This window comes from Lupinus angustifolius, chromosome LG02 (genome assembly GCF_001865875.1).
Source record: "Lupinus angustifolius cultivar Tanjil chromosome LG02, LupAngTanjil_v1.0, whole genome shotgun sequence".
Classification (NCBI taxonomy): Eukaryota; Viridiplantae; Streptophyta; class Magnoliopsida; order Fabales; family Fabaceae; genus Lupinus; species Lupinus angustifolius.
The window spans coordinates 17,110,642-17,182,088 of NC_032010.1; the positions used below are offsets into that span (position 1 = coordinate 17,110,642).

Below are 71,447 nucleotides of genomic sequence, written 5' to 3' on the forward strand. Positions count from 1 at the left end.
AAAAATGTGATTCTTTAGGAGAAGCTTGATATGTAGCACACATGAAACACTAAACATTATATGTAGACGGCTAGAAGTTAGATACAATAAAGAGCCGATCATACCTCAATATTTACTTACCTCCATTGCCTTACCCTTCTCGCCCTTGTCTAGATAGCAAGACGATGCCATAGGAGTTGATGCTTCTTTGGATTTTTCCATTTCAAACTTTTCAGAAGCTCCTTGCAATATTTCAATTGATGAACAAAGATGTCGTTGTTCATTTGTTTTATTTGCAGCCCAAGGAATAAAGACAATTCATCCATCATTGACATCTCAAACTCAACCTTCACAAGATTAGAAAATTACTTGCACAAAACATCATTAGTTGCACCAAATATTATATCATCTACATAAATTTGAGCTAATAAAATGTCTTTTTTAGATTTAGATATAAATTAGTATCAACTTTACCCCTTACAATCTATTTTTTCTATAAGAGAAGAGCTAAGTCTATCATACCAAGGTCTTGGAGCTTGTTTCAACCCATAAAGTACTTTTTCCAGCTTAAAGACATGGTTTGGATATTTGAAATCTTAAAATCCAGGGGGTTGATCAACATATACTTATTCTTGAATATATTCATTCAAGAATGCACTCTTTACATCCATTTGGTAAAGTTTGAAATCATTATTGAAACAAAAGTTAAAAGCATTCTAATAGCCTCTAACCTTGCAACAAGGCATAGGTTTCATCATAATTAATTCCTTCTTCTTGATTATAACCCATGACTACTAAGCTAACATTGTTTCTAATAATTAATCCGAATTAATGTAATTTGTTTCAAAAAACCCATTTTGTGCCAATAACAAGATGACCACTAGGTCTAGGGACTAAGTCCCAAACATTATTGCGTCCAAATTGGTTAAGCTTTTGTTGCATAGCTATTCTCCAATGTTCATCCTTTATTGCCTCATCTATAGTCTAAGGATCCATTTGAGAAACAAAAGCGAAAATGTTACAAATATTGTGAAGAGAATTATAGATTACCACTCCTCTTGAGATATTACATATAACCTTATCGATGGGGTGGTCCTTCTTTGTTTTCCAAGCTTGTGATATATCTTGATGATCTTGACTTGCTTCTTGTTTATCTTGCAATACTTTTTCAAATTCCACATCCTTAATGTATGCATCTTCAAGAGCACATGAAACATTATCAGACACAACCTCCCTGTTCTCTTTTGGAGAAGACTCATCAAAATGTACATGTATAGATTCTTCGACTTCATAGTATATTTTTATAAACTCCATATGTTTTACTATGGTTTGAGTAACCTAAGAATATTTCCTCATTGGCTTTTGAATCAAACTTACTTAATTTATGTTTACCATTATTTAAAATGAAGCATTTACATTCAAAAGTATGAAGATGTGAAATATTCGGTATTCAACCTTTGCTTTTTAAAGCGAGAAATAACATCCAAGTGAATCTAGAGAAATCATCTACAATGACTACTGCATAATAGTTGCTACCAAAGCTCAAAATCTGTGATGGTCCAAACAAGTCCATATGGAGCATCTCCAAAGGCCTTGTTATGGATACTACAATTTTTGATGAAAAGGAATTTTTGACTTGCTTGCAGCTTTGGCAAGAGTCGAAAATATCCTCAGTTTTAACATTCAGCTTTGATAATCCAATCACTAAGTCCTTGGAAGACAATTTTTCATGATGTTTCAAATGGATATGTGTTGTTTTCCTATGCCAAACCCATATATCACTTTCTTTTGAAATAAAACTGTTTGAAAATAAAGAAGTGATATCATCTAGATCAACCATGTAAATTTTTTTTATTCGATGACCAATGAACTTAATTATATTGTCTATGCCACTACGAATTATGCAATATTTGGAATGAAAAGATATTTTGTCACCTTTATCGCAAAATTGACTTATGCTTAGCAAATTTTGCTCTAATCCTTCTACATAAAGCACATTATAAATTGTTGTATACGAAGCATTACCAATTTTGCATATTCCAAGTATCTTGCATTGGTTGTTGTTTCCATATGTGACATGACCTTTATCCTTGAGTGTTAGTTCTAAGAACTTCGATCTATCACCGATCATATGTCTAGAACATCTGCTATCCAAATACCAATAATGTCATGCGTTCTTAGGAACACCTACAAAACAATATCACTTGCTAGTTGTAGGTACCCAAGTTATGTTGGGTCTATTCTTGTTAGTAACATTAGGAGCTTGTCCCTTTTGAATCCAAATGTATTGATATTAGGTACACTATGCATTTTTATATTACAAGAAATAGAAGTAAGTCCTTTTGGTATATGCTACTTGTTTCATGTTAAACTTCATTTTCTTAGCATGCTTGTAACCGAGATCAGATCGGTTACTTACATTTCTAGATGCAAAAAGTAAATTGTTTAAATTTTGACTACTACTTGTGAAGTTTGTAATTTCCTGTTTTAAGCACAAATTTTCATTTTCTAAAATTTTGCACTTTTCACAGATAGATGCCTCAATTAACTTAGTAGAACAGTTACAAGTAGCATTAGAATATATGAGATCAAGATTTTCTTTCTATAATATCAACTCATCAATGAAATTTGCATTACAATTATTTTCTTTTCATGCACACGAATCTTTCTTTTTCTATCTACATTTATTCTAGCTAACTTTTTCAATTCTTCATGCAACTCGACAAATGCACCATGTAATTCAACATAAGTAGGACAACTTGCGGAACTAGAATCAGATTCATAAGAATGCACCTCATTCGAATCTTCTTGATTGCTTAAGTCGCACGAATTTTGATTTTTGACCATGAGGCAAAGTTTTGCCTATTCCTCTTCTTTTGAGATGCTAGAAGTCGAATCCTCTTCAGGAACGTTCCATGCTATGTATGTTTTCTTTGATTTGAAGTCTCGATGATTGTTCTTCTCTTTCCGTTATTCTTAAGATAAGTCGGGCATTGGTATTTCCTATGGCCCGATTTAACGCATTCATGGCAAGTTAGTGATATTTGGGATTCTTTCCTTTCTTGTTTAAATCTTTCGCGTCCTTTTGCTGAAACCTTTGTAGTCCTCCTCTCCTCTTGAGAAACTTGCTGAATTTTCTAAACAGGAGTGACATGGTCTCGTCACCAATTTCTGAATCGAAATCTTCTTTGTTGTATCTCTCATTTTTACTTTTTGATGTTGTGGCTTTGAGAGATATGCCCTTTTTTCTTTTTATCTGATTTTTCATGCAAAGTCAAACATCCTAACTCCACTTCATGTTTTTGGAGTTTGCTAAAGAAAGTTGCTAGTGACATCAAATGAAGATCTTTCGACTCAATTATAGCTATCACCTTAGGTTGTTATGCCCTGTCAAGACACCTCAACACTTTATTAGTTAGTTCACCTTTAGCAAAATTTTTGTCTAATGCAACTAGATGGTTAAGAATGTTAGTAAAACACTTTTGCATATTACTAATTGATTCATTTGGAAACATGCGAAATAACTCTTATTTGTGTGTTAACACATTCAATCTAGCATGTTTGACCTTACTAGTGCCCACATGAGTCACTTGTAAAGTGTCTTATATTTCCTTGACACTACTACATTGTGAAATCCGAAATAACTCATCATATAATAGTGCAAACGTGATGGTGTTTTTTCGCTTTCAAATTATGTTGTACTTTTCGTTTCTCATCATTTGTCTACAAGCTTTTCAACTTTTCTTTGGTTTCACCTTCCACTAGGTGTAATGGATTATAACAGCCATCTTGTACGGAATCCCAAATATCCATATCGATAGCCTCAATGAATATTCTCATTTTGACTTTGTAGTAATCGTATCCCTCGCTACTGAAAACCTGAGGGCGGTTGATGGATGAGCCATCGTCGCTGAAAGAGTTAGTGGAGTCCATGGTAAAAAATGCCTAGGATCAACGATCTAAGAGGTTGAGTTAGTATTGTCATACTTGCTCTGATATCACTTGTTGGAGTGAATAGGTGTAGCAGATTACTATAGCCGTTTTTTCGATTAATGAGATATTCATAAAACTACCAATTTAATCGACTATACAGAGCCTTAACGATTAATGACAACATGACTTAATCGATTAATCACAACGTTAATCGATTAACCAGATTCTTGTCTTTCTTGAAAATAAGATTTCTTGAACAGAAAGTTAAAGACAATTTCAAACAACTCAGGACCAATACACAACAATTTTATGTCTAATTAATATAACAGATTAATAACAAGTAGTAAACTCAATAAGCAAAGTAATGTATCTAAGAAAATCGTAAATTGATTGAAATTAAAGGATAAGGGTTAGAAAGCTCGAGACGACGATATTTTATCCTAGTTTGTTTGCGGGTCCACTTAAAAACTACATCCTGGTCTCCCCTTCTGATCTTGAGAGATTTTCTATTCACTAATGGAAATCAAATGTTTCACTAATGGAAATCAAATGTTTCACAAAATACACTTCTAATCAATACAAGACTTCTTTGTTGGACTATAAAGATCCCTGAATGGTTTGATCATCAATCCTCTATGGATAATCCTCACCACTATGGATCTAGCCCCATCAACTCCTAACTTAATTCCAAGACCCTTGTATTAGTGAATGCTTAACCTAACCTAGCTAGAATTTACAACTCAATTCTCTAACAAATGGTGATACTATCACACTATGGTAACTCAAGAAAATGTGACAAATTTACAAGTTGTTTTTGCACCAGATTATGCTAATATAATAATTCAAAATAACACTAAACCTAATTGGAAATCTCACAAAAGACTTAATATAAAATTGTGTTAAGAAAACTTCCAATGAAACTACCCTATCTCTCTTTCTTGTGTTAAGAAAACTAAAAAAACAACACGAATTTCAAAGTTAATCTCTGAAATTTTCAAGACTTGTAGTTGTTATGAGCACGTGGGAAAAATCAGTTTTTATATTAAATTGGTTTCTGCACTGTTTAATCGATTAACGATGCCTATAAATAAAAATCTTTAGCTACTATATCTCTGTTAATCGATTAATATCATACTTAATTGATTAACGAGTTCTCATTCTCATTTAATTGATTTACACATGATGTAATAGATAAACTGTGTTGAAAAATACTTTCTTTAATGTATGATGAACAATCTACATGATTTGTTGATACATGACATATGATTTTCTAAAGATATAAGATTTTGATGCACTAAAATCAATAAGTAGATTCATGATCATGTTTGTTTGTGCGAGTTTCTTTTTAAGTTGTTCAATTTTAATTTTGTGAAACTTCCATTCTAGGTTCACCTAGCCTAGACTTCATCTAAACAATCATTTTAAGACTTCTAGAAAAGAAAACACGTAACCTAAGTCTTCCTTGATGAACTTAGAGTTTTGGCTTTGTTGTTTGTTAAGTTGTCTTGACTCCATCTAAACAATCATTTTCAATAATGAAGACAGTCAAAGCAAGATTACATAGTCAAATGGAAGATGTTTTCTTGCAAAGAACATAATGATTTATATTGAAAAATAAATAGCAGGATCTTTTACCTCTAATTCAATGAGCGATGAATATAAATGAATGTACATTTTTCTTTAACATATTTTGTTGTGAATTAATGTTATTTACAATTAATATGTTATTTTGACACTTTGAAACAAATGTATATTTTTATTTATATATTATTGTTACAAATTAATTTTAATTATAAATTATAATTAAATATTGTTGCTCCCTCTAAACATTAGATCAAGATCCTCCATTGGATAATGATTAGAAAGTTAAATCCCAACTTATTTTACCCAAATAGTTAATCAAGTAGTAATAGTAGTGTAATCAGACAACACCATTTGAAAAAATTAGAATATCAATCTTGGGTTAAAAGACTAATATTTAGCAAGTATTTATAGATTCGACAACCCCTTAGATACTTATTTGTGACTTGATAATTTATTGACCAATTTGTTGGTTAGCAGTTATATATATAAAAGAACATGATTTTTGGGTCATACATATTAGGAGGAGTCACAAAGAAGTAATTATGTATTTTAGGGCAGTTACATAAGAGTTAGTATTTTCGTTTTTTATATATTGTGGTATGTTAGATTGCTTTTAAGTGTGCACATGGATGGTAGTTTTATACAGTGATTTAAGTTAAGGATTATATTATGTGATGAAATTCTAATATTGTGGTTGTAATTATTGCATCACATTGTGTTGAAAATGATTGTAATTTTGTTTCTAGTTAACCAATTTTCTGTGTTTCCTCTCTTTTGGCTCTTTTGGTAGATGTAGTATAAATAGGATGATTCCTATACTTTGTAATCAATATGAGAATATAAAATATAATGAATAGAGTTTTCATTCTTATTTTCTTTTCTTTCTTCTTTCTTTAAGATTCTTCAATATTTTATTTCTCATTCATGCATTCTTTCATACTTCTTGATTAATCAAGAAGATTTCTTTAATGGCTCCGACCATTTTAACATAGTATCAACAAAGAATCATCATTCTTCCATCTTCTTTGTCTCCATCAAGAGCCATGTCATGTTGATCATCAAGAAATGCCACTTTGCCCTGGTCTCAGAAACAGAAAATGATGTAATTGCTATGAATACTGCTCAAAAGTATTGTTGCACAATTGGAGAGAGCAACATGCATTATCACCATCAGGAAGAATTTTTTCCGTTTCATTATGAAAGATTGAAAAAGTGCAGCCAAAAGGTTACTACCACAAATGATCCATTAGTGGCTGCATCTATGATTTGCAATCAAGAAGTGCCAGTTTATTTCCTACATGGAGTCCTATGCATCGCACTTCAGCATTTGCTTCAAGGTTTAACCAAAGTACTCATAGTGTTGAGTTTGATCCATCTTCTAAAAATTTGGGTTGTTATAACCCAAGATTTTGTGTACATTTTACATTTATGTTCTTTTCTTATTCTTCATCCTTTTACACACATATTATCTCATTTTTCATTTCTTTATACTCTAGTTTCTTTACCTCTCTCTCATTAAACACACAACATTATAGTGTGTAATTTTTCCTCATTGAAGCAACATATTATGATCAAGTTTAAGGTCCATTTCTTTTCTCTCTTCATCCATAACGATTGGTTTGGTTGGTTAAACTTATGTCAATATATATGGTTAAGCTTTGGATGCAATTGCTTCTTCCTAAGGTGGTTAAACGTCGTTGTTGCTTCGTGTTATGATTTCAAGGCTGGGAGATCAAGATTCGCTCACCGGCAAGAGGAGGTATTAGAGTATGCATGGTGTTCAATACAATTATTTCAAGCTTAGAATGCTTGATACATTGCAACTTGCGTGGATGTTGAAAATGATTGTAATTATGTTTCTGGTTAACCAATTTTCTATTTTTCCTTCTGTTTTGGCTCTTTTGGTAGATGTAGTATAAATAGGGTGATTCTTATACTTTGTAATCATATGAGAATAATAAAATACAATGAATAGAGTTTTCATTCTCATTTTCTTTTCTTTCTTCTTTCTTTAAGATTCTTCAATATTTTTGTTCTCATTCATGCATTCTTTCATCCTTCTTGATTAATCAAGAAGATTTCTCTAATGGCTCCAACTATTTTAACACATTGCAATTGCGATTTGATACTAAAATGATATGGCCATATCGGACAATAGCGCAATTGAATCAGACTACATTTGAGTCATATCAGACAACATTATATTCAATTATTTTAATTACAGACTAATTCACATCGTAATGATCGTAATCCGCATCATAACAACCTCAATCACAATAACTACAACCGTTACTATAATCGCGATTACAACCGCAATTTAAAATATGGATTTTATGACTATAAATATTCTTTATAGTATTTCTTGGAACTCTGAAACAACAAGCTAATGTATTCCGTGTAGAATAAGACTCTAGTCTTTAGGACAACAGGTCCATAAGGGCGAGTTATATAATTTATGTGATCATAAAAAAAATTATTTAAAATTTGGTGTTCTTTCAATTTTCCGACCTATCGGATCAAAAGTATGGAATTTGGAGTCTAACATTAGTTTGGATCAAACAATATTTTCTTGGCTATTGAAAACCATTGTCAGCTCTGTACAATCTAGAGTTTTTGGTTGCAACTATTGTTGGCCATTGTTGGAAGAGCTGCAAGCATTTTGTAATGCTCACACCAAGATACATAGTCGTCAACTACAAGCTTAGTTTCATAAATTGCTCAGGGTTCTTGCTCTATTTCTGATCACATCTCCAAAATCAAGGTTATAATTTATTTCCTCATCTCTATGGCGCACCTATTTCTATTGCAGAACATATTGAATGCATCTTGGATGGTTTAATGGAAGAGTTCTGGTGTATGATCAATGCTATTGAAAGTAAAATTCATACCCAATCATAAGTTTGTTTCTCATGCACTTTTTGTTAGCATTGTCATTGCTCCTTCACCTATAAAATCTTAAGTTTCAATGTCAACACCGATGAATTTTCCTTCAATGCTTTCACATATTAGGTCGCTTCCTCGTCCTCATTCTCATTTTGTGCCACGCCATATGTATGTTAGCATTTGTGATGATCATCCTAGATGTAAGAGTGATATTTGATTGAGGATTCTAATACTTGGAATGACAAATCTAAGAAGGAGGGCAATGCAATAAATGGCAATGGTTCTAATTTTAAAGAGGTCGTGGGGGTAGCTAAGTCCCAAGGCATACAACCTATGGATCCTAACTAGAGAATTTGTAACATGAAGTGCTTCAAATGCTTGGGTCGTGTTAAAATTGCATCTTAGTGCCCAACCAGGAGAACTATGGTGCTCCTCAATGGTATTGTGGAGTCTCAATCTGAGGCGTCTAGTAAGAAGGGTCGTGATAGTGATGGAGAAACATTCATGCCAAAGGGAGATTAACTCATGGTTAGAGGGCTCCTTGGGAGTCAAGTTCGGGAACATGATGAGAGCCAAAGAGAAAATATATTTCACTCTCATTGCCTTGAACAAGGTAATGTATGTACACTCATCATTGATGGAGGGAGTTGTGCTAACATAGTTAGTACAAGAATGATGTCTAAGCTAAAACTTAGCACCAAGGCACACCCAACACCTTACAAGCTGCAATGGCTAAGTGAGGTTGGGAGATGGTTGTTAACCAACAAGTATAAGTTCATTTTTCCATTGGAAAATATGAGGACACGGTTCATTGTGATGTGGTCAACATGGAGGCCAACCATATGCTCTTGGGTAGACCATGGCAGTATGATAAGAAAGCCATCCCTGATTGTTTTTCTGATAAGTACCATTTATACATCACAGCCACAAGGTAGTCTTATCACCCTTGTCTCCAAAACAAGTGTGTGATGATCAGTGTAGGTTGAAAGAAAAGATGGGTAAAGAAAGAAAAGATGAGGATGTTGAAACCAAAGACTTTAGCAAAATAAAAAAGAATGATCGAAAGGATCATAAAAAGAGCTAATTTATTATATAGAGTGAGGTAAACATGCTTTGTTCACAATGTAGCCTATGTACTTACTCTTGCTGTTGAGAAGGCTACTATGCCTCAATTTTTGAAAGACTTCTTGAATAAGTTCAATGATGTGTTCCCCGAGGAAGTCCCTAGTGGTCTTCCACCCTTGAGGGGCATAAAACATCATATTAATTGAATTCCTAGTGCATCATTGCCCAATAGGCCTGCCTAAAGGAGCAATCCTCAGGAGTCTAGCGAAATACAAAAGCAAGTCGAGGAATTTATGCATAAAGGATGATTCCAAGAAAGTTTTAGTCCTTGTGCAGTCCCAGTCATCCTAGTCCCAAAGAAAATGGAGGATGGAGGATGTACACTGATTGTAGAGTCGTGAGCCAAGAATAACATCACGATTAAATATAGACATCTCATTACTAGATTGGGTGATCTTCTAGAGGAATTACATGGGTCATGCATCTTTTCAAAAGTTGATCTAAAGAACGACTACCATCAAATTCGGATTCGGGAAGGGGATGAGTGAAAACAACCTTTAAAATAAAGTATTACTTGTATGAGTGGTTAGTAATGCCTTTTGGCTTACCTAATGCACCAAGCACATTTATGAGGTAGATAAACCACATGTGGAGAGAATTCCTTGGTAAATTTGTTATAGTATACTTCGATGACATCCTTATATATAACAAGAGTCTTGATAAACATTATGAACACTTAAGAAGTGTTTTGCTTGTATTAAAGAATGAGAAGCTATACACTAACTTTGAGAAGTGCAGCTTCTGTGTTGACCACATGATATTTCTTGGCTTCATTATCAGTGCCAATGTAGTACATGTAGATCTTGAGAAAATTAAGGCTATCCAAGAGTGGCCCACCCCAAAAAGTACCACAAATGTGAGAAGCTTTCATGGCTTAGCTAGCTTTTATAGAAGGTTTGTTAAGGATTTCAGTACCTTGGTCGCACCTCTCAATGAAGTGGTAAAAAAGAATGTAGGATTTCATTGGGGTGATAAACAAAAAGAAGCCTTTCGAAGGCTAAAAGATAAGCTAACACGCACACTTATAGGGGTTGTTCTAATACAAGATGGGCATATAATTGCCTATTTTAGTGAGAAGTTAAGAGGGGTTGCCCTTAACTATTTCACTTACGATAAAGAGCTTTATGCATTAGTGAGGGCCTTGCAAACTTGACAACATTACCTTTTGCCTAAAGAATTTTTTATTCATAGAGACCATGAGTCACTTAAGTATTTGAAGGGGAAAGGCAAGCTCAAAAAGAGACATGCCAAGTGGGCAGAATTTCTAGAGCAATTCGCCTACGTGGTTAAACACAAGAAGGGAAAACTAATGCAGTGGTTGATGCCTTATCTAGAAGGCATGCCCTAATTGCTACCTTAGAGACCAAACTAATGGTTCTCGAATGCATGAAGGGCATGTATGAACATGACCTTGACTTTTTTGAATCCTATGCCAAGTGAGGGGTTCCTCTTTAAGGACAAAAGGCTTTGTGTGCCTAAAAGCTCCGTGAAGGAGTTACTTTTGAGGGAAGCCCATGAAGGGGGCTGATGGGTCATTTTGGTTCCCAAAAGACCCTTGATATTTGGCATGATCGCTTTTATTGGCCTCATATGAGACGCGATGTTCAAAATGTTTGTGAGAAGTGCATCACCTACAAATGGGCTAAGTCCAAGGCCATGCCTCATGGACTTTATACTCCATTGCTCGTCCCTGACTCTCCTTGGGTGGGCCTATCCATGGACTTCGTGGTTGCCTTACCAAGAACAAGAAGTGACAAAGATTCTACTTTTGTTGTAGTGGACCGATTCTAAAAACGGCCTATTTCATACCCTGCAAGAAAATTGATGATGCTTGCCACATCATGGGGTTGTTTTTCAAAGAGGTGGTATGACTACATGACATACCTAGAAGTATGATAAGTGATAGGGACACCAAGTTCCTAAGTCACTTTTGAAGAATCCTTTGGGGAAGCTTGGCACAAAGCTTCTTTTTTCTACCACATGTCATCCTCAAACAAATTGGTAAACTGAAATGGTAAATATGACCTTCTCAACCTTGTTGAGGGATGTTTTGAAAAATAACTTGAAGGCATGGGAATAATGTCTTCCCCATGTGGAGTTTGCCTATAACAGGACCACTCACAATGCAACCAAGTATTCACCTTTTGAGATTGTTTATGATTTGAACCCACTAACACCACTTGATTTATTGTCTTTTCCTAGTTCATCATTGTTGAAGCATAAGGATGACAAATACAAGGCAAAGTATGTGAGGAAGCTGCATGAGAAGGTGAAAGAATAAATTGAAAAGGGGACAAAGAGTTATGCAAGATCAGCCAATAAGGGCAGGAAGGAAGTCATCTTTGAACCAGACGACTGGGTCTGGGTTCACATGAGAAAGGAGAGGTTCCCTTCTCAAAGGAAATCAAAGCTTCAACCTAGGGGAGACAGCCCATTCCAAGTGTTAGAAAGGATCAACAATAATGCATACAAGTTGAATCTGCCTGGTGAGTATGATAACGTTAGTGTTACTTTCAATGTAGTTGACTTGACTTTTTTTGACACAGGCGATGAAAATGCATATTCGAGGTCGAATTCTCTCCAAGAATGAGTGATGATGTAAGCTCAGTGGGATCCAACATCAATGAAGAGTCTTTATATGGCTTAGGAGAGCCCATACCTAGGACCAAGGCCAAGAGGGCACAAGAGGTGCTTCGACAACTCGTGTATGCCATCATGGATACAAGTCCAAATTGGGCCAAGCAAGATGACAAGGTCTTAAATTGCATTATCCAAGCCGATGAGCCTAAAGGAGGACACGGTTTGGTGGAGGAGCCACCATGACAAAGTTGTGTCATTACACCTAAATAAGGGGAAGTTGTCTTAAACCCCAAGTTAGTTTAGGATTTTATTTATTAGTTGTCTTATTTGAAATTCCATGATTTATTTCATTAGATGCATTTATTTGATTAATGTTTATGTTTTGAATGTAGGAGGGCATGGTTATGTGTTAAAGATTTCATAAGGAAACAATGATATAGAATAAGTGGCGTGTTGGTTGAAGAAGATAGAATATGGCACAGATGAAGGAGCTCAAGCACCCTACCAAGTTGGACATGGCTAGAAACAAGGAGAAGAATAACTTCAAGATATCAAGGCCAAGTCCTTTCAAAATATGGAACTCCCAACCTAATTTCGGCCAACGCAAAATAGCAACATAATCTCAATTAAAAAGGGGCCCTTTTATTAAATCATTGATGTGAAGATACATGAGGAATTTATCTCAATTTCCAAAACAAATCATCAAGGCAATTTCAAATCAGATTGGACCCTTACAAGAACAAACAATTCGGCCAAGTCAACACAAACAACTCAATGCCAATTTCAAGTATCCAACCCTGAAGATATTTAGGCACTTTTAGATAGAGTTGTTTATCTTCTTCAAATTTGTTTGTTGGTGAATGTTTCTTAGTTATTTTCTCTATATGTAACCCACCACATGAATGAATAAAGACAAGTTGATTTTTGTTTGGAATTTATCCATTGTTAGTGAGTCTAATTCTCCTAGCCTCTTGGCTGAGCCAAGTTATTGTTCTTATCAAGAGAACCATTCTCTTGTGGCGAACCTCACAAGGCTTATCAAACATCTCATGTTTGTGGCACCATACCACTTCATATCTCCCTTCCATCTTCTTTAAATACTCACCCTATCAACTTCATATAATCCTAAACACTGTACCCCTACAACTGTGAACACATAAGCCCTAAAATTACCAAAACCGCTTAGATCAGAATCAAAGAAGTTCGTGCACTCAAAATTAATTCGAAATAATGGACTTTCACAAGAAACAATCCTAAATTAAAGGCAACTCACCTAGAAATTGTCATCATAAAAATCCTATGCACTACCACATAAGGATGTCTTTGTTTTTGTTTAAAGTAAAATGTCATCCCATTTAAATTAAACAGTAAAAGTGTTAGTGGGCGTTGTTTTTGCCTTTGAAAGGCACTCCCCTCTTCAGAGTTCCTGAGAGAATCATCACCCCTACAAAATGTGTTCTAATAATGCAAGATTTATTTACATTATTAGCATATAATATGTCATCCTTAATTTAATTCATTAGATAATCATAATTTCGGGTTTCACATTTAAGATTTACCACAATAATGATATTATAATAATATATTTAAATTTATAATATAGTTTTATTTTAAAATATAAACTTACTATTAATATTAAATTTTGTAAGTAAAAAAAAAGGGAAATCATCATTTGCTGGAAATTAAACTCATGTTACTTCGGTGAAAAGTGATTATAGTGATGGTTGCAACATAAAGAAAGAAACACTAGATATATCATATATGAGGGTGAGCATGAGTCTCACGTATTTAAAAGGCTAATGTATCTTATTATACTATAAAACTTTGAAATAGGCTAATGAATCTATTATTTTTAAATGGGTTAATAGATATATTTTATTTTAACTAGGTACATCTAATCATAAAAGTTCAATTATATTTTTATATTAGAATTCCCTATATCATAATATTAAAAATTATATTAAAATAATATAATATTAATATTATTATAAAATATAATTAAATAATTCGATTTGTTAGATTTAACATGCTTTTTAAATGCTCTAAAATTTAATTTGTTAACTTAAATATATTTTTAAAAATGTCTAAGTGTGTCCGTTTACAAAAACAACTTAACGAGACTTAGCCTATTATAGATTAAGTAAATAAGCTCTTGATTTAAAAGTTTGAATTGTTTCTGCCCTTAGTAATGTTGAACTAATTTGGTGTTGGTTGTTCCGTGGAAACAGTGATATCGAGAGAGAGAGAGAGTAAGAAGTAAAGTAAAAAAGTAGAGAAAAGAGGAGAGGCTCTCCTTGACACATTACATCAATTTTTTATAATTAAATAAATTAAAAATATAAAAATTTATCTCCTCACATCTAGTACTTGACGGTTTGGAGAGAAGCCCGTGTTAAATAGGAGAATATCTTTGTTTGGACATGTGAAAAGTGAAGAGGTTAAAATCAAATTTGTGAAGGGAAATCAAATTTATAAAGTCCTCTCATTTGTTATTTATAAGAATGCCTTTGGCGACTATTTTGGCCCAATTATATCCAAAATGACCTACTTTCACAAGGAAACCTCTCAAAATAACAAAAATAGACTTTCTAAAAATATATTTTTTGCAAACAACATTCAAATAAGAGAAAAATACAGTCAAGATTTTTGCAAACAACATTCAGAAAGGGATTTTGTTAAAGGGATTTTCTAAGGAATTTCTTAAAATATATATTTTTAGGCCAAAACAAATATGAGAAAAAAATGTACGAACTAATAGTGTTTCAGTTTATACATTGTTATTGCATCATTCATCATTTATAATTAATCATTATTGAATTTTCAAAAAAAAAATAGTACAAATAAATATTAAATGATGTAGTAACCATGCATAAATTTTTACATAACAATGCTCAACAATTATTTCAAATTATGTTCACGATGTTCTTTAATGTTGATTGTGTATGATCGATATCAAGTGTCCGGTATGTGGTTTCTAGAGAGAATGATAAGAGAAAAGTTAGATCAAAAGCAATGAATACAAGGAATAAATGAGGGAATGAGAATTAATTGATACTTCCTATGTGAGTCTAATATTTATAGTAGTTTGAAGAGGTTGACATGACATCCGATTATTGGCCAACACCTGGTGGGTACGGAGAGAGCATGTCTGGTTGTCCTGATTCACCCTGCAAGCTTGCTACTGTCGATCCGTCGGGGGCAGGTGAGATTTTATAGGCGGAATGTTAGAGGCGCATTAAAGGGAAGTCAACGACACATTAATGACGAATCAGAAGTATTTATGATGAGCCAAAAGCATTTATGACACTTACAGTGGGTTTGGGCCACCCCTAATAGGTGAACGAGGGTTGCTCATTTAAGTACGTATCCGGAACCACCCGAGTTTATCCGGGGTGGAACACAAGACAACAAGTTTCACAATTTTGGAATTTATTTTGGCAAAGATAAAAGGAAGTTGTGAAAACCACAATTTTAGTACTTTTTTTTAAACTATGCATTCCTTTTTTTTACAAATGATTTTCTTATCTTTGATAAGGTTGGTAAAAGTTATTATTATTGTTATTTTGTTTCTAATAGTGGTTAAAGTATGGATTTACATTTAATTCTAAAATGTGACCAATACATAAGATTTCAATCGAGAAAGATAGATATATAGAATATTTTTTTAAGAAATGAAAAGATTGTTTTTTGGATTTGAATTTATGACTTACAATCTATAAGTCAAATAATTTTACATTTTGTTAAGACTCACCCCAAAATATGGATTCTTATTAAATGATAACATTTTTAAATTCACTAATATACTATAAATTAATAATTCTAACTTTAAATAATTGTATTACATGCATTTCTTTATACTGAATTATTTAGGATCATATTTACTTGTTATTCAGCTTTTTAAAATTATTTTATTTAACTTTTAATGATGCACAAATACAAACATAATTTTAGGAAACTTATGTTCTATCTTCCATAAAACACCACTCATTGCAACAACAAAAAATTGTTAGTAAATTTATTAAAAAAAAAATATATATATATATATATATATATATGCATCGACAATATAAGAATTTCTTACATTATCACAATATTATTCATATTTATTAATTATTGACTTTTAAATATTAATAATACAAATGAATAATAAATAATATACTGAATATACATAAATTTGTAAGACAATATATAAATATTATAGTGACCAAAAACACACAAAGCTTTAGTGGAGTTAGAGCATTGTAATAGTTGACCTACTCCTAATATAATTGACGCACCTTCTCATTCATACCATATGGAATAGTTGAGGAGTCACATGAGGGATACTATAAAAAAAGCTACTAATCATTGTTCTTGTCACTTAGGTTTAACACTATACATTTCTGAATAAACAAGAAATGGAAGGGAAAAGCCAAGAAATGTGTGGCTTCAATACTCATACAAATGAGCTGCAAAATTCAAGTACACACAAGCAATCCTTTTCTCTTTCTTTTGCAAAGCTTGCTGAGAATTACCCTCATGGCTTTCCCAAAAAGGTAATTAAGAGAAGAACCTCTCTTGTGTCTATACTTCATGGTCACTATTAACTCAGACACAAGTGTATATTATTTTCATTCTCTTTACTATTACAACGAAACAGGCTCGCCATATGAGATAAAGCTGTGTATATCTACTTTCCTCAAATCCCAATAAGTGGAACGATCATGTGTTGAGTTGTGGTCTGTTTGCGAGTTCAATTTTGGAGAGGAATAAGAGAAATACAAAACTTTAGAGTCATCTTACAATTATATTTGTGTTTCTGAATTCTTTCTTTTCCCCTTTTTCCCCTCTAAAATCAACTCATAAGTGGCAAACAGCTTTTAAAAGGAAATTTGCATTTGTTGTATTTATGTAATGGTAAATAAAAATGTGACCAATGCAACCATAATTGTCATGGCAACTCGATATTCTACCATAATTTGCATTTGCTACATTATTAATTCTCCCTTTATTTATAATGGAAATTTATAACTAACCATTATTGTTCTGTTGTTGAACCAATAAAATAGGTATTTGCAGAGATAATAGGCACATATATTTTGGTGTTTGTGGGAAGTGGTTCAGCTGCACTAAATGCTATTGATGAAAACAAAGTTTCAAGATTGGCAGCTTCACTTGCAGGAGGGTTCATAGTGACTGTCATGATTTATTCAATTGGTCACATCTCAGGAGCACATATGAACCCAGCTGTGTCCTTAGCTTTTGCTGCAGTGAGGCATTTTCCATGGAGACAGGTATTGTGTGTGGAGTATTACTTTTTTGTTATAATAAAGGGTATCCCAGAAATCGAGTCTTTCCATTTTAGTCATCCTGAGGATTTAATATAGCCTTATACCACTGAGATCAACGTCTAATTACTATGTGTGTGGAGTATATAGCTAACAATATTTCTATCTCATACTCAAATTTATGATGACAAAGATCCTCCTCAATTTACTCCTCATTTTTATTTTATTTTTATCATAATATATCAAAATGTCTTGAGAGATTCTATTTTATATATTGTATGTATTAAGTTGCATATTTCCAACAACCCTTCTTTTTCTCTCTCCTTTCTTCTCTTATCTCATATTCTTTGTCTTCATCATTTCTCTGTCTTTATCATCTTCATTACTATAATGCTCTAAATTCTATTGAAAACAAAACTTTGACTATTAAGAATGGATCTCCTGTGATAATTTGATACATTCCTATGATAATGTAACTGTTATGATAAAATTGAAGAACGGTAGAAATAAGAAGATTAAATTCACATACTTTTTTATTGGAGGATAAATATAAAACTAAAAATAAGATAAAAAATACAAATAGTATTTTAACTTATAAATGTTCTCAACCATTTTAAATGTCAGTTACTCTTGTTACAGATTTGAATTTTGTTACAAATAGTCTCTATCAAGAAAAACCTAAACCCTCATTTAAAATTTAGGAATAAAATTTTGACGATTTATATACTAAATTAATAATACAAACTTGAATTTGAGAATACACTCTTTTAAATTAAATCTTCTCATGAAAATATATTTGTGGCAAAGCCATAAGTACTTTACGGTGCAAACATGCCCATCCTAAAAGAAGTTATATACATTATTACTCTTATAGTTAATATTTTGTTCATTCTAAATTGTATTCATATCATTCCATTTATCTTATTCTGATGTACCAAACTTGTATCTTATATAATCACAAACTTCTTAATTATATCTATAAATGATTTGTCATAGTACTAATAGAAATGGGAAATTATGGCCTTCCACTTTCAACAAGGATATTCTATCTCACAATTTTTTTGTTCTCATATTCCTAGTCAATTAAACTTCACAAAATAATATTAAACTATAATTTTTGTTTTTATGATTTATTTTTTTAATTGAATGAAAATTTCTAATTGATTTGAGACATAAAGTGAAACATATAATCCCTTCCCATCCACGAGAGGCTAATAAGCTTAAAATAATGAGGCAAAAGGGAAATAGAACACACTGTGATTGGATGGATATAAAAGAACATTTTTTTTGTTGCTAAATTGAAACATATTAATATCATTAAATTGTGAATAATAGATACCATATAGCCACAACATCCCTGACCCAAAACAGAAAAAACCATTGCCACAATTTTTTTCCTCCAAAGGACAGGGAAAACAACAACGAATAGATGGAACATGTGCTATCATTGTTATCAATATAAAACCTACCTTACAAACATCTATGATTGAATAGAACATGTCCTACCATTATAATTATAACACATATCTAACCACATAATGGAGATAGATATACCTTCAGGTTCAGGTGAGAGTTAGCTGATGTACCCATAACAACATACCTGACAGCTAATATATTATATGATTTAATATATTTATAAGCTTTATGGTATTATAAGTTGTGGACAATTTTATTGTCATGTGGAAATTAAGATTATAGGAAGAAAATATGAAGACTCTAAATTCAATCTCTATGTTTTCTCTATTTTTTCAATTATTAGATGATCAAGTGATAACAGTATCATGTCAAATTATAAAAAAGATTATTAACATACTTTTGACAAGACACATATTTAATAGAGAATAAAATATATCCTCGTAATAAAAGATAAAATAAGACATGTATCAAACATTAGATTTAAAGAGATAAGTTATATGGTAATATAATGCATTACTTATTATCTATTTAATATGTATATTGCACATGTCATTGTTTTAATCCTTGTAATTTCTTGCAATGTATTGCTTATCATATCAATAAAAATTCTATTCTTCCTTTATGCCACTCCATTTGGTTGAGGAAAATATCTTGCATTCATTTTATGCTCAACTCTCTCCTTTTTCAAAAAATATCACAAACAATATACTCTATTCCATATCATTTTCATGATTTCCAGAGTATGACCACTTTGTCTTTCAACATACACCATAAAAGTTTTGAGCATATCATAAGCATCAAATTTATTTTTCTAGAAACAAACCCACCTTTCCCTACTAAAGTCATCATTAAAAGTGATAAAATATTTATCAAACTTTGATGAAACTTATGCATAGGAAAACATGTCCAAGCATTTCTCCTAGCATGCCCTTTAGAAAAAGGATCTCGACACAAGTTTTACACAATTGACTAGGAGCTTGGCTAATAGGCAAGCTAATAACTTTTTTTTCTAGAGAATAAAATATTTTTTGGTGTGAGGAAATAATTTTATCTCCTTAAACCACTTAAACGTTGACAAATGACTCCTCTATTTATTCTCTTAATAATAACATATGCAACATTTAAGTGAAAAGATGATGAGAAAATAAAAGAAAACAAGTGTTAAAATTTAAATGGGTAAGGGGCCACATGTCAACATATAACTAGTTTAAGGAGATAAGTTATTTCCTCAACTTACTTTATTATATTTTTTATTACTTTATTATATTTTTTATATGCAAGAAACTTCATAATGTAGAAGTTGAAATGTAAGACGCATGTGCCAAAGACAATTATAATCAACAACTATCACATTGCAGTACAAATCAACATCATACTTGATATTCATTGAAAACAAATAATTCTTTTGACATGTTTGACTTTGCTATCATGCCCACCCCAGCATAATTTATGATGCAATCTTTCTTGTTAAGTTTTAAACGGTATCCTTTCTGAGCAAGTTGTTCCACACGTAATAGATTCATTGCAAAATTTGATCTACAATCATACTTGAAAATAGTTACCAATCTAATCATTTGACTAACAGATGATGTGCTTGAAATATGTTATTGTATTAGTCTCACATTGTCTAGTATCAGACTACAGTAGAATATCAATGTTATATATTGGACTTAGGTCCCTTGTTGTAATGTGCACTTGATATAAGCACCTAATAGAAACACCTCATGGGCAGGTGGACCCATGGGTGTGCTAGGGTTTGTAATCCTTATTCTCTAATAATATCTTGGTAGCCGCTCAGCGCTCTCGGAGACGTAAGCACAATTGGCCGAACCTCGTTAACAAGTTCTCTTGTTTCTTCTCTTCTATTTATTCTATGCATATTATTTGATTGTTTGTGGCCAACGTTGCACAACGATCGCTTCCGCTGCACCAACAATTAGTATCAGAGCCAATTGGTAGTTGGCTCTTAGCCCATACGTCATGACTAAATAGGGTGAAGACGTGATAGCTAGACAAGGTGCGTCAAAGGTAATGGCAAAGATAGAGTAGATGAATTGAAGGAGAAGGAAACATGGCGGAACTGTAGTGTGGACGATGTATGTATTGATCCAGAACCCCATAAGTTCATGTATCGGGTTAGGATCAAGGTAGAGATAGAGACATCGGTGTTGAGTTAGATGTTGACAATATCTCTCTAGATGTTGAGAGAATGTTCTCATTGAAGATGAGAAAGAGAATATCGTAATGGCGTGTGTGAGACGGCATAGTGAAAGATATTAATTGTTAGCAGATCCACAAAAGCACAAGGGCGATGGATGACTTTGATGTAGGGTGTGACATGGGCGTTGGCTTTGATGCAAGTTGTAACACGAGCATTGGTAGAGATGCAGAGGTGTGACATGGGTATTGGCTTGGATGCAAGGATGTGACACATACATTAGTTAGCATTGACGCAGGGTGAGTGCTGTGTGTATACTCCTTGTGGTGGAGTATGATAGTTCTTTTGAACTAGGATTGTCGGAGTAGACAATGGTGGTAGTGGTTGAGGCCTTCCAAAGAAGCTCCAAGAATCAGTTTGACTGAGTATTGAAGAGGACGATTGTTGGTGAACTTTTGTGTAGAGGTTCCAATATATCGAAAGACTTCTTAACAATAGGTGGCTAGGCGGCATGTTCCATTTGATGGCGGTACGGGAAGCTGCACTACAAGTTTGGAGAGTTAGGCTCTTGATAACATCGTCAAAGATACTCGGAAGGTCTATGCTGTAGGGGAGCAGTTAAAGTGAATTAGACATTGAGCAAGGTAGAGTCGTATATTCGCTAAGGTGGAGATTCTTGTGTAGATTTCTTAAGGAGCGAGATATTCGTCTATTTCAATCAAGGTGGAGATTGTTGGAAATGCTTGAAATATGTTATTGTATTAGTCCCACATTGTCTAGTATTGGAATAGAGTAGAGTAACCAATGTTATATATTGAACTCATGTCCTTGTTATAATATGCACTAGATATAATAGAAACACCCCATGGGCAGGTGGGCCCATGGGTGTGCTAGGGTTTGTAATCCTTATTCTCTAATAATATCTTGGTAGCCGCTTAGCGCTCCCGGTGACATAGGCACAATTGGCCGAACCCCGTTAACAAATTCTCTTGTTTCTTCTCTTCTATTTATTTCATGCATATTATTTGATTGCTTGTGATAAATGTTGCACAACGATCGCTTCCGCTGTACCAAGAAGAACAATTTCTAAATTTTTCTTCAATTCTACAAGTTCAAAATCTAACATAAGTTGTAATATTTTTATGTTCAGGATCTATGAGAAGAAAAACTAAAAGACTTGGGCTTATGTCAAGGCAATTTGGCCAATTCAGGATATAACAGTTTAGAAAATAATTTAGTGTGAGCTGAAGTTCTTGGGCTATAAAAGAATACAAAGGAAAACTCAAGAAAATTGAGGATAACTTTCATAAAACATCTTGGGTTAAATCCAATGGAAAATTGGCAACTATAAGAAACTAGTACTAGTTACCAAATTATTTCATAGACTTGTATATTAGACCATTACATAGGGAAGTAAATTTCTCTCCCAATTTTCTTGCAGGTCCCATTTTACATTGCAGCACAACTCACAGGAGCTATTTCTGCATCATATACTCTGCGAGCGCTGTTAGAACCATCGAGAGAGCTCGGAGCTACGTCGCCTTCCGGATCAAATATTCAAGCATTGATCATGGAAATGGTGGCAACATTCACCATGGTGTTCATATCCACTGCCATGGCCTATGACACAAAAGCTGTAAAGTTGCACTAACAATGTTGAAATGTTACGAACTTTTATCTTTGCCTTAAAAGCAGCACATTATAATAGTTACTATAAATTGTTGTCATTTGGCAGATAGGAGAGCTAGCTGGAGTTGCAGTAGGTTCTTCGGTTAGCATCGCGAGCATTGTTGCTGGGTAAGTACGTTTTATATTTCATTACATGATTGCACTGATAGAGTAAAAAACGAATAATAATTATTTGATGAAACTTGAGTTGAAACTATCATACATGAAATGAAAATGTGTTTCGAAAATTTTCGAATAGCGAAATTATCCGGCTATAATGAATAAGTTGTTTTTGTTATACAGACCAATATCAGGGGGATCAATGAACCCAGCAAGGACATTAGGTCCTGCAATTGCCACTGCATCCTACAAGGGAATTTGGGTCTATCTAGTTGGACCAATTACTGGGGCACTTTTAGGGGCATGGAGTTATGGTGCTATTGAAGAGACTGATAAGCCAGCTTCCGCAATCTCACTATCTTCCCTTTCAATCAAGCTATGCCGCCACCCGACGATTAATGAAACGGAGCAAGTTGGTAACAACAGCCACCTCAGTTCAGTGTGAAAACAATGTTTCAAGGAAGCATAGTACATCTTCTGTCCTATAAAGTGTGTCACTCTATAGGTAACTTGATGTGATTTGTTGGAAGGTTCTGCATAGAATATTATATTACTAACTGCAAAGAAAATTCAGTGCCAATGTTATTTGAAGTACCAAGTTTGGATTCCAAATGTAAATGTAGTAGGGAATGAAGAAAATATTCAAACCATGGTTCAGTAACTTAATTCCTTCACATTTCATCCATCATTGAAGATCTATACAATTAGGGGTGTTGGTGGTCTATTTGGATCAATTTTTTTGGCAAAAAATCATGCGATCCAAACAAATAATTAATATGTGGGCTGATCCAGTCTGGTCTGTTTGTATTAAGATGTCCGATCTAATCCGATCCAAATATTATATGTGGTTTCGGTTTGGTTTGGATTAGTTTTTTTATAAAAAAAATAAAATTGCACATACACTCAAAACTCATAAAAATTACTAAAAATTAAGCATAAAGCATCAAAAATAACATTCAACAACGTCAAAACAACATTAAAAGTAAACAACAACAATAAACAAAGCCAATAACAATAAAGTAAACATTAACATTAGAGTAAACAACATAAGTAGTAGCAGCATTAGTATTACTAACAACAAGCACAAGACAACACTTAAACAATTTAGGCATCAAGGAATAATTTAGGAGTTGGACATAGGTTAAGTATGCCAGATACTTAAAAGTGTTACATACTTAAACAATTTCGGTCCAGTCTGAATCGATTTGGATCCAAGAGGTGAATTCGGAAACCGGATCGGACCGATCGATCTTTAATAAAAAATCCAATACAATCCAAACACATCCATTTTTTGTAGTTTCAATCTATTTTGGATCGGTGTTTAGTTTTATTTTTAGACCGATCTGAATTTGAACATTCCTATATACAACTATACATTTCCTGGAAGCCACGATAACTTATTCATAATATTTAAATCATTTACAAATAAATTTTTTACACACTAGAAATTCATAATTTCTAATGAGCATCATATATTTAATACAAGTATTTATTTTGGGTTACAAAATAAATGATCTAATTAATGATAACCTAAAAGACTTTTGAAACTGATAACAGCTATAGGTTTAATGAGTGAATACTCAAACAATTGTCTATATGAGATAATGAGAACCCTATAAGTTAACACATAAGGAACATGATCCCAAAACATCAAATCACAAATAGTTTTCATCTCTCCCAATTAGAGACAAAACAAATGTACCAAAAACAATTAAGGATTTGGTTGAGGAAGACCATCATACCAAAACTCTCTCTCAAAAGGTATATCAAAGGAGTAGATCTGAGAAGATGGATTCATGTATGATTTTATATCATTGTTTTATATTATGTGTGATAAGATTCAAGATCCTAGGATTGGTATTTCACCAATCATCAGGAAATATCTAACAAGTGGTACCAGAGCATTAGGTTCTGAATTTTATGCTTCTCTATTAAAGATGTTTTCCCCCCAATTTTTTATAAACCCTAATTTTTTAAATTTGGAGATTTTTATGTTTCCGCTATTGGTTATGAAAATTGGGTATTTAGGAATAATGAGGATAACTTTAATCATCTTCTACTTATTTGAATTATGCATAATTTTTATTATGAATCATTGCACATATGTGTTGAAGTATATATTCAGATCTGTGCATGAACATTGCATTAACTTTTAACACTATGTGATGCAATATGTATATTATATGTGCACTAATGTCTCAGTGTTGGACATTTACTTTTGTCACTTTACAATTTTGCAATTCACTGAAGTATATGTATACATATACAATCTGGAATTCATGACCTTATATTACGAATTAAAATATACATATGTATTGTTTCCAGCTTGAGGTTGTTGTGATGTCTGGAATTACTGATTAAAGTTAATATATATATATATATATAATGGTTACGGTTAATGCTTAAAATTATATATTTAGTGTGTGAAAGTGTATATATATATATAGTGTTACATATATGTTTTAAGATATGTATGATCATATTCGATTTGGAATTTCTGATAGTGATTTGCATATTTTTTTTTATGTTTTTCACTGTGGATCTACTTTGTATTTGATTAATATTGTATCTATTTTTATGCGTTGATATATATATATATATATATATATAATATATCTATTTTAATTTGAAATTATTTATTGGATTAGATTTGTTAATCATAAAATATATCAAATCTGAATGTTTTAATTCCAATGTCATAATTTTTTTATAATGGATTCGTCTTGTTTTCCCTTTGTCTGCTAATTATTTTTGAATTAATTGATGCAATATGATGTCAAAGTAACTTCTATTGTGAAAATTAATTAAGATTACATAGATGAGTATGAGATTATTTATGCGAATTGTGTTCGGCTCAAAGGAAGACACACTTTGGCCAAGTAATAACATACATGTGATGATAAATAAGTAACAATTTTAAAGTTTTTTCATGTGAATAATAGTTCGTCCAAAGACAGACCATTGTTTGACAGAACTAATTGTTAATATTTGATCATTACATTAAGAATACCACTTACAAATTAATTTCTCTATCCAAAGATTAGAAGTTGATGTTGTACTAGGTATATTGTTAGGAGTCTATTATGTGAACATGTCTTCTTTTATATATATTAATTGATTTGTTTATTTAAATGATTGCGACACTCATGGCTTGTTGCATTGGTTGGTGGCTGATTGTGTTATTCAATGGTTTTTATTGTTAAAACATTGTTTTTGTTTAGACAGTTTGCATTGTCATGTTTAATCAAGTATAAAATGATAATATATTTTTTATGAAAAATTCAAAATGACCACTACTGGAATTCGAAATGTAGTCTTTGTGATGAGAATGATGTCATGTTACCAATATGCTATATGAATATATGTACTTATATGTAGATATAAATAATATATGTTTTGGATTAAGTGTTGAATCAAAACTCAACTAAATGGTTTTTATTTAAAATAAAATAAAATTGTTTGACATTTTAAGTGAACTTATTAAACAAGAAGTCGTCAAAGTGACATCTTTTTTGTGAATTGTTCATAATAAATATCAAGTGCTAGTGCGTATATGTATCCATGCGAGTATTAATTGGCCCCAAAAAATTATTATTTGGCCAGATTATATACACACATGTGATGGTAAACATGTGATTATTATAAAGTTGCATATGTGAATGATAAATCAGTTCAAAGAAGAGTTTATTATTCGACATGTATTATGATCAATGTATAACCATTACAAACAAGAGTATCATTAGTGATTGATATAAAATATCAAGTCAATTGTATATCTGTATTTTATGCGAATAGTAATTGGCCCAAAGGAAGATTATTATTTGGTCCAAATTACAAACATACTTGTAGCAATAAATATGTGATAATTATATGACTTTCCATGTGAAATGTAAGTTGGTCCAAAAAAAGACTTATTGTTTCACATGATTGAATATCAATGTTTGATTACTACATTGAGTATACCACTTACAATTTAATATTTTTGTCCAAATACTGAATATTAATGTTTTGCTATGTAACTTGTGATGTGCCACATCATCACTTGAATTTAAGTATCAAAGTTGAATGTGACTTTAATTGTAGGAATAATTGCAATTTGTTTTGTTCTTTTACTAGTGCTGCAAATATTTATGCTCAAATTAAGAACATCTCATTGCTGAATGGGAGAAACTTTAAGGTCTATAAGGAAGCCGTAGAAATTATTCTCAGCTGTATGAATTTAGATCTGACACTTCAGGTGGAGAAATTAATTTCTACTCTGCAAATCCTTGATGAAGTTAAAATTGAGAAATTGGAACATTCTAACCGAATGTATCTAATAATCATGAAACACTCTATTCCAGAAGCATTTCAGGGCTGTATTTATGAGGGTCAAAGTGAAAAGAATTTCCTTTAAGAAATAGAACTATACTTTGTCAAAAGTGAAAAGGCAGAGACAAGTAGCTTTTCGGCTAAACTCATATCCATGAAGTAATAAGTCAAAGGGAACATGAGGGAGTACACTATGGACATCTCTAATCTCGCATCAAAACTCAAGTCACTTAAGTTAGAGCTTGGTGATGACTTGTTCGTGCACTTGGTTTTGATCTCGCTTCCTGCACATTTTGGGAAATTCAAAGTGAGTTATAACACTCAAAATGACAAATGGTCTCTCAATAAGTTTATATCTCATTGTGTGCAAGAGATAGAGAGACTGCAGAGAGATAAGACTGAAAGTGTTCATTTGACTATGACCTCTCAGAATAAGAAAAGAAAGAACAATAAGGATGCTATGAAATGGCTATTTGTGTTTTTCCTCAGAGAATGTGGAATTGTTCTACAATACACTATGACATACAAACCTAACATGACGGGTGTTATTGAGTGATTAAATCGACCTCTTAAGGATATGGTGAGAAGTATGATTAGCCAGTCTTCCTTGCATGAGTCTCTTTTGGGGAGAGCTTTAAAGACCGCAATTTACATCCTTAATAGGGTATCAAGTAAAGCAGTTAAAAAAACTCCATATGAAATTTGGACAAATAAAAGACCAAGCTTAAAACACATGTACATTTGGGGTTGTCCAATTGAGGCACGACCTTATAGGCTATGAAAGAAAACTGGACTCAAGAACATTTAGCTACTATTTTGTTGGTTATGCTGAACGCTCTCGAGGCTATAAATTTTGAATGATCTCGGGGCTATATATTTTATGATCCCACTTCAAGATTTTTTTTGAGATGGGAAATGCAAGATTTCTTGAGGAAGTTGATTTTGGAAAGGAAGAGAACATAAGGAATGCTGTCTATAATGAAGAAGCTGTCATTAATGGTGAACAAGTTCTTGTGCCTATTACAATTCAATAAATAAATTCAGTTAATAGAATATATGTTCAAAATATTGTCCCTCACAATATTCCAGAGCAAGACAACAATGAGGTTCTCCCTCAATTACCTATAGAACAAATTCAACAACCTAAAAAAGTAAAAGTGTCATTAAGGAGATCAACTAGGGAGAGGAAAAGTGCAATTCCTGATGATTATATTGTATTTCTTCAAGAACATGAGGATGACATTGGGTTAACAGAAGATGATCCATTGAACTTCTGTCAAGTCATGAAAAGTTCTAACTCTCAAAAGTGGATCGATGCCATGAAAGATGAGATGAAGTCTATGCATGATAATGAAGTTTGGGATCTTGTCGAATTACTTAAAGGTGCGAAACCTATTGGTTGTAAATAGGTATTTAAAACCAAGAGGGATTCGAAAGATAATATTGACAGATATAAAGCTCGTCTAGTTGCTAAAGGCTTCACTAAGAAAGAAGGCATTGATTATAAAGAAATCTTCTCTCTAGTATTTTCAATGGATTCTTTTAGAATAATATTGACACTAGTAGTTCATTTTAATTTAGAGCTACATCAGATGGATGTTAAGAACTGCATTTCTAAATGGTGACATTAAAGAAACGATCTATATGGTGCAAACAGAAAATTTTGTGTAAGTTGGCTCAAAATCTATGGTATGCAAATTAAAGAAATCCATATATGGCCTTAAACAAGCTTCTCGTCAATGAAATCACAAGTTTCATCAAGTTATTACCTCGTATGATTTTGAGGCAAATAGAGTTGATGATTGTGTGTACTACAGGTGAAGTGGGAGTAAATTTATATTTATGATATTATATTTCGATAATATACTACTTGATAGTACTGATATGGAACTAATGCATTAGACCAAGAGATTTCTAATGAATAATTTTGAAATGAAAGTTCTTGGGGAAACTTCTTTTGTATTAGGTATTCAGATACTAAGAGGTCGCTCTCAAGGTATCCTAAGGTTGTCGCAAGATAACTATATAGATAAAGTCCTAGATAGATTTGGCATGAAAGAAAGTAAATCATGGGATACCCCTATAGCTAAGGGAGGCAAGTTTAGTATCGAACAATGCCCAAAAATGACCTTGAAAGATGCGAGATGCAAAATATTCCTTATGCATCTGCAGTAGGAAGTCTAATGTATGCTCAAGGTTGCACATGTCCCGACATAGCGTTTGTCGTAAAAGTTTTTGGGAAGATATTTGAGCAATCCTGTAATCATCACTGAAAGGCAGTCAAACGTGTTACACATTACTAAAGAAAACAAAGGAGTACATGCTCACTTATCGGAGGTCTGAGAATTTAGAGATCATTGGGTATTCTGACTCCGTTTTTTAGGTGTCTAGACAATAGGTGCTCCACCTCTAGATATTTGTTTATCTTGGCTGAAAGTGCTATCTCTTGGAAATCTAAATAGACGCTCATAACTTCTTCAACCATGATTGTAGAGTTCATGGTTTATTTTGAAACATCAGACCATGACATATGATTGATAAAAGTTTGTCACTAGCTTACGTGTGGTTGATGGTACTAAAATACCACCAAGAATTTTTTGTGATAGTAAGTTCGCAGTTTTTTACTCCAAATATAATAGGAGTTCTATAAAGTCAAAATTTATTGACATCAAGTTTTTGGTTGTTAAAAAAGTGTTCAAAATAGACAAATTTCCATATAACATATAGGAACAATTTTATGTTGGTTGATCCACTGACTAAGGGTTTGGTACCTAATGTCTTTTATGAGCATATTGCTCATATGAGTATTGCTCCTTAGGATACCTTAGTTTAGTGGGAGTCTATATGTTTTGTGATATACTTTAGACGTCATATATAATTTTATAAATAGTAAATTTGATGGTTGATTGTTCTATTTTGAACATTTATATTACAACTATTGTGTTGCAATTAAAGACTTTGGATTGATCTCACTAAAGAATAAAGAATAACCATTTGGAAATAGACATGTTTGAGATCAAATTGCCTGAAATTTTCATGTCACTCATCCATATTTGATCTATGTTATTAAGTATGTTAATATGATGATCATCATGGTCGAGTTATGTTTGAATGTGATGAACACTATGGTGGTTCCATAGTTGATATATGAGATGGACATATTATATTAAGGAGAAGTTTAAATATAAATAACATATAGATGTGCTCCTAAAAAATATGTGATATAATTGTTCTAGGAAAAATATGAAGCCTAAGTGGGAGATTGTTAGAAATTCATAATTTCTAATTAAGGTGGACATCATATATTTAATACAATTATATTGGCTATTTATTTTGGGTTACAAAATAAGTGCTCTAATTAATGACAACCTAAAAGACTTCTGAAACTGATAACGGATATGAGTTTAATGAGTGAATACTCAAATAGTTGCCTATAGGGGATAATGAGAACCCTATAAGTTAACACATAAAGAATGGTTATGGTCCCTAAGACACCAAAATCACAAATAGTTTTCACCTCTCCCCATCAGAGAGAGAAAACGAAGGTCCCAAAAGAAATTCAGGATTTGGTTGAGGAAGACCATCATATCAAAACTCTCTCTCAAAAGGTACATTAAAGAAGTAGAACATGGATTCATGTATGACTTTATATCATTATTTTATATTATGTATGAGAATCATAAGGTTCAAGATCCTATAATTGATATTTCACCAATCATCAGGAAATATCTAAGAATAATAAATCAAGAGTTAAACCAGAGTTTTTAAAAATAAACAAGAGTGCCAATCAGTTGTGTTAGCTACCACATTTCAAAGACATGTTGGAAAAAGAGCAAGTTACATTATAACAATGCCAGCAAAATTAAAGGCATAAACATTCCTCAATATAGTATGTTACCATTCACTTGTGATAGAGATTTGACAAAATTTCATGATGGTTGTTGATTGCTTAATACAACTTTCATTTTTTATTTGGGCTTAGGATCAGCTATATATAATATCAAGTACACATAGGCAAAAAAGTATATCAAATAGAAAATAGTCCAATTCCTAAAGGAAGACCAGTAAAAAAAGATTTAGAGCTCAATGTTTTGTCAATATATATGATTTATGATAAAACATTGTAGCGTTGTTTGAGCCATGTAGCCTACCACACCTAATTAATGTGATAATTGTTGTTGTTGTAGTATGTAAATTTTGGATTGAAATCATCTCTAATGTTGGAGGGTCGAATACTAGGGGTATTAGGTGAAATTGCTAACATGTGGTATAAAGAAAACATCAATAGTCAATGTTTTTATTTAATTTTAAATTAAATAATATATAAATTAAAGATTCCACTTTGTCCTCACAATCCATTATCGGAGGGTCCAACACCGGAGAAGACCTAACTTGTAAATTTTATATAGATAAAGGGTCACCTAATGTGATAATTGTTGTTGTAGTATGTAAATTTGAGTTGAGAAGTTGAGATCATCTCCGGTACTGGAGAGTCTAGTACCTCTAGTACTAGGTGAAACTACTAACATATGGTATAAAAAACATCAATGATCCATATTTTTATTTATTTTTAAATTAAGTAATATATGAAATTGAAGGTTTCACTTTGTCCTTACAATCCACTAATGGATGGTCTAGGAACCTAATTAGTAAATTTTACACGGATAAAAGGTACAAAATTTCTTAGTATAATTATATGTTATCTTTCCTATTAAATTTCCCTAGGCACAAATGAAAATGAATGAAACAAGATAGCACCAATGATATGCCAAATAGAGTGCCTAGCAACTTGATACTGGATAGAGATTATCTATCTTCAATGATGTCACATTCTCTATCCTTGACGAATCATATATTCTCACATCAATAAAATAATTTTTTAACAGCAAAAAGTGACATTTTAATTGCTTTAGGACAGAGAATGAGACCTCACTTGGAACATGATCTCTGTCCCTTGATACTCATAGCAATTATAAAAAGGTGACAAAATTATCGACAATCCACAATTTATCCAAATTAAATTCATCAAAATCCACTCGTTAGAGTTAATGAATTTAAATGAATATAATAAAATGAATAATATTGATATCTATTATTATATCTTATTGATATCCATTGATATATCCATTTGGATAGACACCCATTCCATCCAAAAAACAAACAAAAAATGATGTTATTTGCTTTTCAATTTCATTTAATATTTAAGAAAATTAAATTCAAACAAATTCATCTATGATTCTCACTCTCACTTTTAATATTTTATTAAATTGTATCAATTATAGGATATACATATCTAGTTAATATTAAAATTTTATTAAAATGTATGCACTCATAGTGTATGAGTTTTATGCACTATCATTATATTATTCATCGTTTATATTTAATTATCATTGACTCTTCAAAAAAAGTAATTCAAATGGATGATGAATGATATAGAAATTATGTATTAATCTTCAAAGTAGTAATACATAAATATTAAATTCTATAAATATTTGTTAAGAACTTTACACGTAGAACCTTAAACGTCGCATGCTTGTAGTTGTGCAACCAATAATATTTATGCATGCTTTCCATATTGGAACACATACTAGTAAATATCATAACCATTATGACTTCCAAATCCATTCTTCAAATAGCTTCTTTGCGAGCGAGACTCTTAGGGAAGTGTTGTATAAAATAAGACAAAAAACAAAATAAATTGACAATTATATTCTTCTATTTACAATGCTATTTTTATTTTTAAAATAGTGCAAAAATAATATTTTTCTCGCTAGTAATAGAGATGATTCATATTTCTTTTGTTGCTTTTGTGTAAAATGCAACTGTATATAGATGTGAAAGTTTGAAATAAAGAGGAGTTTTTCATTGTACTTTCAATACATCCCTTAATGTAGCTACCATTGCTTAATTCTAACGATTTTAGTTGATGGTTTAATAAGCGTGTTTATAACATGCATAACTATTGAAAATAATTCAGCTATTTGTGTTAAAATATGCATAAACTAAAATAAGTAGACAAAAACATGTTTGTAAAAATACCTTAGGAGACTGCGATGACTTTCGAAAAAAGTTCTCTTTCAAAAGTGTAAAGGTTCTACACCCGTATCCATATTGAGACCAATCTTTGTTGTATCAACACTTGATCCGTGGAGCAAAAATTCAACTCAAATAAAACCAAAATGAAAAGATTGAAAGAAAGCAATATGATTCTTTGTATATTGTCTATGTTACTTTCTACCATGAAGGTTAAGTAAGTTTTGGTTTGTATAAAACCAAAACCTCCTTCAATCCATTTAGTGTCAATTAACAACTCATTTATTTAGCATACCTTATTGGTTTTTGGTTTTCAAAACTGACTACCAGTTTTAAACATTTGAAATATTACAATTAAGTCTCACTTAATTATATTAAAGGTAACTGAATAAAACTGACTATCAGTTTTAAACATTTGAAATATTACAATTAAGTCTCACTTAATTATATTAAAGGTAACTGAATAATATTATTTGTATTTTTGGTGCTAGCAGAAAATACAATAATATTCCACTTAAAAGTAAATATACAAAATTAAATTATTTAATTTAATCAATAATATTTTATCGTCCAACAAAAATCAGAACACTCATTAGTGTGTGACCACATAGGTTCATTACTAAACGAGTAATAAATTAACTCATTAATTTACTAATCAAAGTTGGCATCTAGCAACACTCCTTAATGACCAGATAGAAATGAAGTAATATTTTTTACTTCAGAACCATTAGAAGATTAGTTTAATATTTCCTTCCATCTTTACAACTCTATGTTAATTCTAGAATATGGTATAATTGTCAAATTCTAATAAGTTAACGTGAATGACTTAAGAAACTCATTTCTTCATTCATTCAATTCCCATTGGCCAAGATCTTTATTTCTATAGAGCTCAAACCCATTACCATGAGTTGGTGGATTCTTTCTTGATTAATCATTAATTCTACAATGATTTAATTATATCCAATAATCATTCAATTAACATCATAAGGCATTAGGTGTCTCATATCAAAATATAATAAATAACTTGTTAATTACTATGGTAATCTCAAGTCTAAGGAAAATATATATTTCTTCATAAGAATATTCAATCGACAATTCAAAGGTAATATATTAATCATTAAGAATTCTCTTTTGAGTGGGTTCAGTGGTCATATCTCTATTGCATTATTTATATGTGTAATTTAATAAATGAGATCTATTAATCTTTATTTAATAAAGATCATTATATATATTGATCTTATCTGGATTAATAGTGTCCTAAGCTCATTAATCCTATGATCAAGAACAATTTAGATTAAAATTATAAAATATTTATTTCTCATTAATATAATCTCTATTATTATAATAAGTCTCTAATTTTAATGAAGGACCTTTCATATTAATTATTTTGACAAACAATGAATATGATATTAGTATAATAATAAATATAACTTTATTATTATAAAGATGACAAATTGGTTCTTGGGCATACATTATATCCCAACAATCTTCCACTTGCACCAGAGCCAATCAGTCATGTACTTCATTCCCATCTCCCACTTGTGCTTATCAAACTCTTTGCCATCAACCTTTTGTAGCTTAACATCACCACGTCCAATGATTTCTCTAATTATGTGATATTTCCGCAAGACATGCTTATTCTTTTGGTGTGATCTTGGCTCATGTCCTTGAGCAATAGCTCAATTATTGTCACACAATAACGTAATTGGTTCATCAATGGAAGAACTACAATGAGTTTACTTAGGAAGTTTTTTTATCCAAACACCATCTGTAGCAGCTTCACTTGCCGCTATATACTCAGCTTCAGTAGTTGAATCAACTATTGTCCCTTGTTTGGAACTTTTCCAACTTATTGCGCCTCTATTCAAGGTGAAGACATAATCATAAACTGATTTGACATCATCCTTATCTGATTGAAAACTTGCATCGGTATAACCCTTTAACTTGAGTTCAAACTCTCCATATATAAGGAACTGGTCTTTAGTTCTTCTTAAGTACTTAAGAATGGTCTTAACCACTTTCCAATGTTCTTCGCCTAGATCTGCTTGATATCTAATAGTTACACCCATTGCGTATGTGATATCAGTTCGTGTACAAGTCATAATGTACATGATAGCTCCCACTGCACTAGCATATGGTACTTTATTCATGCGTTCTCTTTCCTCAACAGTATTAGGACAATCCTTCCTACTGAGAGTAACTCCAGATCATATAGGTAAATAACCTCTTTTGGAGTTGTCCATGTTATACCTCTTCAAGATAGTATCAATGTACAAGGATTGGGAGAGTCCAAACATTCTTCTGGATCTAACTCTATAGATCTTTATTCCTAGAATAAAAGTTGCTTCTCCTAGATCATTCATGGACTGTTTTGATAACCAAGTCTTTGTAGATTACAATGCTAGAATATCATTTCCTACGAGTAATATGTCATAAATATATAGCAATATGAAGATGATCATGCTCCCAATGACCTTTTTGTAAATAAAAGGTTCTTCTTCACATCTTACAAAACCAAACATTTTGGTTGTGTTGTTAAAGTGAATATTCCAACTTCTAGAAAATTGCTTTAATCCATAAATGGATCGTTGTACCTTACAAACTTTATTATGATCAGACATAGGTGTGAATCCTTCATATTGTGTCATATACACATCCTCTTTCAACTCTCTATTAAGAAAATTGTTTTCACATCCATCTACCATATTTCATAATAATGGTATGTTCCTATAGCAAGTAGAATCTGAATCGATTTGAGCATTGCCACGGGAGAATAATTCTCGTCATAATCTATTCCTTATTTTTGACGATATCCGTTAGCAACAAGGCGAACTTTATAAGTCTCAACCTTTCCATATGCTCCAATCTTTTTCTTGTAAACCCATTTACAACCAATTGGTTTTTTGTCCTTTGAAGCCTCAACTAAAGTCCATACTTTGTTGGTCTTCATGGATTCCATTTCAGATTTCATGGCTTCTTGTCACTTCTCATGGTCCAAGCTTTGCATGGCCTCTTCATAACATTTGGGGTCATCGTCAATATGATAATCCTCATTTGCTATTGTATCTTGCACCATCAACTTTAATCTATCTGGTGCATGATGTGATCTCGTAGATCTTCTAAGAGGCACTTGTGCATCTGAATCCCTTTGTTCTGGATTCATTGGTTGTTCCATTTGTTCCTGAACTGGTTCAGTAATCTGTTCCTGAACTACAAGCGGGTATTGAACCGCAACATTTGACGGTGGTAACCTTTGTGTTGGACTTAAAACATCTAAGCAAGGTTTCTCAAGTTCCATATCATGTTCTTGAGCATTAAATGTTTCATTGGTATGTTTATCTTCATCAAGCATTATTTCATTATAGTGAATTCCTTCTGCAAGAAATTCTCTTTCTATAAAAGTTCTTCCTCTTGCCACAAACACTTTATGGTCAGAAGGGTGGTAGAAATAATATCTCATTATTTCCTTAGGATACTCAATGAATCTACACTTGTTAGACCTTGCTTCAAGTTTATTCGTTTGTAATCTCTTAACATCAGTTGGGCATCCCCAAAGTTTAATGTGCTTAAGGCTTGGTTTGCGCCTTTTCCATATCTCATATGGCATTGTAGAGACAAATTTTGTGGGAACTTTATTTAACAAATAATTTGATGCTTCCAAAGCATATCCCCATAAGCTTATTGGAAGATCAGTGAACCCCATCATGGATCTAACCATATCTAATAAGGTTCGATTCCTCCTTTCAGATACACCATAATGTTGTGACATACCTGGAGGTGTCCATTGTGAGAGAATTCCATTCTCTTTCAAATAATCAAAAAAATCAGCATTAAGATATTCTCGTCCTCTATCAGATCTTAGAAACTTGATACTTTTACCAGTTTGTTTCTCCACTTCACTTTGAAATCTTTTGAACATTTCAAACGATTCAGATTTATGTTTCATGAGATATAAAAAAACATATCGTGAAACATCATCAGTGAATGTAATAAAATAAGAATATCCTCATCTAGCTTGAATTCTCGAGGGCCCACAAACATCAGTATAAATTAGTCCCAACAATTCAGAGGCTCTTTCTCCATTTCCAATAAATGGAGATTTGGTCATTTTGCTTTGAGACAAGATTCACAAGTCATTTAGGATTCATAATCATAATTGTCAAGGTAACATTCCTTGTGCAACTTGCTAATTATTTTCTCACCAATATGATCGAATCAGCAATGCCAAAGATATGTTTTGTTTACTTGATTATATTAACAGTAGAAACATGCATAATCGAATTAAAACACACTTGAGGTAAGACATAAACGTCGTGTTGGATATACCCATTTGCATAAAATATGTCATTATTATAATTTGAGAAAACACCTTTATTAAAAACAAAATGATAACCATTAATATCCAACATCGAAATTGAAATAATGTTCAAAAAAAATTAGGAACATAGTAGCAATTTTCCAAGACTAGTATATTGCCAGTCGACATTATTAATGAGACTATTCCTATAGCCTTGGTTGCAATACTTGCTCCATTCTCCACTTGGAGATTACTTTCTCCATTCTTCAACCATCTAGTTATTTGTAGTCCCTACAACAAATTGCAGATGTTAAAGCTACTACCAGTATCTAATACCCATATTGAAGAATCTGTAATAGTTAAGGAAATCATGAAAAAAAATTCCATTAATGTCTCACATTGTTTCTTTTCTTTCAAAGAATCAATATATTTTTGGCAATTCCTCTTCCAGTGTCCCTTCTCCTTATAGAAGAAACATTCTACATTGCTTTGGTCAACACCATCTTTCTTGTCCATAGGTTTGGTCACACCAGCTTTAGGGGCGAAAGGCTTCTTTTTGGACTTATTGTTCCATTTGCCTTTTTTCTTGTTGGACTTTCCAACTACCAAGACAGATCCTTGGTTCTTTCTATAGTCAATCTGATAGTCAATTAACATATTTAACATCTCATGCAAGTCACAATCCATTTTATTCATGTTAAAATTAACAATGAATGGTGAGAATGAATAAGGGAGTGACTGTAGAATCAAATTTTGGGATAACTCCTTCCCAAGTTTGCAACCCAACTTCTCAAGTTGTTCCATAAGACTAATCATCTTCAGAACATGAGGTCCTACTTGAGCATTCACATTCAACATGGACCTAAATAGAGTATTAGACAACTAGTATCTAGCTGTCCTACTATGTGCACCATACATCTTCTTAAGATGTACGATGATATCAGTTGGGTCCATGTCCTCATGCTACCTCTGGAGTTTAGGAATCATTGATGCTAAGATGAGGCATTTTGTACTCATCAAGTCCTCTAAGTACTTCTTACAAGCAAAAATTGCCTCAACATCATCTTTGTTGACTGGTTCAAACATAACAGGCTTATCGATCGTATCGATAAGTTTTTCGTGCATGAGAATGATTCTCAGAGTTCGATACCAGTCATTAAAGTTATTTCCAACCAATTTTCCATCTACGAGTATCGAACGTAATGATAAAGAAGACATGTCGAGTGGAGAATGATACTCTCACTTACTACTATAACAATATATATTTCTTCTAGTGGAAATATAAAATAAATGTCGTTAAAAAAATATGAACAAGCACTTGGTTGTCAAGTCATTTCTGATATACATTCTAAGGCAAATGTATCGTATACAATTTTATTCCAAATTATCAAATAGTCCCCTGTTTGTCAGGTCATTTCTATAAGTATAATTAAATTAATTTTTATACTCCCTAGGTAGTCTAGGAGATAAGTGATAAAATAAATTTTTAATTGATTGGTATCACATATTCTATTAATCCTCTTAATTACAAGTCATCTAGTAGTCAAATCATATCTTAAAATTAAATAATTAACACACTCCTTTGAAATTGTATCTTATATAAAATAATTTTAAGAACAATAACATAATTTTGTCAATCACATTTCATCATATGAAACTTATGATTAATATATATACAATTATATATATTATAGAATTTGTAACCGTGATATATAAATCTAATTTATATATTAGTACACTAATTAATCATTATTAATTAATAAGTATTGAATCAAATATTGTAAACCAATATATTATTGTAAACATTTATTCATATGTTTCTAACTCATATAACCAACTTACTCAAGTTTAGTTCTTCGGTGTTACAATTAACACATTAAGATAAACAAGTCATTCACTCTATGAATTAAAACTCAATCATACAAAAACCAATATATTCAAAATGTTCAAATAAGGAGTAGTTACACACCTTAGCTAAATTCCATTTGTTACGTTTCAAACACAATTTCATTCGCATAAATATCGTAACCACCATAACAATCATATTTCAAAATTTATAAAGTTTTCCACAATAACAATCATATTATATGATTAAACACATTCATATATAACTATTATATATAACCTTTTAAAGTTATCACATTAATAGTCATCACTGTTGACGGTGATGATATACACCATTATTTGTTGTGTTTGAATTAAAAATTAATTATTCACAGTCTCAATAATTTGCATCAGTTTCCAAAACTAATTAATGTTGCAGCATAAATTAAAACACAAAAATTTGCTATGATACCAATTGATGGTTTAGTAAGCGTGTTAATAACATGTCCGTGGAGCAAAAATTCAACTCAAATAAAACCAAAATGAAAGGATTGAAAGAAAGCAATACGATTCTTTGTATATTGCCTATGTTACTTTCTACCATGAAGGTTACATAATTTTTGGTTTATATAAAACCAAAACCTCATTCAATCCATTTAGTGTCAATTAACAACTCATTTATTTAGCATAATTTTTGGTTTATCTATACTATATGTAAAGCCAAAACTTGAAATAACTATATAATCACATATAACTACCAGTAACATATTAACATTCTGTCTCACCTTAAGTTGAACATTATAATAAAATAAAAATTATAATTATAGTACACCCAATAAAAAATACAATATAAAATATATTCAATACAACATAAATATTCTAAATCTCCAAAATAAAATATATAAAACTTGAATACTTAACATTATAAAATTAGAATTGGGCTGGCAGGCACAACTACTAGTAATATATAAAACCAAAACTTCCTTCAATCCATTTAGTGCAAATTAACAACCTATTAATTTAGCATAAATTTTGGTTTTTGGTTTTCAAAACTAACTATCAGTTTTAAACCTTTGAAATATGATAATTAAGTCTCACTTAATTATATTAAATATCACTGAATAATAATATTTGTATTGTTGGTGCTAGCAAAAAATATAATAATATTCCACTTAAAAGTAAATATACAAAATTAAACTATTTAATTTAATCAATAATATTTTCTCATCCAACAAAAATCAGAACACTCGTTAGTGTGTGACCTCATAAGTTCATTACTACACCGGTAGTAAATTTACTAATCAACGTTGGCATCTAGCAACATTCCTTAACTACCAGATAGAAATGAAGTAATATCTTTTACTTTAGAACTATTAGAAGATTAATATAATATTTCCTTCTATCTTTACAACTCCATGTTAACTCTAGAATATGATATAATTGTCAAATTCTAATAAGTTAACTCGTAGTGAATGTCTTAAAAAACTTATTTCTTCATTCATTCAATTCACATTGGCCAATGTCTTTATTTCTATAGAGCTCAAACTCATTACCATGGGTTGATGGATTCTTTCTTGATTAATCATTAATTCTACAAGAATTTAATTATACCAAATAATCATTCAACTAACATTATAAGGCATTAGGTGTCTCATATCAAAATATAATAAATAACTTGTTAATTACTATGGTAATCTCAATTCTAAGGAAATTATATATTTCTTCATAAGAATATCCTATTGACAATTCAAATGTAATATATTAACCATTATGAATTCTCCTCTGAGTCGGTTCAATGATCATATCTCTATATGCACCATTTATATGTGTAATTTAATAAATGAGATTTATTAATCTTTATCTAATAAAGCTCATTACATATATATATTGATTTATATGGATTAGTGGTGTCTTACGCTCAATAATCCTATGATCAAGAACAATTTAGATTAAAATTATAAAATATTTATTTCTCATTATTATAATCTCTATTATAATAATAAGTCTATAATTTTATTCAAGGACCTTTCATATTAATTATTTTGACAAACAATGAATATGATATTAATATAATAATAAATATAATTTTATTATTATAAATATGACAAAATGGTTCTTTGACATACATTAGATCTCAACTATAGGGTTGAAACTTCACATGAATCTCAAATTCCACATAATGAATTATCAATGTCTCATTTTTGGAGGGAAGATTAAGATTCCTACCATACCTCATTGTTATAGGGAAGATGAAGATATCCTACCATAGATAAGGCTCATGCTCATGCATCATAAATTCCTTGTACAAAATGTTTCACTATATTGGAGGAGAAATTAAACAATGAATCTCATGTAAGAAATTTTGTGTCAAAATGTTTAAATGTGTTTAAGATCGTTATTTTAAGTAACCAAATTAAAGTGATCTAATTCAAGTAAGGTATGTGGCTATAGACATATTGTCATAGAAATTATTGTGTAGATACCAAAAGTCTTATTTCTATTTTATTATGGACAAAATTGAAACAAGAAAATGAAGTAGCATTACCTTTCATGAAAGGTTATACACTTCTTATAAATATGGGGTTATAGTCCCCAATTGTAGACCAACATCATACAACAACATAACATGAACCACAATATACATGCAAGTTCATTCTCTTCATCCTATTAGATGAGAAACTAAGGCTAAGGATGGTCTACAATTGGAAGGCCAATGAATCTACATATTCTACTATAAACATGTATTTGCATACAAGGACAAAGGACATGGAGTTTATGGATACAAGACTAAGGATAACATAAAGTTCATTCACCATATTCTCAATAAATATATTTAGGTATCCTTCCGCTCTAGTTATATATATTTAGCCTTGATGATTTAATATGAAAGATTTTAACAATATACAATGATAGTGTTCATGATCTTTAGTATCTAATATATATCTTCAAGTATAATAAAGTCTCACACCATATTAAAGTGTATGAAAAGATTTTTTGAAAACCACCAAACGTTAAGGGAATATCAATGTCAATATTAATAATTCCATGTCAAAGGTAAGACAAGCAACTATACACAACCTATTGTTCTTCTTATGCCACTATGCTCCCCCTGCAAAAAAAAACAATCTATTGTCACACTAGATGATATTTCCCATGCTTGTTTCAATGAATGAAGTAGTTTGTTGATGATATGGAAGAACAACTTCCACATTGTAGAGTTGAAGTAATAACATTATGTTTTATAAGTTTCACCTTGCTTATAAAAAAAGAGTAAACATGAAGTTCGGTCCAAAAAAATCTTTAGGGTCCAAAATGGGTTCATGGAAAATCATTTATGAATTTCCATTAACTTAAGTTTCGCTAAGAGAATGACTAACATGGATCTGAGTTTTACCATAGGACAAGAAAAATGTACATGTGCAATAATCATCATACAATATTGAAAAGATTAATAAGATAAAATTTCAAGAAGAATTACCAATTTGTATATGAACTTTGATACAAATATAAAGTAGTGAAATACATATTATGTAACTGAAATTTCTTTGGAAAAATTACATAAATAAAAACTGATAATGAGAGCTATCATTATGCACATAGATATATCCCATGTCCCAACCCTTCCCAAATACACAAGGGTTATATTCACTTTCCTCCCTAATTATTCATATTCTACATTTTAAGATTTATTTGTGAGTTGAGTTTTGAAAAGAAAAGAAATAAAATAATTTAAACTCATCTCATAAATGTATTTTATGGCTTTGAAGCCTTCCCTTCTCTTTCTTTTCCCTCGAGAACTTAACCTACAAACAAAACCTTATTAATAATTCCCACGATCACTAAGATTTACCGTTAGCAGAGCTTTTTATTATGCCTTTATTCCCTTCATTTACTCTTAGTCACATGTGACATTTAATTATACCAAATTTATGCCTTATAAATTTCTGAATATATCATTCATATCATAGAAAAAGACAAAAAATTTAAACTAATATTTAAAAATCGCAAATATAAATTAAAAAAGTTTGTCAAAGGTGATAAGAAATGTTGAAAATGTCTAATTAACCTCATTTAATATTTTTTGGACTATTTTAAGTTTTTCATTTTATGACACAAAATTTTTACGAGAATAAAATATGTTTTTACTCGATATATTTCATTTACATCCACTGAGAAATATGACATTGGGTAACTTTTAATCAAGCCCAGCGCAGCACAGAATGGTGCAATAAATGGGTAGTGTCCCTAGCACACCCGGCCCATTACTAAAGCCCGAGCAGAACCAGTTTACCATCCTACCCTAACTCGAAAACGGCCAAGAGAGAGAAAAACAAACGTAATTTTTTGTTGCAATTCTTTGTCACACATTTCCAATTAAGAGTGAAAGTTGAAGACAATGTCTTACGGAGAGGCCGTTAAACTGTTAGGTCAGAGATGGAAGCCAATACTGAAAATGCCTTCTGAACAGAAGCACGCAATTGCTAATGGCCTTTTTGATATTATCAAGAATCATGGACCCATCACTGTTTCCAACACATGGGTTCGTGCCAAGGTACTACTGTTACTTCCTCTTTTTTTTTTTGTTATATGATTTATGAATGAGCATTACGGCGAGCCTACCCGACCCCAGCTAGTGGGATAAAGACTTGGTTGTTGATGTTGACAAGTTGTTGCGGCATTTGAAATGGACATACTTATTGTCTTAAGGCTTCATTGAAATATCGACTTGACTCAGTGTACGAGGTTTCCACCCATGGGTCGTGGAGGGTAGATGTATAGAACTTTACTCTCGCAAGCGAGAGGCTTATTTCAGAATCTTAACCCGTGACCTCGAGGTTGCACTGAGGCTCATGTTCCACTTGTTACCAATAATTGATAAAATTAGAACCAGTTTTACTACAATTAAAAAGCACCAGGTTGGGGATCAGTGAAACCAAATTGACTAGTAGTTTGTGGTGTTGTTTGGAATATGAAAATAGGAAGAACAATATACCAATAAGATAAGTTTACAATAACAAGGAAGGTCCACAATAGACAACTTGGTTATTGATAGATTTGTAGGAAATACCGTGTGAGCAGGCACCTTGGTACAAACCCCGACAGTTGTACAATTTTCTCTACCTCTCCCGTGAAAACCTTTGCGGAAGGATTAGAAGAAGTATATGCAAATTGCCTCATTGGAATGGCCATGACCGGAAAGCCTCTAGAATCTGGCTCGAGTCTCCTTAAGAACATCTTTACACAATCATCGTGGTACAAAGAGTAATGTGCCGCCATAGAGAATGCAGGATTGCTATTTAGTACATTAGCAAAATGAGAGTTTTGAGGGTTCTATGGTATCTGACGGACAAGTCTCCCACAATCTAGAAATTTATGTTATCAATAGTGTGTAATAGCGCAGCACTATGGTGTTGTAACTGGGTGCTTTACACCCTGTCTGCGATGAAGTACGATTCTGTGCTGCATCAATTCATGGCCCATCGTGGCCGATATCACAGTCATAGCAGCCACTATCTTCTTGTAGCTGCTGGGAAGCTTGGATTAGTGTTTTCTTTTCTGCTCTTATTTCTATTTCCCTTACTTTAACTCATCAAAGTTCTAGTTTTCCCTCCCAAACTTTGTAGATCTCTGTTTTTCACTCTATCTTATCAAAGGCCTTCTCCTTCTCTACGTCGGATTGACTACTTAGTTTTACCCGCATTTGAACTTCTTCCTTGCACAAAACCTTCTTCTTAAACATACCTTCTTCCTCACACGAAGCCATTGCACATAGAGGGGTTTTGTTGCAGCCTCTGGTTTTACCCCAACCATTTCCATCTCCTATTTGAACAAGTTCCTAGCCTAGTAGAGACTACACCTATTTCACAGTCTCTGAACTCTTTTGTCGCAAGTTTCCACCATCCAACACTTGTTTCATGCAGATTCTTGCTCTATATTAGCTTCTCTTTCAACTTATCCCAGGCAAGCCTTCCTCTGTATTATCATGGTTTTTCTTAATACGAGCTTATTGTTATTTGTTATGTTTCACATTAATGGTGATCGTGTCTGTAAATTATAAATCCGTATTACTAATTAATGTCTATGAAAATCATGTTTACTGTATTTCTATCTTCGTATAGCAGCCATCCTACTATCCACTATATTGTTATAGCGTTTCTAGGGTCGGCTGCTCTGCTATTTGAGATTCACTGTATAGCTATAAAGATATTCTGGTATCCAAATAAGCAGGCAAAAGTTAGGTCCAAGGTAAAAATGTGTGTAGCCCACACACATGCATAGACGACACTTGATTGAGCATGAGGTAGATGCTTATGTGTATTAAGCATTAGGCTAAGCCCAAGTTCACACAGGAAATATCTACCTCAATGCCATAAAGTAGATACCCTGGACATAGTCCATATTATAAACACTTTTCAAGAATCTATTTTACTCAATGTGCAACTTATGTCTTAGACGATACTCTAAATTTGACAAACTTTCATGATTCACATCACATGTCTAACACATGATATACTGATAGTGTGACTGACCAAAATTAAATCTTTCAAGTTTTTAAGCTGAGGAAAACATTATTGTTAGAATACACACAAGAACCTATTCTTCCTCCCAATATAATGGAACACACATTGTTTTACAAAGCAATGGACAATTTCAAATATCCATCTTACAGATTTGTACATCTCCTGGGTTAGAATTGAGTTGTTGAGTGATTCATCATTTTCAATATTTTCAGGAAGCTGGACTGAAGGATTTGACAAGCAAGACACAAATGAAAGTAGTGTTGACATGGATGAGAGAGAAGCAAAAGCTTCGTCTTGTTTGCAACCATGTTGGGGCTCATAAACAGTTCCAATATACCATTCCGGCATCCGCAGGAATTGTTCCTTCAAAGCATAAGCCCACTTGAAAGTTGTAAGTTTTATAATATGTGACTACACAATGGGAAGAATAATGTTAGCGAGTCTAAGTAGTGGGGGCCTTATTGCCATATATTCTCGGTTTGAGTTACAGCTGCTCTTACTATATTGCTTCTGTTCCGATGTTCTTCATTCATGCCGACCGGTTATTCTTATGTGCTGGTAGTTGTTATCTCTTATTGATCCTAGTGCTGTATTTCTTATGACCAAGGCATGAGTTGAGATAAGGAAAGATTGGAAGTTTGGAACCTTTTATTTTCTAATTGATTTCAATTTTCAAACATTTTGTTTAGGCCATTCAGAAATTAGAAAGAAAGTCAAACTGTTTGATGAGTATAGCTGGTTTAAGTAATGGAGGATGAAGCTTGATAACTGAGGCCAAACTTTTTTATTTGGGGAAATTACACTGACTTTCCCTCATGAATCAGGATATAGCTTATAAGTTATTAGGTACACTTTTTGTTTCAAAAGTTACATTCACCTCCCGAGGCGATGATAGTGCAATTTGAATAACCTCTTCATGAGTATAACTATAATTGAATATTTGTTTTGCGTGGTATAATTCTACATGACTCCCTTTTTTAATAAGCGTTGCTCTCAAGAATCGAGCCTTTGACCCTTGGTTTAGTACAATACAAGGGGATCCAGTATGCTTTTGAAGTAAGAGCCTTGTTGAGTGTTTGAGTATAATTAAGTCATACCTCAATAGTGTAATTTTTCCTTTATCAATTAATAATACCTAAATATTAGCCTCCAAAGGGGCATTGAAGGAATTTTTTGTGCTAGTGAAGCTATGCTTGAGCTTCTTTGCCATCCCTTATATACATGATGGTACCTAAAATTCACAAGATATATGGCTAGATGTTTATAGTCCATTGTTAAAAGACCCACTCGTGTTAATCATGTCATAATGTTGGATAGTGTCCATAAGCTGAAGCCATTATTATTATATCTCAAAAGGAATGAACATGCCTTGAGTAAGATGAGAGCAATTATTTTCCTTATCAACAAGTTTAGAAACAGTAGTGTTCTCATTCTCAGATTAGTTAATGGGCTCCATAATCTGTGGCACTTTTGTTAGCTACTCAAAATTTGTAATGAATTCATATCCCAAACTTCGCATAAAGTTAGTCACGCAATGATTTTGCACTCTAAATCCTCCATGTATAACTTGAATTTGGGTAGCTTTGTATGCACATTTTGTTTCCTCCTGGATCTATGTTGAATTAATTTTTCTTTTTTTTGTATAACTAAAGGTATTTTCTCATCATGAGTATTTTCTTTTGGATTGTGTGACTGCTCCTACCAACAACTGTTGCTCACAAAGATTGAACTTTTGATGAAATTTAAGCTATGATATGGTCTAGACTAGTTGACACAAATTTATATAAAAAATGTATATTTTATATAGATTAATATTTGTTGAGTAAAATATGTAATTTCACTAAAACTTAGGGATGTGAGTGTATTTTACTCTAAAAATAATAATTGTAATCATAACAAAAATGTAGATAATTTATGTCTACATGGGATTATATTGTATCACCAACGTCAAATTATCAATTTTTTGTCTTATATATATCTTTGCACTGGAGGCAATCCTCTCGGAACTATAAACATCTACAGGTATGTGAGGCTAACTCTCCCAACTGGTATTTTTTCCATCCACAAGACTCAAACCCGAGACCTTAAAAGAAATTAAGCATGTATCATTTGAACCAACATTCATTGATATCAAATTATCAATTAAAACATGGCAAGCATGATTTCAACCCACGCCAGCCTAACGATAACCTTTTCTATTCATACAATTGTGATTGGTTGTATCTTCAAAAAAAGTTTTTCTATATAGATATTTTATTTTTGCTAAAATGTATTTTAATCCTTTAAGATGTTCATTTGTGTAAAAGTAATCCCAATCATTAAGAAATTATTATATTAATTGAAAAACAAATATTTTTTAGAGTGTGCGACTACTCATCTTACTAAATGTCGCTCATAAGAATTAAAAAACATATGAAATAAATAAATAAAAATCGAAAACTGAAATGCTTTTTGAAAAAAAAATGTTTGCTCCACCATCATTCTGGTACAAGAAAGGAAATTTGGTCAAATCTACACATCTCAACTCAAGAAGGACATATTTTGAGAGCATGAGACACGCAAGAACCAAACAAGTACTGACTACTAACAATGTGAGTGCTAACGTGAGACAAACTGGAAAATTGATCCACATGTTGTGTTATGAGTAGACACTATTACCACAACCACATAAGTAACTATATCTAAGTCTTGTCCTAAACTAAATTGGCTCATTCCTATTAGATTAACTTTAAAAATAAAATAATTTTTGATAAATTGAAGAAAAAATACAAAATAATGAATTTAAAAAAATCATTTAATTTAATGGAACCTAGCTCATGTTTGCCATCTTCCTCCTTTCCTTTACTGAAACAAATCCTAGTTCTCTTCACCATTGTTTCATCTCAACTACAGGTGAGCATGAACCGACTTTACCCGTTCCTCTGTATGGTCTGATCATGATCGGGCTCATATAGGGTCAAGCCTCATTGGTCTAGGGTCGGGTCTCATCAAGTCTAAGGTCAGGTTCAGGTTCAAAAATTAGACTCAGTTAATATTTAGGGTAGCTTAGGAACCAAGTATGACCCGGTCTGACTCGTCCTATGGTCATTCACTCATCATGTTTATATGGTCTTTATTTAAATGTGTACAGAACAATGACACATTTTTGGTAGAAAGTATGATTGATTCTTTAATTTTTTCGTCATACATACATGATTGATAATATATATACATATATCATTTTATATGTCAAATTACATATTCATAATAGAGGAGAAATCTATTTACACTTAAGTTAAGTTACATTAGTTACACTCAATCTCAGTCATTCATTTTCTTAAATCCAATGGACCAAATGAGTGAGTGAAATAAGTAATGAAAGAGAAGAAAAAAAATCTTAAATAACTTTTAAGTTTTACGCATTTGGTCCGTTGGATTTAAGAAAATGAATGACCAAGATTGAGTGTAACTAGTGTAACATAACTGGAGTGTAAACTGGTCGCTCATCTTCATAATAATAAATAATATTAAGAAGATTTTATCTAAAATGGGTGCACATTATATTTAATTGGGTCTAGGTTCGGGTTTAAATGCTGACTCTATTGATATTTAGGGTCGGGTTAGTTTCGGGTTTAGGGTCGGATCCGAGTTAAAAAAAATGACTCGACCAATATTTAGGGTTGGGTAAGCGACAAGCCTTAACCTATTCTATCTCGGCTCATGTTCACCCCTATTCCTAACATTAGGATCAGTGAGCACCGTCTGACCACTAGGAATTAGACTCACAATCGGGCAAGAAATATCCAACCCACATGGTTGTCGCTCAAGGTTGACTACCTGACCTAGTTATTGTAAAGGACAACAACGACTGTATATGGCCAAGTCAATACCTGCAAAGCTGAAAAACTCTCCTACAAGTAAAAGGATGGGTCGTGCCACCTAAGTAGTGTGAATTCTTTATCACACGACAAAAATAAACCAAGTATATATGTTCAAGATGGTGTGTAAGGTGTGAAGAAAATCTTGCTCCTGACCTTGACACGATTTTGATGAAGACACCAAATATCACAAAAGGAAGAAAAGGAAGAAGACCATGAAGACAAAGAAGATTCAAGCTTCAAAAAAGTTATAGATCAAGTCTTCATATAAGTACTTCTATCCTTACACTCACTTTAATATTTAGTAGCAATGCTCAATTAATCAAAGAATGAAAATCATTTTCAAAAGAATTGGATATGTCAAATATGCGAACTCTAATTGCTAAGTAATGAATTACTTGACATGACTAACAGGTTACCAAAACTAGGTAACAAGTTACCTGAACTGTGAGGCAGTTGGTAACAGGTTACTGGAACTGCGTAATAGGTTACCTGACTGAGAAAACAGTTACAAAGCAAAAATGACTGATGTAACCGATTAATTCATTGTATTAATGTATTATCTCCTTGGACAAAACATTTGGGTAATTGATTATCACCCCATGACAATCGATTACACAGAGAGTTGTTGAAACCATATTTTCAAATTCAAATGAACAACTTTCATCCAAAGTGAATAAGTTTCATTCCAATTGTGTCTCCTCTTCATGAAAGGTTATCATGGCTGATTAGAACCCTATTTAAAGGCATTGAGCCATCCAAATTCAAGACACACCGTAAGACACGAAATACACAATTATTCACAATCACACAAAACTTTCAAACACTTAGTGAACAAATTTTCTGCACATTTTTCTTAAGCAACTTTGTTTCTAAACTTTCATATTCTCTAAAGTATGTTGATAAAGTGCAAATTGTTCTAAACTTTCAAAAGATTAAGAGCATTGTATACTAAGTATTTATATTGTGAGATCAAATATTACAAGTTATAGATTTGTTCAAAACTTGTAAAGGCAATCCAAAGCCAGTGTTGAAATTCTTCATCTTGTTGTAAATTTTTTGACACAAGGGTGTGTTAAGAAGGGGAAAATAGTTCACTTGAAAATGAAATTTTCAAGGGTAGATAAGTTGTGAGTGTGTAAGGTACAAAAGTATTGGGGAGAGAAATTGTAATTACAACTCAAATTATCTAGTTAAAAAATCTATCGTATGACAAGAGTACTGAATGTAACATTCGGTGGACAAGAATGTGAATCAATATAAAAACTCTCTGTGTACTCTTCTTCTACTCATTCTTGTCATTTACTTTTTGCTTTACTTGATTGAATTCTGCATAAATTATCCGTTGCACTTACACTTTAATATCATAGTAAAAAATTTAGTCATATTCTTCCAACAACTAATTTATCCCCTCTTAATTGATATCTGTTATTATGACCTATATATATCATATATATGGCAGTGGAGAATGGAGTGGATTAAAAAAGAGAGTCAAATGAAGGTTTATATATAGTGAATAAAAGAACATGAGATGGGAGAAATATGAAGATCCTGTAGATGAAGATGAAAGATAATAAGGAGAGACAACTTGTTTCTTATTTTTAGGATTATTCTCGATACTAAAGTGTGAAATTTTAATTGAAAAAAAGGTAAAAATTACTAATTGGTTTTGAAATTTTTTAGCGAACATTGTGAGGGTCAAACGGTTTGATCGCTGATCAGACTTAAAAATAATTTTGATTTCACTGAACTGTAATAATGTTTTGAACCGTGGAAATTTCGATTCAACTATATTAAATCACAATAATCCAAAAAGTGAACCGACAGTTCGATTAAAAAAATGAAGATATGTTACTTTAATATAATTATATAAAAATTTGCATTATATAATTATATATTTGTAGATAATTATTAATTATATATTACATCACCTATCCAACTAAACAATTCAATATTCTCTCATTTCAAAACATTGATTTTAGCTATAATATTATTCAAAAAGGGTAAGGGTTCATGGAATTGTAATTTCAATTCCATTCGGAATTTCAAACGTCAAAATTAAAACACCAATAACCAATTCCAGGTTCAAACTTCAATTCCATGGTCAATTTGGTATGCGAAATAGATGTTTAAAAAATATTTGATGTACACACTGGAATAAATGTTTTTGATTAACTCTATTAATATTCCGGATTCATAGGATCATGTAAGGTAACATAAATGAAAAATTAAAAAATGCACAAATCTGAAGGAAGCTTTTGATTAACTTTTAATGTTCCAAACATGTGGCATATTCCGGACAAGCCGTAGACTCCTCTCCATCTAAACCATCTATTATTCTTATAAGGCTTGAATATCATATTATGTACATTTTATTTAATCTGGGTTTTTAAGTCCGACCGAGTTATATTTAAACTGGGTTTGGGCTAGACTTACTCGGACATGTTCGAGCTACCCGTTTTTCCTTATATTTTTTTAATCTTTTTTGGGACTTTTGACTTAGTAATAAGCATTAGGCGGAAATTTACAAAAAGAACTTATAATAAAAAATATATAATAAATATTTTGTTATGAACTTTGAATAAAAAATAGAGTAATGTCTAAACATAAATATTTATAAATTTAAATAATGTTATAAAGTTAAGCATTATATTATTTTTTTATTTTGCGGAAAATCCTTTTAGGTCCACTAACAAAATAATGTATCAAATCAAATGAGGAGACATTAAACCAAATACATTTCAATTCTCATTTCTTAAATGTGTATTTAATTAGGTTTAACTTTCACAGCAAAAACATAATAAAGTAAATAATGTTTACAACAAAACTAAAAGATAACATAATTGTTTACCATATAGAACTTTACACAACCAAATTTAATATAATAGTTCACAATGACAGAGTTGATAAAAGCATACAAAAAGTAATATTTTTTATAGTGTCTAAAGATTTATATATTAAAGCGAAATTATAAATTATTTTGTGTTAGGGAGTGAGAGTCCAATAGAAATAAGAGATTCAACAAATGAGTTATTTTAAAAATCATATACCTGGAATTGACATCACTTCTTAACTTAGACATAAGGTATTAGATATATAAGTTTGATTGCATTGGGCATACCAAGTTTATTAAAAAAATTATACATTAATATTAAATGATATATATTTTCTAAATAGATTAAAAAATGTGAAAATTCAAATAAATATTTTTTAGTTTATACGGGCCGGCCCGCCACAACTCGCAACCCAATTAGGGCGGGTTTGGCCTACAATTTGATATGCATAAATTGTAGCCAAACTTTTTAGCCAGGTCCAATTTAGCCCGAACCCGATGTGGGCTAGCCCGAACCCATCCGGGTTGTTCCAAAGTATATCCAAATTCAATGAAAACAAGTCATGTCAATTAAAAAGTTAAATATTCATTATTTTTTTTTCATTTTTCCTCTATTGTTATTGGTTTAAGACATGATTTAAGATATACTTTGGGACATCATATCCCTTTCTCATCTCCATTATTGGAGAGGGAAGTGTTATGCAAAACAAAACAAAAACAAAATAAGATGACAATAATATCCTTCTATTTATATTAACAATGACAATTTTATCCTTAAAACTAAGAGTAAAAATATTGCTTCCTCCCATAGAATATCTCTACTCCTGAAGATGGTATGTCTTAGAGAGAGTTAGAAAATAGAGAAAATAATGATATATGAATGTTGAATCAAAGTTAAGATCTTATATATTACAATCAAATCAACTATGGATATGTCTTCGCATTTTCCTTTTAGAGACAAGCTTGAAAGGCTCAAACGGCCATGTACATTGCTAGCATTACTCCTCCTCTTATAAATATACCAACAGAATTGACCTAGAATCTCATCTTTCTCTATTTTTAAACATAATCATGGCTAAGTTATACTCTTATGTTCTTTTGGCTTTTTTCATGGCCCTCTTGGTTCGATCCAAGTCATGGGTGGTGGAGAGATAATGGGTAAGTATCTAACTATTATTTCCCTTGATTTAATCATATATTTCCTAGTATATATAGAGTTTAGCATATATGCACAATACATTATCCACCATGACCATGTAAATTTTTTGTTATATATATATATATTCATATTGGTGCAACACTAACTTGTTGTTTAGTGACTATGAAGTCATAGGTTCAAATTTTGGATACAATCTCTTTGCTTGCAAGATGAGGTCACATATGCCTTCCTTAGGAGCAATCAATGTTTGCCAACAAATAAAAAATAACAATCCATTTTAATTTTATTTTACAAAACTAATACATTAATATCCACATGTTTAGAATGAAATGAGCGAGACAGGGATGATATACGAATTGAGGACAACAGATTTGTGTTCCTTCCTCAGACCCCACTAAGTGAAGCATCAAGCGTTGAGCCACCTTTTTTATATTTATTAATCCTTATTTTTTTGTGTGATTATATTCCATAATACACAGAGGGTACTTGTGGATATGGTAATCTCTTTCGTCAGGGGTATGGGCTTAACACTACAGCACTAAGCACTGCTTTATTCAATGATGGACTTGCATGTGGTTCTTGTTTTGAGATCAAGTGTGCCAATGACCCCCAATGGTGCATAAAGAGTGCACCTAACATTATAGTCACTGCAACATACTTTTGCCCCCCAAATTATAACAAACCTGATGGAAATTGGTTCAACCCTCCACAAAAACACTTCGATTTGTCAATGAAGATGTTCACTAGCATTGCCATATATAGAGCCGGCATCATTGCGGTGCAGTATCATCACGTACCGTGCACCAAATTTGGTGGTGTTAAGTTCGAGTTTAGAGGAAACCCTTATTGGACTCTTGTATTGGTATACAATGTTGCCAATGCTGGTGATATTTCTAGTGTGAGCATCAAAGGACATAGGACTAATTGGGTTCCTATGTCACACAATTGGGGACAACATTGGCTTACGGACACTAATTTAGTAGGACAAGCTTTGTCATTCCTAGTAACTTCTAGTGATGGTAAAAATTGGAGTTCAATCATATTACTCCTAAAAATTGGGATTTTGGACAAACCTTTCATAGCAAGATAAATTTTTAGATGTGTGTTGAATTGGTTTACTATATTTTATCAATTTTTAGATGTGTGTTGAATTGGTTTACTATAATATCTGTGTATAAATCTTTACACTAACGGCATATAGATTTTACACCGTAAAATATTTACATACTTCAAACATAAGAGATATTTGCAGTATCAATTACACAAATTCTAAACACTGATGGTAAGATGGCAATGTAAATAACACTAGTTAATATCAAATTACAATGTCCAATTATTTCTATATTAATGTTGGCCATGACACTTACAATATTCACTTCCAATCAAGCATGTCCATTAACCACAGGACTTCTTCCTTAGAATTTGCCACATCACAGAAATCCATTTGAATCCCAAATACACGCATAACATCTTCATTTCCATCTTCCATGAATAGCAATGAGATCCATGCCCTTATGCCCGAGAGAAAAGGGTAAACCGGCGATATGTCTACATAATCGAATGCTAAAGCCTTGTACGATGACCGATCGATGTAATCAAACATAGACTTATTGATGACGCGAGCAACTTTATTCGAATCCTTACGAACTACCATCACAGAAACACTTGCATCTTGGTTTTGTCCTAAAGGTATACTAAAGGCAGGTTCAACAGGTAAAGTCATCTTGTATTCGGAACCCTCCAAGTGAAATTTGAGCATGTCACAGATTCCAGACTGTGGAAGTTTATACCCGGGTTGCAGGACAGAACCAGGCACCACATCTGAGAAGACTAATATATTTTCGGCCCATACGTCGATGAAAAACTCCAAATCGTCAAAGGAAATTCGTGGAGGTAGAAGAGTTCTATGATGCTGGCGTTTATAAAAAGTTTTGTAAAGATTGTAGTAAGTTCCGGTTGGAGGGTTAGGTTGCTTGCAAATTGAAGGCCATCTCTTAGCACAGAGACATTTCCAAAGGTAATCATCTCTAGCTATGTCCCTCCATTGTTTACAGACAGCCATAGCAGAAGCAAGATCAACACCCTCCAGGAAAGGGAAAACAGCCTTCAAAACTTCTTCGGAGGCCATAGACAACTCCATTGCGATTAAAAGTTGAACAAATCAATGATCATACACTGAATGAGGAATACAAAAATGTGAACACCTCAAGAATTGCCAGAGAATGTAATAGAAATTTAGTGAAAATGTCATCAAAAGCTGTCAAGATTCAAAACATAAATATTTAAATAAGTAAACATAATCCATATATCAAACAAGACTAGTAATGAATCCATGGTTGGATGAATACTGACATTGCATCACACAATTATGCAATAAATAGTAGAAAATAAAGTATCTCCAAATACCAGAAGATAACTTATCTTCCTTATATTCATTGATTGTTTAATACATGTCTTATTTCACTTATTTCTAGAAGTTTTATTTTAAAATATATTATAAAAGAAGAAATAATACACGTATCAAACAATCAATGAATTTAAGGAGATAAGTTATCTCCTGATATGAAGAGATACTTTATTCTCTAAATAGTATGTACTTTTCCAAATACAACTACTACCATAACAATCAAGCCTTAATCTTACTAGGTAAGGTCAGCTATATAAATCGAACGACGTCATAATGCTATATCATAAATCATGTTTAATGACAAAACATTAATCTCTAAATCTTTCCTAACTGTTTCGCCTATTGTCTTTCTTGGCCTCCTTCTTCCTCTGGAAATTGAATTAACCTCTATTTGATCTATACTCCTTATGGAGATTCTAACGGTTTCCTCCACATATCGATTCTACCATATTTTCTACAACAAAAATTACATTAACTTTCTCCCTAATGCAATAAATAATATGTACTTTCCCAAATACAACTCCAACAGTAAATGAAATTGTTGCATTTGGGGTTGAAGAATTTGAATCTTCAAAGTTCAAACTGCCCCATCCTATCAAATGCACCAAAGTAAAGCAAATATCTGCCAATCTACACAACTTCCCCCATTCTTTGGCAAGTTTGGCAAATTGGTACCATAAATCTAGAACTGTTAAAGTTAACAATAGTTTCTCAATTCTGTTAAAAATAATGAATGGGCATAAAATTAATTTACTTGTCTGAAAGTTGGGCTTAAACTAATTTAATATATACAATTCTTTTGTAAATCTTAATGAATTAGTTTTAAAATTCCAAATTAAACATAATAAGGGAGATGAAGAAGAAGGGTTAAGGAAAAGAAAGGAATTCAAAGAAAATTAATTTTAGAACAAATAAGTAATGACTCAGAAAATGAAACAACTTTTGCAGGATTAATGTTAAATTAGTCCTTGACTTAAAGAATAAAAAGATACTACAACAACAACCAAGCCTTAGTCCCACTAGGTGAGACTAGCTGCATGGATCGAACGACACTATAATGCTCTATCATAAATCAAGTCCATTAACAAAACATTAATCTTTGAATCTTTCCTAACTATTTCGCGTAAGGTTTTTCTTGGCCTCCCTACGCCTGTAGAAATTAGACTAACCTCCATCTGATCCACTCTCCTTAGTGGGGCTTCTAACGATCTCCTCACACATGCCCAAACCTCCTAAGATGTGATTCTACCATCTTTTCTACAATAGGAGCTACCTTAATTTTCTCCTTAATGCATTCATTTTTAATCCTATCTTATCTAGCGTGTTCACTCATCCAACACAACATTCTAATTTCTGTTCCTAACAGAAACAAGGGCCACCATCCTTACCATCACACACAAACCTACTGTTGAAGGACAAAAGCTCATTTTACTAGACATAATGAGAAATGTTTGTTAAAGAAACTAAAAGGACTCAAACATCATGCTTCCCTAACACCAAACAAATCAGATGCTGTATGCAAGAAAATGTTGTTGATGCTATTGCAAATACTCACTACTCAAACATCGAGTCAATTCATTAATAAAAGGGGAAATTACACTAAGACCCTCTAAATTATTATGTCAGTGCCATAATGATTGAATCACAAGGGAAGTGAGGGTAACTTTTCAAACAAGAGGAGTACTGACTGTAATTAAGTCAAACCTCAAGGGATATGAAATTTTCTCATAATAAAATGAACATGGAAATAACTAAAAAATTTAGAGCTAGAGGCTACAAAAGACAACAGTCACACTACTTAATCTCTGGCAGCTTCCATCATAAAACTTCCAAAATTAATTAACTCGACCAGTATCCCTAAACCGAAAATTAAGACTCAATTTTTATTATAAAAGACAAGAAATTAAGACTTTTATTGTGTTAAACCTTGAAATAACACTGCTCCCTCAGCATTTAAAATCACTGCAAAAAATTTCTTACCATTTAGAGGGTTAACTTGGTTGTATGGGTGGAATTGGGAATGTGAGAATACAGAGACAAACTTAAAAAATAATAAACAAGATGTTTGGTTTGTTTTCAGTGTTCATCTTCAGTTAACTTCTTCACCTGTGATTATAAAAATGCCACAATGTCTTATTTACAGTTGTTTTCATCATTTCCTTAACAAAACCGTGAAGAAAAAAGGGGAAAATATGTAAATAAGGTGACATTTTTATAATCATGTGTGAAAATACAACCGATGAAAACAAACCAAATATAACCTTTTACTTCCCCCCTTCACTCTTTTTGTTCTAGGTAACTTTAAATCAATTTCATTCCTAACTTTTCCCCTTCACACTTTCGAACTACTCAAACCAGAATGATATATCCTACACAAGGTTTTAAACAACGGCTGTAGTCATGGTTTCGGGGACTCCGGAAACCTTGACATTTCGGACAATTGCAGGTGAACACAGCCAATACGGATGTGATGCTTTTTTGGCGACTCCCTAAACCTTAACAAATCACCTTCTATAGTGGTCACAGGACCAGATTTAAAACATCGATCCTAAATGAAATATGAATTAAACTAAATAAAAGACTTCAGTCAAACCTATTTGTGCTATACAAGTTTCATTAAACATAAAGCCACCACGAAAGAAGCTTACGCATTAGAACGAAAACGAATGAATATACAAAGAACAAAAATAACAAACAACTGTGCCTAAGAAAACCCTTAAAAATAAATAATAATAAATAATAATAAAACATTATACTATATGTTTCAATTTTACATGATTGAAAGCACGATATAGAAATTTAAACTCCATAACGATAGATTCAACAATCAAATGATAGCAAAATGGAAAGCAAATAAAATTAATCAGCGTGATGAGATAATTTAATACGAAAGAGAAGGATCAAACCATTGATTATGTGAGGAGAGTGAGAGAGAAGCTTACGATGGTGAACATAGTTCAAAATCTGGGATGTAAATTACTTGTGTGTATTGGTGGTAGAATTGCTATATGAATCATAAAACATTATATAGGGATGATTCATTTGGTCCAAGAATGAGGAAAGAGATGGAGAGAAATTAAAGAACAAAAAACTAATAATTAAAATTTTAATAATAAATGAAAAAAGAGATTAACCAACTTTATTAGGGGTGGGTGGATCAAACTTTACTAGCTCATATCCTTTGACCCAATTATGAATGGATTTGATTATGGTTAAGTTTCAAGTTTAAAAATTAGACTTACTCGATATATAGAATTGGATAAGGGATAGATATAACCTAACTTTACCTATCTTATAACTAGTTATTATTAATGGTTGTATATATTATTCAATTGTGTATAGAATAATTAAGTAAATAATGCATTATGTTGAAACTATTTATCTATTAATATTATTTCATATTTTCAATAAGGTTTTTAATTATTTTTGTTTGTTATTTGTGACCCTCCTATACAAATGATTTATCACCAAGATTTGTATATCAATTCATATTCTCTAATTTTTCACTATATACATATATCTAAATAATTAATAAAAAGGGTTTGCTAACATACTTACATTAGATTTTATGAAGGGTCATGTTAGCATCATATACCAAAAATTATTGACGAAAACCCACATAGAAAGTTGTAAAACAAATAGTTAACAGATAATGATATTTTCATAAATCTATTAATTTTTAAAAATTTAAAATTAAAATATTCTCTCACCTCCCTCTATTTTTGAATTTTTCATAATGATATTTTATCCGTTAATTATATTTTTCATAATGATATTTTCATAATGAATTTTTAAATAGCTTTATCCGTTAATTATTTAGGAGAGTGGAAAACTCAATTTTTAAGAGTGTTGTAAAAAGTGATTCATGTTGACCAGTTCTGGTGAACCAATAACTGATCCCAATATTAGTATGGTATAACAATTATACCAGTAATGCAATCTTACCGGTTAAAATTGGCCAAATCTAGTTATACCGTCCGGTTCTCAATTAGAACTAATCGTCATACTGACCGATTTTATTTAAAACTAATTTTGAATTAAAATAAAAAAATATTGTTTTTTATTAATTTTTCAACATTAATATTAATATATTATATATTTATATTTAACTTTACAGGTATGCGATTTAATTATTGAACTACCCATTGAACCACTATATTATTATATATCATCCTAAGTTTATACAAATAGCATAACACTTTAATAACAATTTTCATTTGTAAGTCTATCATAAGTTTTCCAGAAACAGCTTAAGTGAAATTATGTATTTTTATACTTTTAAAAAACAAGAATTTAGTGGGATATTAATTTAAGGGTTTGTTTGACATTAGAACGAAAACGAATGAATATACAAAGAACAAAAATAACAAACAACTGTGCCTAAGAAAACCCTTAAAAATAAATAATAATAAATAATAATAAAACATTATACTATATGTTTCAATTTTACATGATTGAAAGCACGATATAGAAATTTAAACTCCATAACGATAGATTCAACAATCAAATGATAGCAAAATGGAAAGCAAATAAAATTAATCAGCGTGATGAGATAATTTAATACGAAAGAGAAGGATCAAACCATTGATTATGTGAGGAGAGTGAGAGAGAAGCTTACGATGGTGAACATAGTTCAAAATCTGGGATGTAAATTACTTGTGTGTATTGGTGGTAGAATTGCTATATGAATCATAAAACATTATATAGGGATGATTCATTTGGTCCAAGAATGAGGAAAGAGATGGAGAGAAATTAAAGAACAAAAAACTAATAATTAAAATTTTAATAATAAATGAAAAAAGAGATTAACCAACTTTATTAGGGGTGGGTGGATCAAACTTTACTAGCTCATATCCTTTGACCCAATTATGAATGGATTTGATTATGGTTAAGTTTCAAGTTTAAAAATTAGACTTACTCGATATATAGAATTGGATAAGGGATAGATATAACCTAACTTTACCTATCTTATAACTAGTTATTATTAATGGTTGTATATATTATTCAATTGTGTATAGAATAATTAAGTAAATAATGCATTATGTTGAAACTATTTATCTATTAATATTATTTCATATTTTCAATAAGGTTTTTAATTATTTTTGTTTGTTATTTGTGACCCTCCTATACAAATGATTTATCACCAAGATTTGTATATCAATTCATATTCTCTAATTTTTCACTATATACATATATCTAAATAATTAATAAAAAGGGTTTGCTAACATACTTACATTAGATTTTATGAAGGGTCATGTTAGCATCATATACCAAAAATTATTGACGAAAACCCACATAGAAAGTTGTAAAACAAATAGTTAACAGATAATGATATTTTCATAAATCTATTAATTTTTAAAAATTTAAAATTAAAATATTCTCTCACCTCCCTCTATTTTTGAATTTTTCATAATGATATTTTATCCGTTAATTATATTTTTCATAATGATATTTTCATAATGAATTTTTAAATAGCTTTATCCGTTAATTATTTAGGAGAGTGGAAAACTCAATTTTTAAGAGTGTTGTAAAAAGTGATTCATGTTGACCAGTTCTGGTGAACCAATAACTGATCCCAATATTAGTATGGTATAACAATTATACCAGTAATGCAATCTTACCGGTTAAAATTGGCCAAATCTAGTTATACCGTCCGGTTCTCAATTAGAACTAATCGTCATACTGACCGATTTTATTTAAAACTAATTTTGAATTAAAATAAAAAAATATTGTTTTTTATTAATTTTTCAACATTAATATTAATATATTATATATTTATATTTAACTTTACAGGTATGCGATTTAATTATTGAACTACCCATTGAACCACTATATTATTATATATCATCCTAAGTTTATACAAATAGCATAACACTTTAATAACAATTTTCATTTGTAAGTCTATCATAAGTTTTCCAGAAACAGCTTAAGTGAAATTATGTATTTTTATACTTTTAAAAAACAAGAATTTAGTGGGATATTAATTTAAGGGTTTGTTTGAGAGTTGGATTTTGGAGGGGAAGGAAGGGAAATGGAAGGCTTGGGAGTCATCTCACAAGTGTATTTCATGACTCCCAAGCCTTCCATTTCTCTTCCTTACCCTCCAAAATTCAACTTCCAAACTAATCCTAAAATGTTCTTAAAAAAGACTAAAACATTATTAGATTGAGTATAATAATCCTTAACCATTTAAAAAAGTATTCTTATACTATATTATATCAAAGAGTCACCATAGGTTTTGGTTAGAATTGTATAAAAAGAAATTGGAGCCACAATATCCAAATATTTTCATTATTTCATATAAGTATTATTTCATATCATTTACAATTGTTGCAAGCTACGGTAATAACAACATTGAAATTCTTTCCTTACGGAACTCAACCAATCAGTAAACAAACTAAAACAAAGTGTTTCCCTTTTAGGAGCCCCATTTGTGTCATCTTAACATTCCAATCTGCCACTAGTGATCATATCTAGGAAACCCAATTGTACGTGGCATCATCCATAGAAAAGTCTTACACAACCTTACACATCACGGGAACTTATTATTCAACATTAACCAAATTGGAATAATGAAAATAACCAATATGATATTTTATTTACTCATTTACCGTAATGAAATAATGAAAATATTTTATAAATATGATTTAGAGTGGTTCATGAATCTCTCGAACCCAAGTTTCGACAATTTTCCAAGAATGGCTTTTGCCTCGACCAAACAAGGCAACTCATATAACTACGACCCCCTCTTCATCACAGAAAAGCAACCAATTTTATAATGATAATGAATTTTCACTATATAAGTGCAAATTTAACACTTTTGGATATTGTAGTAGACTTTCTAATTTCTCTCTCTCTCTATGGGCACCCTTAACTACTTGTAACTTATAGAAGCAATCAAGTCCTAACCTAAACTAAGTACATTATTCAATGGGATTTGATGCGTTAATGCATGGATTGATGGAGTATGACATTGCACTGTTTATAAAAAATGAGGGTGCTATATGTAATTAAACATTGAATTTGTCGGAATAATTTTTAATAAAATATAGTTGTTTACGTGCAGAAACTTTAGCTAAAGTGCTAAACAACTACATTTTTCGTATTTAAAAATGGATAAAATTATAGGGTGCGTGAAATTAATGCACCTTCATCCAACAATCTAAACTAATGTCTCCCTTTATCAACAGTTGGCTCATGCAAATTTCGGTTGGTAATAATTATCTAGATGTTATTATGATAGGAAGCTTCCAGCTAGTATGGTATAAGAGCTTTCTTAGAAAACAAGAGATATGTGGTATGAATATTATAGTGGAGGTGAGTAAGGAAGAATTTATACTCATGAACACAACTACTCAAGAAGATAAATTCATTCTCTTAAGCTCCTCTCTTTTACTTGTAGGTCTTACTCTTTTACCCCTAGGTTTTACTCTAAGACCATTGCTTTCGAGAATTTGATAGAACACTCCTATGTCCTAGATGATGCGAAGATGTCAGAAATTATTCTAGCTCTCCTTAGTCCATATAATATATTCAAGAGACACAAATTCTTAATAAAATCTATATCTCGTTTACTTTCCACAAATAGGCCAAATATAAAAGAATACATCCAGTTTTCCAGACTCGACCAATATAGCCTCTCAGCGACAAGTCAAGAACAATATTTAGACCTAAAAATTCCAACAACCCTTATAAACTAGTGGAAAATATAAGATATATTATCCTATACTTTGGAGTTGTCACACTCATACTTTCATTATATGAAAACGAGAGTCTCCCTATCACACCAAGGTTTCCATTGCTAGATTCGATCGACGTTCACGATGAGAATGTTGTCATTGGCGTTGTCTTCACCACTCTAAATTCTGGAAGTGTTGTCTTAACATTTTTCCCAAACTTCAATGCAATGTTATTAATACCGTATCAATCAGGGTACTGTTATAGTGGTATAGCGGTTCAACCGGTGGTTCACCAATTAAATCGCATACCGGTGAATTTAGATATACATATATAATATATTAATATTAATGTTGAAAAATCAGTAAAAAAATCATTTTTTTATTTTCATTAAAGAATTAATTTTAAATAAAAATCGACCGGTATGATCTGTACGGTTCAATTGAAAACCGACCAGTATAACCGGTTTTCACTGGTTTTGACCGCTATGATTGCATGATTGGTATAATTAATGTACCGGCCGGCACGAACCAGTTTTTACAACACTGCTTCAGTGTGAGTCTAAAAGACCCCCCTTTGTCTACTAGACTAAAACTACAAGTCCAACTCAAAGGAGTATGATAAGTTCTAGAAGCTTTGTATACAACTTTGCCCAACTAGATAATCTATAGACTCCAAAATAACTCCATAAACTTGCCTTTGCCTGCATGTATAACAAATACTTTATTTTTTATGGCCAATGGTGATGAAGAAACTCCATCGATTGTCGAGGTCCCAAGTAATATTCCTGGTGAAGAATTGCATAAGTTGATTCCTTTTGAATGGATAACCAACTATGAAAAACTTCATCTTGAAAGAAGATTAATCCAATCTTTTGAAGCAACATTCAGAAGTTTTGTTGATGGATATGTAAGAACCATATTTAAGAGGCCCGATGAAGACTCGTCAGACCCACTAGTGGAGAAGATTGGTGTCTTGTTCATAGTTTCACTTCTAAAAGGGACCCATTCTATACTGATAAGATATATGTACACTTTATCTAGGATTTTAACCTAGACATGTGTGACCCTGGATGTGATTGTTGGACGCACCATTATGACACTAGTGATGAAGAGACAAAAAGGAAAAAGAAAAATTAGTCTCACTACAGGCCTCTTCCTTCTCCAAGGCACTACATGCCTCTTCCTTCTCCAAGAAGAAGATCTGGCCTAGAAAACGTCCCCTAGGTAGGGATCCACTAAATAGGAAGCCCATTTCTATTTATAAGGAAGGGCTTAAGATGCTTAGAGAAGAAGGTTCTAATCCTATGCCACAACCACCTAATGACCCTACTATAATCTCATGGTCTTCAAAGGATGCATATCAGAAGTGTAAACCACGGTCGCTGACTACTGTTCCTAAACCTATTTCATGTATGATGTTTTCTTCTTAATCTTCTCAATATGATAAAGAGTTTCATTCCCTTAAGAGAAAGACAGACTCTATCTCCATAATCTCTAAAAATCTTTTATTCAACTAATGGAAGTCTAAGCTCATGGAAAGCCTAAGCCTTTAAGCAAAGTTCAAGAAGTATTAAATTGGAAAACTAAAAATGGCATGGCTCAAAACTCTATTATGAAGAATACTGATGCAAAGCTGAGCATAATAACTAATAACATGGAGCAGACAGACCAAAAGCTCCAATACTTGTCATCCAAGATGCAAAAGTATTACTATACTCTTCAACCGCAAATCATCCAACTTGAAGGTCAAATAATAGAGTTTCTAGAGGTTAAGACATGTTTTGGTGAGGATTTTGATATAAAAGAAAGGAATTAGACGCCTTTGCTCTCAGGTGAGAGATATGAATGGTTGTATCAATGCTCATATGGTAGCTTAGAGCAAGGAGCCTGAAACTCATCTATTTCATAACCCTCCTAGTTTTCCAACATACTACACTCCTATTATTAAAACTTCATCTAATTTTCAGCCAACCTCATGTAATCACCCACTATACACCTTTCCTTCTGCCTATTGACCAAAGTCTCAAAGGACATATGCACATAAGTAAAAGACTTCTAAGATAAGTGGTTCCTCCTTAAACTCACTACCCAATCATAAACCTCCTCAAAAAAGAGGAACAACCCATGGATAGTCTTTTCCTAAGGATTCTCCTACCAAAGAACAATGTTTCCAACCAATGGCCACCATGGCTAAATCTTTTAAAAATGAGACAAGATCAATGTTATCATATCAAAGTTTAGATTCTGAAAACTCAAGTGATCTAGGTTAACACCTGTTCTGATTCTAAAATGGAGATGACCAATATCACAAACAAGCTCATGGTTAACACCTTTACATAGAAGTTATAAACTGATCCATTCTATGAAGCTCTAGAGGAAAAAGTAATTTTGGATCCAAAAAAGAAAACCAATTCCAAGCCAAACAGAGAACCATGGTTTACCTTTACTGATTTGCCTCCAAGTAAATAGAGGAAAATACTTATTGACTATGGAGCATGGTTGAATACTAAGATGATGAAAGGTGATGCATATTCTTACAAAGTCATAGAAGAGTTCTACTGTTGAATGATCGGTACCTTGAAAGAGTGGTACCATAACCTTTGATAAGTCGGGTAGGGCCAATTCCATAGACTGCACAATGTTGTTGAAGTTCTGGGGGGGATCCACCAAACTTTCATCGGAGATATGAGTATTTTTTGATAAAAAGTTGAGATAATTTTTTTTTGAAATGAAATGCTGCTCACTAAAGGTGAAAAATATGGAGAGACACTAATGTCACAACAGTTCTACTTGTTAAATGGCAAAAATGAGAACAATATGACAAATAAATATGTACATTCTCTACTATAAGAACTCTAACCAAAACTTCATAGGATAGTAGTCACTTCACAAAAAGATATCAATGCCCCCACTATAGGCCAAATTTACTCGTTAAGTCTAGAAGCTCATGATAAACTTTGCAGGCAACACCAATTCTTCTATAATATATTGAAACAAAAATCCAAATTCACTAAGGCATGCACAAAACCATACTTAGAAATCCACTAAGAAGAGAAAATTGCACTTGTTCCACGAAGAAGAAGTTTTCGCAAGCAAAATTTCAAGAAAATTCCTCAAAGAAGGAAGAAACCTTTGAAGTTCTTTCAGAGAAAAAAGAAGAGATGAGAGAAGAATGACCAGAGGCACTTCATTTATGGGTTGAAAGGAAATTTTTAAAAAACTTGTCCAAACAAAACTATCAAGACCAACAAACTCATCAATTGCCTTGAACCTCTAGAGGAGGATATAGAATCGCTCTACTTAGAACAAAGTTCTGTAGATGATAAAACTATCTTCACCCTTCGGGACTCTAGTTCTGAAACAAGCCTAACTCCATAATTTGAGGCAATTTCTGATTGTGGATACCTTCCAATATTCTCCCTGCAAGTAATAGACAATCTTTCACCTATCCTTTCACTACCTTGTGTTGAAATCCAAATCCTTACCTCAAAATTTGCTCACCCGGACAGGATAACTACTTACATGGATACATGAGTACACCACACAATGATAAATCATGAGACAATCCCTGATGAATCTTGGATTTGATAATCACCCATTTCGCTTGCCGCAGATGGAAAGACATTTAGGACAGATCTTATGTATAAAGCTCCAATAAGGATAATATTTTTTCCTGAATGCAATATATGGACAAAGGTTATTGGAAGAAATATTCCCAATAAAGATATATTGATCGGCATGGGTGTATATGTTATTGTAGGATAATTCCAAATCATTCCTTCGAAAATCAAGTACAAAAGATAATTCAAGCCATATTATGAAATTATCAAGCTCTATGCTCTCTCTGAAGCCCCTGGCGAATTCAAAGATATAAGGGACAAGCTCCTACCATATTTGCAGACAACCATGAAAAGTTCAACCATCCAAATCACTTCTGGAAAAATCCAAATTGCTTTGTTCATCTTCCATTCAAAGAATGAAGATATCAACCCTACAAAAGCAATACATATAGGAATGAGCCACCCTAATCTCCTTGAGGCTAAATAATAGCACGATCTAAGTATTAAAATAAGATCTTATTGAACCAACAAAGTTTGAGTGGGCATGCCAAGCCTTCTACGTTTAGAAGAGAACTAAAAAACTAAGGGGAGATAAAAGATTATTAATTGACTACCAACCTCCCAACCACTTTCTCAAATATGACAAGTTTCCTATCCCTAAAGCATATTCTCAGCATGTGTTAATTAGAAATGCCATAATATATTTAAAGTTTGACCTTAAACTCGTGTTTTGGTAACTAGGATTAGATCCCACAGATCATCACAAAACTACATTCTGCAGTCCAAATGCACAATACCAATGGTCAATCCTACCTTTTGGGTTGAAGGTTGTCCCACCTCTCTTTCAAAAGGAAATAACCAAGATCTTTGAGTTTATCCTAGACAACATCCTAATCTACATTTATGATATTTTTGTGTTCTCATAGGATAAGTCATCCCACATAAATTTATTAGATCAATTCTCTAGTCTTGTCCAACAACATGGAACAATGCTGTCAGAAAAGATGATCCAATTAGGACAAATTAAACTTGACTTCTTAGAATGCACTTTTCCAATAAGATTTATCCAGTGTTGTTAGAACCGGACCGGACCGGACTTGAAAACGGCTTTGGTTTGCCGTCTTAACCGAATGAGAGTTGGACCGTTTTGAACCGGAAAAAATCCGGTCCGACCATGTTAAACCCGGTTAAACCGAATTAACCCAGGAAGTAAACCGGACGGCTCACTTAAAAATAAAAAAAATGGGACAATGTTCTAATATTTTGTTTTACTACGGTCCAAAAAAAGATAAAGAGGTATTATTTTAACATAATTATACATAATTATTAATTATATAAAGTTTTACATTTATATATAACTATATATTTATAAATAAAAATTATTAATTGTGTACGAAATCACCCGGTCAGACCGGACGGTTTAACCGTTTAAACCGGTTAAACCTAATACGGGACCTCTGCCGGTTTGACGTCCGGCTCGGGTTTCACAACACTGGATTTATCATTCTCAACCACTTATTGTAGAAAAACTGCACAATTTTCATAATGAAAATATTCAGATTAAGGAAGTTCAATAGATCCATGGGATCTTCCACTGTGTTTGGGATTCTATCCTCAATGCATCAAGACGGACAAGTTAACTCTCCAAGATGTTGAAGAAAAATACTAATCCTTGGTGTTCATAATAAACTCATCATATTAAAGAACTAAAAAATATTGCTCAAAATCCTCCCATGAGATTCCGACAAATGAATCTTACAAACTGATGCAAGTGACCATTTGGGGGGTTGTCTTAATTGAAGAAATTAGAGAAAAAATGTAGTATTATGGACATACTAGTGGCCAATTCAAGAATGCAGAAAAACTATCACACTATCTATAAAGAGGTCCATGTTGTCAAATATGGAATCCAACAATTTGATTTTGATCTCATAGGTCATACATTTAACGAACAAATGGATAATTCCTCTTTCCTCAACATTCTCAAAATGAAAAACAAGATGGCACCTCATCCTCAGATATCGAGGCTAAAGAATTGGTTATGTAGATATGATTTTATTGTTAAACATATTAAAGGAAACCAAAATTTAGTCCTAGATTTCCTGTCTAGACCAAAAAAACTCATCAACCTCATCACTGTTGTCAACATTTTCCCATTAATCCTTATGGTCAATCCTATCCCAAGTTATGCCTCTACTACCAAAGAATTCATTTCAGGAGTAGATTTGCCTTTTCTCCTGGAGGACTTAAAGAATATGCAAAAATTGTCTTCATTACATTTTGTATAAAGCTCATACGTGATGCAAGGATATTTTTTGAGAAAATCTAATCCATCGAGATATTCCATTCAATAATGCTATCTCAATCACCCCACTCCGTATACGTTATTGTTGGGTACCAACAGGTTAGAATACACCTAGAATGGGGAGATGAATAGGTGTTGCGGATCACTTACTTCGCTTTTCCAATACTTTGCACAAAACATAAAGTTACTGCACTTATACTACTTAATTTTATGGTTTCTTGCACCGCAAGTCACCGATTACCAATCTTTATATAATTAATTGATTACATAGGTTACAGAATGATACTAAAACAGATTATAACATGTAACACATAATCAATAAATTAACAAGAATATAAACAACAATAGTACATGAGATAAGGGTTAGAAAACTGTGTACAAGGAATTTTTATCCTGGTTCGTTTGCGGTCAACTGCAAACTACATCTAGGCCTCCCCTTCTGATCTCGGTAGATTTTTCTTCACTATTGCAATTGTAAGTTTTACATAAAACACTTCCAATTACAAAAACAGAAAACTAAGCCGCTTCTTTATTGGAACTGATGAGCTTAACAACCTTGGTTTGACCTATCTAATTCGTCTACTAAGATCTCATATCTTTTCGCGATTCAGCCCCAACCTCGGTATTGCTCGAACCAAGACCTTCTAGTCTCTTTGAAGATTATGAAGATCTCTGTTGAAGTGAAATAATTCACCAGGAGATCAACTTCCTTGTTCAATATAGATTTTGAGTTTTCTCGAGTACTTAATACTCGAATAAACCAATGTAAACTCAATTCTAAAACACTAAGCAGGATACTCACAAAAACCTAATCTAATGAGATTTAATGCATAAGGTTTTTGTTAAAACTAAATTGCACACTTTTCAGAAAAAGATTTTCCTCACTTTTCTCTAAATCAAATCAAGAAAGTATACAAGAGTGCAATGCATTGAAACCTAGAGAAAATATACAATGATTTGAATTTGTAAACCTAATTCAAAATGCTCTCACTCTCTAAGCTCTCTAATTGCACTTCCTCACTGTAATGCAGGATATGAAAATGTATAATCTAAACTATTTTTGAAATAATGCAAGTTATGCCACATGCGCCATAATTACAACATTTATAGAAACCACACATATGTTATCATTAATCGATTATTCAGTGACTTAATCGATTAACGAGCTATTTAAAAACTGATTTTCTGTTATGTCTGTTATGACTTAATCGATTAACCAATGACTTTATCGATTAACACATCATAGGTTTCATATTGATTAGCCACTATAGTTCCGGTAATCAATTAACAAAATACATAATCTATTATATTGTGTAAAATATAGTTCCTTGATTAATGATAAACTACCTATATGACATATGATCATGCTTTATATGATTTTCAAAGGTGATATACCTTTAAGACACAAAATCATGTATGTAGGTGCATGAGCTTACTTATCATATGATATCTAGATGACGTGTCTCAATTTTTATCTTCTTTATGATAAAGCTCTTGTGAGACTCCCACCTAGGTTTACCTAACCTAGACTCGATCTATGAAAATCATCTTAAGACTTCTAATAAAGTAAAACTTATAAAGTCCTAAGTCTATAGATGTATTCCTTGAGTCTTCGGGTCGTTGTTTGTTGTACGATCTTCAAGCTTACTTGTATGTCCGTTGTCTTCATCAAAACTCAGGTTAGCATCAAATGTGCAAGTCTTGATTCTTTGCGCTTTCAGTTCTTTCAGAAGATCTACTATGGTACATGTGGTGTATCACTGTTTTATATGTCGCACCTCAAAATCACGATAATTTATTTTGGACTCTTTTAGAATAGTTTTCATCTCTAAACTTGTGGCAAACAAGATTGAATGATGCCTTAGAAAATGCTAGAGCAAGAAATTATCCCGTAAAAGATTCCAAAAAACTCAAGACCATTTTTGTAAGTTTAAGATTCCAACTAATA

The 71,447-nt window shown here is 32.0% G+C and overlaps 3 protein-coding genes and 1 pseudogene across 7 annotated transcripts; 3 read left to right on the forward strand and 1 right to left on the reverse strand.

Moving 5' to 3' along the window:
* LOC109337063 (aquaporin NIP2-1-like) lies at positions 16,434-47,812 on the forward strand. Of its 2 annotated transcripts, XR_002106397.1 has the most exons (7): positions 16,434-16,619; positions 17,133-17,357; positions 22,367-22,561; positions 22,661-22,722; positions 22,897-23,202; positions 42,779-42,789; positions 47,799-47,812. XR_002106397.1 is itself a non-coding variant. In XM_019573941.1 (5 exons), exons 1-5 carry the CDS (start codon positions 16,482-16,484, stop codon positions 23,156-23,158), a joined length of 882 nt encoding a protein of 293 aa, XP_019429486.1. In that variant the 5' UTR covers positions 16,434-16,481; the 3' UTR covers positions 23,159-23,362. The 2 variants fall into 2 exon arrangements, 1 of the variants encoding a protein (XP_019429486.1); XM_019573941.1 differs by lacking the exons at positions 42,779-42,789; positions 47,799-47,812 and having other exon boundaries at positions 22,897-23,362.
* Positions 43,523-46,505, forward strand: LOC109337071. 2 transcript variants are annotated; one of them, XM_019573955.1, is made up of 3 exons: positions 43,523-43,730; positions 45,912-46,090; positions 46,389-46,505. In XM_019573955.1, the coding sequence occupies exons 1-2, from the start codon at positions 43,575-43,577 to the stop codon at positions 46,083-46,085; spliced, it is 330 nt and encodes a 109-aa protein (XP_019429500.1). In that variant the 5' UTR covers positions 43,523-43,574; the 3' UTR covers positions 46,086-46,090; positions 46,389-46,505. The 2 variants fall into 2 exon arrangements, with proteins under 2 accessions (XP_019429500.1, XP_019429494.1); XM_019573949.1 differs by lacking the exon at positions 46,389-46,505 and having other exon boundaries at positions 45,912-46,378.
* Positions 53,316-54,646, forward strand: LOC109327516 (annotated as a pseudogene).
* LOC109337083 (F-box protein At5g39250-like) lies at positions 54,764-60,678 on the reverse strand. Of its 3 annotated transcripts, none has more exons than XM_019573965.1 (2): positions 60,538-60,678; positions 54,764-55,723 (listed from the first exon to the last, which is right to left on the reverse strand). In XM_019573965.1, exon 2 carries the CDS (start codon positions 55,686-55,688, stop codon positions 54,921-54,923), a length of 768 nt encoding a protein of 255 aa, XP_019429510.1. In that variant the 5' UTR covers positions 55,689-55,723; positions 60,538-60,678; the 3' UTR covers positions 54,764-54,920. The 3 variants fall into 3 exon arrangements, with proteins under 3 accessions (XP_019429510.1, XP_019429522.1, XP_019429515.1); XM_019573977.1 differs by lacking the exon at positions 60,538-60,678 and adding an exon at positions 58,898-58,998; XM_019573970.1 differs by lacking the exon at positions 60,538-60,678 and adding an exon at positions 57,936-58,998.

Coding starts and splice junctions, on each gene's coding strand:
- LOC109337063 (XM_019573941.1), top strand. CDS start 16,482: ATGGAAGGGAAAAGCCAAGAAATGTGTGGCTTCAATACTCATACAAAT. Junction 16,620..17,132: donor CTCATGGCTTTCCCAAAAAG/GTAATTAAGAGA, acceptor CCAATAAAATAG/GTATTTGCAGAGATAATAGG. Junction 22,723..22,896: donor ATCGCGAGCATTGTTGCTGG/GTAAGTACGTTT, acceptor TTTGTTATACAG/ACCAATATCAGGGGGATCAA.
- LOC109337071 (XM_019573955.1), top strand. CDS start 43,575: ATGTCTTACGGAGAGGCCGTTAAACTGTTAGGTCAGAGATGGAAGCCA. Junction 43,731..45,911: donor ACACATGGGTTCGTGCCAAG/GTACTACTGTTA, acceptor CAATATTTTCAG/GAAGCTGGACTGAAGGATTT.
- LOC109337083 (XM_019573965.1), bottom strand. CDS start 55,688: ATGGAGTTGTCTATGGCCTCCGAAGAAGTTTTGAAGGCTGTTTTCCCT.